Here is a 72,089-nt window from a genome sequence, read left to right on the forward strand (position 1 = left end):
CCACTTGACTGTGTCCCTGGATAGAAGCATATAGCAATATCCAATATACCCTGCAACTCCAGATCTGTTCAAGCTGCCGCCTGCTGTCATATAGTACAACAAGTTGGAACTTGTGAGGGCATTAAAGATCCAAAAGAGTAAGACATAGGTAAGAATTTGCCATGAGGTCTGTGGTTTGAGCTTCCTCCAAATGGTGGTCCCGGGACTGATGGTGAGAGCCTGGACCACGCTGAGGAGACAGGTGGTGCAGATGGAGAGGCCCCGGGCCGTCCTTGCCAGATAAACCACAGCTTTACAGCCAATATCTCCGAGGAAGTTTCTGAAATAAAACACTGTGGCTAAGTCTCTGACCCCTGTGGTGCAAATAATGATCATATTAGAAAATGCCAAGTGGATGAGAATGAGGTCCACAGGCTTTTTCTCAGTGCCCAAGGCAGACGTGTACACCTGTCTCACAAACATTAGGATATTTCCCACAATTCCAGGACCAATAAGACAAAGGAAGATTATTGTCTGGATAATGTTACTCCACTTCATCTTCTGACTTCATGCACAGCGCTAGGGAAAATCATGTGAGAAACATGTCAGATCTTCTCTGCTTATTCCAACAAAAAGAATGGTTTCAAGTATGTAAGCACATACTGTTCTTTTCTTAATGATGCCTGGTCATATTCTTTGTCTTTTGTTTTCTTTTGTTTGTTTATTTGTTTTTGGTTTGTATTTTTTCCATTCCCATGGAAACGATATAGCTACAATAAGGGTATAAATCCTACCTTTCATGATGATCCTCGTTCCCTCAAGTTCATGTGTCCATGCTTTTCCTAGAACAAAGCTAAAAGCATGGCATCACTTTGTCAGTTCTCCAAACAACACAGTCCTGATTATTAGCCTGACAGGCCTCTTCCTTTTCCCTCCTCACACCCAGTGTGACCTTAGGCTCCTGGACTGTGTTGGCACCTCCTCATGGTCCTCTTCACTGTACATATGCAACTATTACTCAAGTGGTTGTGGAACTAATAAAGAGCTTGACCCTCCTCCAGAAAACTGTTCTTGAACAAATGAACTCGCGTCTCAGGGGAGATTGTATGGCATACTCCACTTCTCATATCCCTTTCCATAAGTGGCACAGGAGTGAATGTTTTGTGGGATGTAGAGGACAGGAGTCCTGTCCTCTGTCATCAAGGTGGGAGTAAGTCTGATGGAATTTGTGTTCCCAGCTTTTTAGGTACGACAAACCTGGAAGGTAATTTCCTTTTCCTCCCACCTACCTTGTTTTTGCTCTCTCTTTCTACTGAGACTTCCTCTAAAAGAAAACACCACGCAAACATTTCCTAGCTCAGGCACTGGCTATATGGACTCTACCCCAAGAGGCATGCAGCTGATTATATGCTTTAAGGTGTGTTGAGACGAACAATTTCTCAGTTAGAAATGCCACAACCAATGAACTACATCTCTCTAATATCCCATGCAAATGTGTAAACTGTTTATGAATCCTTTTCATATTTCTCCTTATATATTCAAGTCAAAATATTCTTTTAGGAGCTGGGGATACAGCGTAGTCTGTAAAAGGCATGCTGTCCAAATATGAGGACCCAAGTCTGATCCCTAGCAACCAAATAAAAACTGGCCAAAGAAGTGCAGATTTGAAGCCCCAGTGCTGGTGGGAAGGGGTTTGATATGGAGAGAGACATGTCCTTGGAGTTCCCTGCTCAGCTAGCCTAGCAGAATCAGGGAGCTCTATGTTCAGAGAGACCTGACTGAAAACTGATGGTGGAAAGCTATTGAAGCAGACCCCAATGCTGATCTCTGGCCTCTGCTTGCACACACACTTGTGCAAGATTAACTGCACACACATACCCCCCTCCCCTCAAAAAACACCTACACATAACACACAATGCTGTTGGAACAGACAAATATGCTATCTGCTTCACCTCTTAGAAAACATTCAGAATGCAATTCAACCTTAATTGTCTTTGTCATTCAATACTTAGCATCCTTTCCTTATCACAATTATTCCTGAATTCCCTTCACCCCCTCAAATGTAGCACTGGTGCTTTCCTAGCCACAGTTCTGTGCATAATATACCCTGGTTGATCTTTGTCAGGGCATCATGCTTCACAGCGACCTACTCTCCATCTATCCATATCAGCTCTGAGTTTCACCTCCTGTGCTTTCCCTGAATTCTCCAGGCTGTCTTCCCTGTGGATCTGCTGCCTTCCTACCCTGGATAGTAAGCATGCCTCATAGACACTGCTTTGGTTTGGAGAATCTGCTAATGCATACTCAAAACTAGTTTATGAACAAGTTATTAAATGAGGCACTTCTTTTTAAAACTGCACAGTAAACACAGAGGAAAGCTGGCAGCCCACGTGTAGAAGCACTCAAATTGGTCTCTTTCTTATGATATTTAAAAACTGAATGGCCTGAAGAAGTCAACTTAGTTTGGGTGACACATTTGGTACACGAATTTGCAAGCTTCCATCAATTTAGTGAAAGATATGAATTATCCTTTAAGAAAAGTATAGTGGTTTAAATTGACTTGCAATATCTCTATTAATTATTTTGTGATTTGATGAGGTTTTCAGATACTTCTAAGTTCTTGGAGCCATCGGTAATAGAATTTGTAAGAATGAAGTAGCCCTTGATCTCCTTAACAGTGCTGCATCTGAACTGAAAGAGCTTGAAGTCCAATGTCTACAAGTACCTGTCTAATCCAGGGCCGCTATGCCACATTTTAATAAGCTTTCACATGTTTCTCACCTAAGGCATGTAACAGTAAATTTACTCTGTGTGAATGAAATGAAATCAAGGTTTCTGTAGCAAAATATGTGGGAGTGTGTTAAAAAAATACCAAATGCTTGAGAAATACCATAAACTTTAGAAGTTTAAAGTTCATGGTGCTGAGAAGATGCCTCACTTGGTAAAATACCCCAGTAGAGGCATGAGGACCTGAGTTCCATGCCCAGAAACCCCACAAAAATGCCATGTGGCATCCTGCTTTTAATTCCAGCATTGTGGATGCAGAGAGAGGAAGATCTCTTGGAGTCTCTAGCCAGCCAGTCTAGGAGAAGCAGTGAGCTGCAGACATGTGAGGTTGATATCTTGTCCACACACAATCATACACACTCATGCATGCACACACATGCAGACACCTCTACCTGCATATACCAATGTACCCCCACCACTTGCACATACCAACATGTTCTCCCCACCCTGTATACACAGACACACAGACAAACAGACACACACAGAGAAACACACACAGACACAGACACACACAGACACACAGACACACACACACACACACACACATACACACACACACACACACGCACGCATTAAGTTAAGCATGCACAAGAACCTTGTTTACAATCAACCACTCCAGACTCAAATCCAGTCTATCATTTCTGCTTGTATCACGTTGATCATGTAATCTGGCTTCCTCACATCCAGTGTTCTCCTCTGTAACCTGAGGATGCTGCTTTGTCCCATGCAAGCATACTGTGAGGTGCCAAGTATACTTTCTCCAAGTCTGTACAATTGTACACTGTGTTCACTATGTTATAGTTTGGCAAGTTCAGAAAAACAAAACCCGAGTCAGAGGCAAGAGAGCCCTATCTTAAAAGACTGAAAAACATGAGAAATGAGACACTCAGCTCGAACAAAATCTTTGATATTTTTTTTGGAGTGTAAAATGTGGAAAGCGTAAGTCCTTCCCCACATCCAGACTCAAATGCCCCCAGACCCCCATGTCCTGTCTCTGCCGGGCCATGGGATGAGCAGCTCTGCCGCCATGCACCACGGACTGCTGCAAACTCTGACTAACCAAGGTTCTGGATGACAGGTAGAAAGTGATAAACTGTTTGCTCCCCGGGTCCTGCCGCCTTCCTTTTTGCACAGTGACAGATGAACTGAGACCCTTCTTATTCACACCTAAAGTCACCCTGCTTCACAGTGTTCCTTCCAAAGTCCAAGGCAGCCTCAGTCTACAGTGACAGAGCAGCACTCACCTGGGCAGTCTGTGCAGGGCTCAGTGGGTGTCCTCACTGCACCAGCCAGGCCCTGTTTATCATCCCCACTCCCTGTGTTCACAGCAGCTCTCCCTGCTGTCAGGAGTTTGGTTCACAGGGGAAAAGGGCTCCTTCTTCCCATCTCCATCCCTGAGGCCAGCCCTCTCCCTGGTTCTCTGTCATTTGCTGATTCACAAATCATTATGATTGTAATTGCAGAGTCTGTGGGTGACGAGGTGGGAAGTGAGGGTGAGCAGTGTCCTGAGGGTGCTGCTTTCTCAGACTTGGTTCCAGTTTCCTCTCACCTCCCATTACACTGAAGCCAGGAACTGATTGGAAAGAAACATTCCTAATCCCAACGGGTCAATTTCTGAATGTCTGCAAAGTATAGTAGCACTGATAATAGAAGATGATCAAGTACTGAGTCACGGCTAATCGCTGATTCCTGGTTGAGCGTCATTTTATTAATCACTTCATCTATCTCTTGTTAGGTTCTCCTTTAGTTTAAAATGGCAAGGAATCCAAGGCCTGCTTCAGAGTTTTGTGAAGAAAGCAGTTTCAAGGTTTCTTAAACACTATTCTACTGCTGTGATGTGACACCGTGACTAAGACAACTTATGATGGAAGGTATTGAATTGGGGGCTTGCTTACAGTTTCATAGGGTGAGTCCAAGACCACCACGGCAGGGGACATGGCGACATGGAGGCAAGCATGGAGCTGGAGTAGTAGCTGAAATCATGACCAGCAAGCAGGGGAGGAGAGAGAGAGAGAGAGAGAGAGAGAGAGAGAGAGAGAGAGAGAGGGAGGGAGGGAGGGAGGGAGGGAGGGAGGGAGGGAGGGAGGGAGGGAGGGAGGGAGAGAGAGAGAGAGAGAGAGGGAGAGAGAGAGAGAGAGAGAGAGAGAGAGAGAGAGAGAGAGAGAGAGAGGATTCAGTTGAGGAAACGCCAGGATGAGATCCAGTTGTAAGCCTAATAAACCCTTTCCTCCAACTTGCTTTTTGGTCATGGTGTTTTGTCGCAGCAATAGAAACCCTAACTAAGACACATGTCACTAAAGGAACCCCAATGTTGATTGTTTCTCAAATGCTAATGCCAGGAAAGCATCCTTAGAAAAAGAACTGTGCAGTTTCCAAGGAAACCCTGCCCCTGTTTCCATTGCTTCCCAGTGTGTTGGGTGGAATGTCCTCTCCCTGTGTTATTGAGACAGCGAAGGCTTTGCTGGTTATGATAGATAGCAACAGTGATGTGGGGAGGATGGCAGGTTAGAAACAGTCAGCTCTGGCTGGAGTCTCCACAAGACGGAAATAAAACATCAGATGCTCTTACTAAAAGGAGAACTGTGTGGGAGGGAAAGGCACTGCTGTGTAAAGAGTAGATGAAGAGAGGTGAGGTGAATTCAGAAATACTCAGTTTTAGATCTGTAATGAGATAGCACGGACTCTAGAAACAGGTGCAAGGCAAAATGGCGTGTAAAGGGAGAATCCTCTCCCTTCTGTAGGGCTTCTAGCAAGAGAAACACCTCAGAGACTCCAGATGGTATATTCCTCAAGGCAGACACAGAAGAATGGATCCCCAGCATTTCTTGGCTCTCTGGTGCCCCTATGGGGACTCATCCTAAAAGATGCCTTGCAATCACATATTTTGACAGTCAAGAGCAGAAGCACAGGCCTGCATTTTGTGTCTCCAAGTTCCAGTAAATGCCCCTCTCCACTGGTCAAAAAGTAAAAAGTAAAAAGCCCGTGTCTCTCTCTGCAGTCAATCTCTCCATGACAAAAATGCTTCAGAAAGTCAAGTGGAAGAGAATAAAGTCTTTATTTTTTTCTTGGCACCAATGACAAAAATATATACATGTCTTACAAACACCAGGATCTTCCCTAGGATTGATTCTAGGTTCATTAAGAGAATGAATGGAAGGTTATTGTCTTGATGAAATCAAAACTTTGCAAACATATCAAAGGAGTAAGAGAAAAAATAGTTCATGTGTTTCCATTCGTTTGGCTATTTGTCCCTGTGCTTTATCCAACCTTGGTTTCAACAATTCTCGCTCATATAAACCCTCCTCTTTCTCACTAATTGGACTCCCACAGCTCCACCCGGGGACTAGCCGTGGATCTCTGCATCCAGATTCCTCAGTCCTTGGATGGGGTTTCTGGCTCGACTATTAGGGTGTTTGGCCATCCCATCATCAGAGTAGGTCAGTTCCTGCCGTCTCTCGACCATTGCCAGCAGTCTATTGTGGGGGTGTCTTTGTGGATTTCTATGGGCCTCTCTAGCACTTTGTTTCTTCCTTTTCTCATGTGGTCTTCATTTACCATGGTCTCCTATTCCTTGTTCTTCCTCTCTGTTCTTGATCCAGATGGGATCTCCCGCTCTCTTTCCCTTGACCCTCGCCCTTCATTACTCCCACTCATGTCCAGGTTGTTCATGTAGATCTCAGCCATTTCTCCGTCATTGGGAGATCCTTGTGTCTTTCTTGGGGTCCTGTTTTCCAGGTAGCCTCCCTGGTGATGTGAGTAGCAGTCCAGTCATCCTTGTTCCACATCTAGTATCCTCCTATGAGTGAGTACATACCATATTTGTCTTCCTGATGGGCCCCCAACTGGATCAGGCCTTCTGAATAGGTGAGACAGTTGATTGGCTTGATCTGTTTGGGAGGCATCTAGGCAGTGGTACCGGGTCCTGTGCTCATTGCATGAGTTGGCTGTTTGAAACCTGGGGCTTATGCAGGGATGCTTGGCTCAGTCTGGGAGGAGGGGACTGGACCTGCCTGGACTGAATCTACCAGTTCGATCTCAGTCCTTGGGGGAGGCTTTGCCCTGGAGGAGGTGGGAATGGGAGGTGGGCTGGGGGGAAGGGGAGGGGGGCAGAAGGGGGGAGAACAAGGGAATCCGTGCCTGATATGTAGAGCTAAATGGTATTGTAAAATAAAATAAATGGAAAAAAGATAGACTTATAAATAATTTTACTACATGTACATTTTATAAGATATGTATATATACAAGAGTTTGTATTAACTATGAATTCAATAAACTCAATAGAAAACTCAAAAAATAAAAGAGAAAAAATATACACAACGTATGATGAAAATGTTTTAAAAGAAGAAGTTGAGATTAATCATGACCTTTTGCTTCAGGGAGAATTAGGATTTTCATTTTTATATTTGTATTCACCCTTGAAAATGCGATGGGACCTTTGATCCATCCAGGATTCAATTTCACATTCAAAAGTAAGGATGAAGATGATAAAGGAATTTCCTTCAATTACAGTTAAGTGTGTTTATCCTGCATTGGGTATCAGGAGTGTCTTTGTTTATGAGGATATAGTGGTGTTAGAACATAATTTGAAAAGGGGATACCATTTATTTAATGAAGAAGGAGTAAAACCATTGCTTATGGCAGACTATGGTGACCTAGAACATGCGCAGATGAGGCAAAGAAACCTTGTTCTGCCCATGTGTGTGGCTGGGATGTGCTCAGAAAGTAGAGTGTAAAGTGACAGATGTCATCTATTATGTCCTCCACACAACAAGGGCTGGAGAAAACTGACTTCCCTCTGTACCAGAGGCAGGTATCTATTCTGATTCGTCGTAGACTTAGTTTAGAAAGGTAAAGAAGGGATCAGGAATATGGGGAACTCTAAACATGGAAACTTTGCTGTTGTTCACTTTCTTACTTCACTTGTTTCTATGATGTAATGAAAACCTAATTAATCCAGGGGTAACTTTGGAGGCAAACAAATGTCGTAATTGAGGAGGGAGAGGTAAAGCCATGCTTTAGGGACCAGGTTCTGCAGAGGGCTCCCTTTTCTCTGACAGCACGATGTGTTAGTGTCTTGAGGATACTTTATGGTGACAAGTGCTGTACACACACTGAAGGTACAAATATGACCCGGGCAGGCTCACTTGCCAGAAGTACCCGGAGCCCATGTGCACCTCATCATCGTGGTGAGTAGACGTCACAGTTTCATTTAATCTCATGTGCCAGGCAGTGTTTTGCTTAAAGACATGCATGTGACTCTTTCATGAGCTGAGGAGGAGAGGAGAGGCTGAGCCTGGTCACCTTCAGCCTTCTGCTGACACTTGAAATAACTGGGGCCATTTCCAGGACACATGACGCCAGGATGCAGGGTGCTTCCTACCCTGTGCCCAGGGTCTGCCACCCTGAGAGAGTTTGGGGTGAATCTTTGTCTAATGTTTTCTCCTTTCTTCCAATAACTAAAAATAAATAGAAACTTTTCAAATTTCTATGGAAAATGTCCATTTTTCTCTAACCTCAAAGTTAACTTGCCTTATAAGGATGTCAGTGATGTAAATTTAGTCCATCCTTTTCATTTTTGATGAATTTCTACATGGCCTTTGTCAGCAACTGTGTCTGTTCTAGTCTGCCGGCTAACTCTCCAGGCTGTTGCTGTTCACTGTGAAGGTTTCTTTGGTGAATCCATCCTCAAAGTCTCCATCCTGACACATGATGTTGCACTGAAGTAGTAAGTCAGTATGTTCATTGTGTTCCTAGACCGTGGTGAGGACTGTTAAGAACTCCAAAGATGGAAAAGTAAGCCTGGCATGATAGCACACGCCTTTAATCCCAGCACCAGACAGGCAGAGGCAGGTGGACCTCTGTGAGAGCAAGGCCCGTCTAGGAGAGACCCAGGCATCTCATAACAACAACAACAACAACTACAACAAAAGATTAAAAACATAGTTACAAACTTGCCAGACTTGAGTTGCTATAACTCCTGATGATCTCACCCCAGTACGGTGAATCAAGGAGCAATAACCTTATGTTTTAATTTAAGAAATAGATTCACTTCCCTGCCAGCTGATTTGGAAGCCAGTCCGGGTGGGACATTACCCCCCATCAGAATGCAGAGCCACCCTGTTTTGTTTTTTGTTTTTTCTGCTGCTGCTGCTGTTTTTCTTCTGTTACTGTGTGAAGTAACGGGAACCATTGAGACATTTTCATGCACATGTCATTGTGTTTTCCTGTGTTTGTCCTTACTGCTGTTCCTTCTTCTTTCCCCTCCCATTGGTCCTCCCAGCGAAGTCTGTTTTTGAAACTGCTTTCCCTGAGTCAGAGGCACCACTGTTGTGCCCAAGGTCAATGCAGAGACCCATAACCAAATGTCAGGCAGAGCTCAGGGAACCCCGCAGAAGTGGAGGAGTACAGGCCAGGGTCCAGCTTTGGCTCAGGTTCAGGTCCTGAGAAGGGGAAGGGGCCTTAGAGGAAGGAAAGCATCTGACCACCAGGTGGATTGCACTTAAGTGGCCTGGAATAGCTCGAGCTGTCTTTATTTATACTTTAACAGAGTTTTTTTTTTTCTACCAGGCTTGCATAAATATTGGCCCTTATTTTTGACTTTTAAGAAATATTTTATATTTTAAGAAATACATTGTAATCACTATAAAAGACCCCCTTGTTCCCCTTTATGCTTCCCCAAATACACTTTCCCACCCCCTACATAACCTTCTTGTAGACACAGAGTTCAGTATTTTGCAGGCTTAACTAAATCCAGAGCCAGGCACATCCTGCTCTTGCAGTACTTACCTCATCTGGCAGCTACTTGCAGTTACAAAGTCAGAAAGTAATGAACATGGATACAACACTTTAAGGACAACAATATTAAAACCCACACAATTATTTCCTGTCTGCAAGATATGTTTTTATATAGTTCCCTTTTCCACAAGAAGGTCCCAACTCTATCTCTATATGAAAGGCAGACTTTGATAAGGCACTTTTTTCCCAACTCACATACCATACTCTTCCTCCATATAAGCTCCTATGTATAGTAAAGATGGCTCTGTCCATCCCATATTTTACACTGCACATTTTCCTCTTGGAGCCTACCAGAGCCTACCATTGATTCTATATGCTTGGTGTCCAGGGAACTTACTCTCAATGGTAGGCACCATGTGCGTTCCTGAGACTTTTCCCCTATTTTGTGTACGCATTCCTTACTCTCCTTTCCAGAACTGTGAGACATGGTTAAAGTTCCAAGTGCTGTTTTCTCATATGTACCTAATTCTCTCTATTGAGTCAGAAAAGCTACCCGGTTTAGGAGTTGTAGTTAGCAATTCCAGATAAGAGATTTGAGAGGCATTAGTCCCCCGATGAATCATATTGGAAAATATTCTGGAAAAAACAGAATTTCTAGGTAAAATTACAGCTGTTGCATGTGTGACTGACAGAGTAAAACTGAAAAACTGCCCAAAGAATATATAAGGAGAGAGAAAAGAACCTGCAAAATGCAGGAATTTTGTAAATTCCTATTCTGTCCCGGGTCTACTGATCCTTGCCAAATGAGACTCCATGGGTGCCAGGCCTCTGGGATACCTATTGGATAAGTAGTCCTATGCTGATCCAAGACTAGGATGCACAGCTCTCTAGGGGAGGAACCGTTCTAGAAGCCAGAGGGGTCAAGGACACTAGGAGAACACAGCCCAAAGAATCAACTGCCCTGGCCTCCCAGGGGCTTCTAGAGACTGAAAGAACCACCACGGAGATGGCGACGGGTCTGTGCCAGGTCCTCTGTGTGTGTATATATATATGTATATATGCTACGGTTGTTTAGTTTGGGGGTTTTGTGGGACTCCTAACAGTGAGAAGGGTGGGTGTCTATGACTCTTTTGTCTGATTTTGGGACCCCTTTCCTCCCACTGGCTGCCTCATCCAGCCTTAATATGAGGGTTTGTGCCTAGTCTTATTGCTTCTTGTTTGGTTGGTATTCCTGGAAGGCTGGCTCTTTTCTGAAGGGAAATGGAGGTGCAGTGGATATGGGGGAGAGGGGAGGTGGAGGGTGGGAAGAGTGGAGGAAGGAGAGGTTGTGGTTAGGATGTATTTTATGAGAGAAGAATAGAGAAAAAAGGAGAAAAAAAACCCACTACTTTTCTAAAGGACTTTCAGTAGTATTATGATGCCGTCTTCCTCTGACAGTGTTCATTTCATTCACTTGTCTCTTTACTTATTAAGTATGATCATTGAGGTTTGTGGAAAGGAACAGAGGGCTGGAAAGAAGCATGCAATCCCAGACAGATGTACAGACAGAAAGACTTTGAAAAGAATTGAAAAGTCCATCAGGACTCTGAGATGCATTGAGTGTCGACACTTTTAGTACATTCTAATCTCCGACTAAATACTTGGTTTTTATTTCCAGCTTGTTCATTTACACTACTGCAGTTGCTATAAGTGCTGCAGCATGTTTCATTATGTGCAAAGGATTTGTAGCAGTGTTCTGCTCTCTATAATGCAATGGCTCAGGTACTAATAACCCCATTTGTCAGGGGAGATGAAAGGCAATAACTGATATTCCTAGAAGAGTGAGGATGCCTGTATCTACCTGGTACAAGCCTAGTTTCCATAGTTCATGTTGTCAGAGACCTTCAGGACAGAGATCTATAGCCATATTTAATACTTTATACAAAGGAAAAGCAGGAGGCTTGCAGAATTGCATTTCAAGAATACAAAACATGCACAAATCCCAAAGTTTGAATGAAGCATCCTGATCTCTTTCACTCTGTAGAAAGTGCCCATCATTTGACATGAATTCCTAGTTAGGGAGACGGAAGCTCTTAGAGTTAGAAGAGCAAGATCCTCTCCCAGACTGCAGGGAGAACAGCCTGCAACATTCACAGTCTCCTGTGGTGTTACCTGTGTTGGAAAGGCAGGGATAAAACAGCTACAGAGCCACCTGGAAACACTGTTGCTCCTGATGTCACAGGGCAGCTGCGAAGTCCACCTTGACTGTTCCTGTGAAAGATCAGTTCACACCAGGGATGTGCCAACCATTTATTTTTATAAGATTTATTTTATTTTAAAATATCTCTCTGTGTGCTTTGCCTGCTAGGAATTGCCCTGTTTTCACGACTTATCCTGGCAGAGACCAAAAGAGGGTGCCAGGTCCTTTATTTATTTTTAAATAGAATTTTATGGAATCCCTTGCTTGAACATGTCTTTGTTTTATAACACCATGCCTAATTAATCTTTTAATCCACACCATAAACTTCTAAACATCTAGAACTGTTCCAGGCTCCCTGAAAGGTCCCAAAGCCACTCACTGGGAGTCCAGTGTTCCTTTGAACACCCTCCATAGCAGAATCCCATGGTTCCTACATGGCACCCTCCCTGGGGTGATAATTTGATTTTTTTTTTCAAAGGCCTTGTTCCCAGTGGCTAAAAATAGAGAGCATTGTTCCTGTGTTCGTTGGCCATTTCTGCTGCCTCTTACAGAAGTGTTCAGCTGGTTTGCCTGGGTGTTGATTGGGTTGTATCCTCAGGGTGGCTCTTTGCAGCTGCTCGGTGACAACATGACATCAGGAGCAGCAGTGTTTCCAGGTGGCTCTGTGGCTGTTTTTTCCTGCCTTTCCAACACAGCTAACATGAGTGGGGAGTCTGTGATGGGTGCAGGCTGTCTTCAGTGCAGGCTGGGAGAGGAGCTTACTCTGAGGATCCTGCCATGCCCTGAGTTGTTTTCCCTGAGCTTTTTTTGTACATTCCCAGTGCTTCAGTTCCTACATCATGGCTTTGAACACATTTTCACTTTTTTTGGTGAAGTATAAGGGATATGGATCTAGCTTCTGCCTTCTGTCTGAGGCTACACTTTCCTCAGTGTGTTTTGGGTGAAGGCGCATTGGTTTGTATTTAGACTCTCTGCTTTATCTTCTTGATCTACAACTGGTTTTTTTTTTTCGAGACAGGGTTTCTCTGTGTAGCTTTGCGCCTTTCCTGGGACTCACTTGGTAGCCCAGGCTGGCCTCCAACTCACAGAGATCGGCCTGGCTCTGCCTCCCGAGTGCTGGGATTAAAGGCATGCGCCACCACCGCCCGGCTACAACTGGTTTTTGTGTCAACATCTTGATTTTGTTGTTACTAGTATAATTTGAGATTATGTAATTAAGTTCAACACATAGCTTGGAAATTTAGATTTCTGTAAACAAGTCTTCAAGGAAATTCTGGGTCAATAAATCTGAACAATAATATAGATCATTACCTTATTCTCCAGAAAACTGAGTGGCTTTAAAAGATTTTTTTTTTTTCTGATACTTACCATGATTTACTGATTTCTTCAAAAAGGTGCTTGCTGGATCAAGTATTTCTGCCTCAGAAATAAGGATGGTTTTGGACCCTGTGAAGGGCACAGTCTTCTTCTGTCTCACTGGGCTTGGCACCATGGGGAACATCTCAGTTTTTGTGAGTTACATGCACATGTTCCAAAACACAGAGAAGAAACCTATATACCTCATTCTTGCTCACTTGGCACTCACAAACATCATAATGCTTCTTTCAAAAGGGATGCCGAAGACTATAGAAGCCTTTAATTTTAGAAACTTCTTAGATGACACCAGTTGTAAAGTTGTTGTTTACCTGGCAAGGACATCCCGGGGCCTCTCCATCTGCACCAGCAGTCTCCTCACTGTGGTCCAGGCCATCACCATCAGCCCCAGACACTCCAGATGGCAGAGGTTCACCCTAAAGACTCCACAGCACATTGTTTCCTCGCTGTTCTTCTTTTGGATACTCAATTTCTTGATCAGCATGAATTTACCATATTACATCAAAAGTATCAACAGTGTGAACATAACACAGGTTAAAAAAGGCAGCAATTATTGCTATTTTCTGCCAGAAAGCTGGATAATAAGATGGATTTTTCTCACCCTCATGGTCCTGAGAGATGCAGTGTTTCAGGGAGCCATGGGAGGGGCCAGTGGCTACATGGTATCTCTTCTTCACAAGCACCACCAGCATGTCCTCTACCTTCAGAAGGCCAAGCTTCTCTACAGAACTCCCCCTGAACTGAGAGCTGCCCAGAGTGTCCTCCTTCTGATGTTCTGTTTTCTTTTCTTCTATTGGGCAGATTGTTTTATTTCTTTATATTTTACTTTCTTCATAGAGAATTATTCCAAATTACTATATGTTCCAGAGTTTCTAACACTTGGTTATGCAGTTATCAGCCCCTTCATACTTATTCAGAGAGATGGACATCTGACTAAATGTTGTCACACTCAGTAAGAGAGGTCAGGCATTGATAAATGTCCATGTATCCTTTCAGCATACAAAACACAAAACTTGATAGTTTTGTTTAGGTGCACATAATACCATATCTACTAAGAGTATCTCAACACATAGTGGTGGATAAACACTTAACAAATGGTGACTGTGCTTAGCTAATAATGAGGCTGAAGAAAGTTCAAAGCCACAACTGTCCCTTCCTCCATCTTGCCTTCCTTCATGAAATAGCTGATATTCTCTTGTGTGTATAAAGGATCATTCATGATCACCACTTCTGGTAGTAGAAAGAGTCATGGAAGCACACCATCAATACATGATAGAGGCAATGCATAAATATCACAGTGACTCCCATTGAATAATACAATTTATGTGTTATTTTTAGAATGAAAATAAATGCATTATACAGGTCAGCCTGGGTCCTCACAATTCTGGTTGGCTGAAGATATCCACAGGCCTGCCTTGTGCTACTCAGCCCCAGGTGGGTGAAAGACACCCACAGGCCGGCCTGTGTAGGAGGAGTTTTCTGTCTAGGTTGTCAACTAGCTTTGTGTTACCAGCCAATCCCCAAATAACTGCATAGATTTAATAGTAATTATAAATGTTTGGCCAATAGCTCAGCCTTGTTTTTTAGGTAGCTCTTATAACTTAAATCAACCCATTTCTAATAACCTATGTGCTTCCCTGAGGCTCATTTACCTTATCTATTTATTTCACATTCTGCTCTTTCTATGTCTCATGGCACCCCTTCTGACTCCACTTTTCCCCCCAGCATTCGCTCTGCCCCGTAAATCCTGCCTAGTCATTGGACAATCAGCTTTTTGGTAACAATGAGAGCAATATATCCTCACAGTATACAAAAGGATTATTCCACAGCATTTCCTTCCTTTTGACTAATTAAAAATGAAGGATTTTAACTTTAACGTAATAAAATTATATACACTAAAAATAAATATCAGGTAAGAATTACATTCACAAATTCTAGTCCATTTGCATTTGGCAAATTCAGAGAAAATATTCCATTTTCTGTTCTATTGTGGTGAATCCAAAGTGTTGTACCTAATTCACTTTCTATTCTAACTTATGTTACCAACCCAAAACTATACTTTTTGTCTCTCAATCTTATACCCTTTACACCTCTTTTGCGAGTTCTTTTCTAAATCTTGTAACAAGGAAGACTATAACTATCCAGTCTTCAACTCCATCAGAGACCTGAGAAAAATATGATATTACCTAAGTAAACAGGAAGTGCAGAGCAACAACTTCCAAAACCAAGAAACGCAAAAACAGCTGGCCTCCTGCACAAATACCCAAGGTTCCTCTGTAACACTGGGGCATTCATCTTCAGCCTACAGACCTAGAATATCTGATAGACTTTTCTGTGAAGCAGGAATTTTGAAGGACTGTCCTGCCTTGTCTTGGTATTTGGCATTCACTTTCTTTTGGGTCCCACTTCACAAATTTGGACAGCATACTTTCAGGAGTTGAGGCAAGATCAATTTCTTGTCCAGTGGTTAACTTTTGCCACAAAGAAGAGTTTCTTCAATGCCCATCATCTTCTCTGATGTAGATTGGTACTGCCAGGAGCAGACATTTCTCATTGTCATAAAAAGCCTTATATTATTAAAACATCTTGAATGCCATATTCTGTTGATATTTGAATCATTTAAAGACTACCTATCTATCTAAAATATATCTCTGTTTGACATTAATAACATATGTAACTTGACTATAAGCTTGGTTGTATTAGGTGACTAACTACCAATCTGCATTCCTTCCTTCCTTCCTTCCTCCCCCCCCCTCTCTCTTTCTTTCTTTTGACAGGGTTTCTCTGTGTAGCTTTGTGCCTTTTCTGGAACTCACTCTGTACCCCAGGCTGGCTTCAAACTCACAGAGATCTGCCTGCCTCTGCCTCTCAAGTGCTGGGATTAAAGGTGTGTGCCACCACCATCTGGCTCTGTATTTCTTTCTTATCCTAAATAGTTTATAATAATAATTTTCAAGGAGTGAAAATCTGTATTACATTGTTAAATGTATTGTATAGGTACAATACATTAAACAAGAGTAGAAATGTATGTATAACATATCCTAACAAAAATAACCTTTAATTTGAATCACTATACAAAAATCCAAACCAATGTAAAATATTTAAGACTAGTAGTTGCTTTTTGGATTAAACTAGATTTAATTATCTTTCCTTTTAATCTCATCATTTCTATATCCCCTTTTTTTCCTTAGAAAGATGTAGTGGGTACCCATTCCAGCTTTAATCTGGAAGTTCCAACCCCCATTGAGGCTTTGGCAACTGTCACACCTATAAGGCGGGGCCAAGGGAGGACCCTGGAGACCGGAGATTGGGATGGGCCAGCTCGCTCTCTGTTCCTGGACCCTTGATGGTGGAGGTTGACCAACCAGAGCTTCAGAGAACAGCCCTGGATTGTGATACACCTTCCTCAGACCCCGCGACCTACCTATCCCTTCATTTGTAAGTTACCCACTAAATAAATCTTTCTTTTAACTACGTGGAGTGGCCTTAATAATTTTACCAATAGAAAGAGATCCTTGAATCTAACTCTTTTACTTTATTTTTGACCATGGCCAACTACAATTTGTAACCACCCTCCACCCCAATTGATAACAAATATCCATAACCCCTCTTTTGGGTATGAATGTAGGCATTATTTTCTCTAGAGTGCTTCCTGTTGTCTGGGGGCACTGAAATCTTTGGGGGAACTTGAGAAAATCAGGATAATAGTTAAATCTTGGCTGGAGTAGTCTGTGAGGCTGGACCATCTTGGTCAGCAGCCTTAAAGTTGTTCTGGAAGCAGAACTTTGAGAAAACTGCAACAGAGGCATTCTGAGATGCTAGACTACCTAGGTCATTTGTTTTCAATGATGTCTTGTTCCCTTGTTCCGAAAATACATAAACTACTAAAGGTAACGTACATATTTGCCTTCATTCAAATATACTATGTATTGTACAAAAGTCAGCCAAAGATGATTTTTTGTTTTATGTTTGAGCAGGTAAATTATATATCAAATGTCTTATAGATTTTCTAGGTTTATTTCTTTATGTCGGTAGCCAGGATTTTCAGGGTGTCTTCCTCCATCAAACTTGAACTTCTTCAACCCAAAACAAACCCACTGACTTTTGTTTTCTGGGGAGAACAAAAGTATAACCTCTTGCCCAAAGCAACACACCTTTGACTTTAAAAAAGTCATGACATTTAAAAAATATATAGATTGGTTTAATATAGAAGCTTCCACAATCCAATATCTCTTAGCAGGTATGGCTCATTCATCAGCAATCAGAAAATTTAAATGCAACACAATAACACACAGGATCCAGACTCCCTATGTATTTTCAAACTCCAAGCAGTTTATTTTTTATATTTCTTTACTTCTTCAGTAAGGACTTTATTATTTTTAAACTATTCTTTTTCTATGACTGTCAACATCTTTCCTCTTTTCTTTCCCAAGGCTTTGTACATTTTTAAACACACTGTAACCCATTTAAAGGTTTCTTTTGCCTGCATCTGTCTTCATTGCATACCTATAATCTTTTCTGTCTGCATGAGCAAAACCTTAAACCTGCCACGTGTCTTAGCTCATGTTCTGTTGGCAAGGCTCATGCTGGTGGCTCAATCATGCAGCCAGTGGTTGGGAGATGCCTCCCTGTACCATGGACTGCATGAGAGACTATAGGACTAGGAAACTGTGTTTGGCTCCATTTTTATGTCTTTGGAACCTTTTTAAAGAAGTGTTTTTGGGTTCTATATGAACATATGTGGCCCTGAACATTGTGCACCTTCTGTAGGTGTGGTTTTCTGTCTAGACTGCCAATTGTCTCTGTTCCTCCAGCCAATCCCCAAATAACCACACAGAGACTTAATATTAATTATAAATTCTTGGCCAATAGCTCAGGCTTGTTTTTACCTAGCTCTTATAACTTAAATCAACCCATTTCTATTATTCTATGTGCTGCCCCAAGGTTTGTTTACTTTATCTATGTATTTTTTATACTGCTCGCTCTGGGACTCATGGCGCCTTCTCCTACTCTGCCCTTCTCCCCACTGTTCTTTCTGCCCCTGAAATCCTGCCTAGCCATCGGCCAATCAGCTTTTTATTAACAATGAGAGCAACCTATCTTCATAGTGTACAGAGGGATTATTCCACAGCAAGCCTGGGTCCTATAGTCCTGGCTGGTCCTATAGTCGTGGCTGCACATGGTGCTGTGCAGGTAGATGCCATTATGATGAAAAAATATATGGTGAAGAAATGGGAGAGAAAGAGAAGCAGAACTGTCCATGTGCTGTGGAAAGAGGCAGAACTGAAGAAGCAAATATATTTAGGAAGTGGATGATGTTGCTGGTCTGCTTACCCCCCAGGGCCAGGGTGAAGTCCAGCCCCAGGCTGCTGCTAAGGACCATGTCTAGGTCCATGGTCCTATAGGCACTGGGGTCTGTGTTGACATCTATGACCCCTGTTGCCATCCTATGCCATAAGGTTGCCTGGAGTCTGAGCCATCAGTTAAGGCCGTGTTTGTGTCTAAGGGTCATATTGCAATTGGTGCCAACAGATCTGTGTGGCCTGTGTTGCTCCAAGATGCCATGGTGACATTTGAGCCCTAGCTGCAGCTGAGGGCCATGTAGGGTCTGTGGCCCTACAGCAGCCAGGGTCTATGTTGATGTCCACGGCTCCGGTTATCATTGAAGGACATGCTGATGCCAGAGGTCTGGGCCACCACCTGGGGCCTATGGTGTCTGAAGGCCACGTTGTTGTAGGAACCATGGTGACCTCCAGGCCTAGTCTTCTGCTAAGGCCATGTCTGGATCTGTGGTCCTACCACAGCTGGGGTCTATGTGGATGTTTATGGCCCATGTTGCCACAAAGGCCACAAAGATCCCTGGGGTTTAGGTGGCAACCTGTGGCCATATTGTCTGCCACTGGAGTGATGCCTATCTGAATGGCCTGCTCTGCCATCTGGGGTCATGGTATCTTATGGGCCTGAGATGCTACCTGTGCCCAGCAGTGGTCAGGGTCTGAGTTTATGTCCATAGCTCCTGTTGCCACTGAAGGCCAAGGGGAAGCTGGGGTCTGGTCAGCCATCTGAGACCATGTAGGTTTCTGAGCGCTATGCTGCCTCCAGGGCTATGGTGATCTGAGTGACCTACCTTGCCACTGGGGCCACAGTGACCTCTGGGCCTGAGCTGCTACTGAGGGCAATGTCTGTGTCCATGGTCCTGCAGCAGCTGGGGTCTGTGGTGAGGTCAATGACCCCCAGGTGGCCATAGGAACAATGTGGTGTTGAAATCCAAGGACTGGGCTGAGCTGGCTGTGGGAGCCCGTTCTCGGGTTCCTTGTGGCTTTACCCAGCAGGTCCGCGTAGAGGATGATCAGGACCACGGGCCTGAGTGCAGGTGTCTGAGATGGTCTGCACTTAGCTGTGCTGGGGGAGGAGGTCTTTTGCTCCACCCCTTGGTGTTTCTATAAAAACCCTGGGTCAGAGACAGTTGGGGCCCATTGGAAAAGGTTCCAGGCCCTCTCGAAGCTATCCTTTATTTTCTATCTGTTTATCTTCACAATATTCTCTGCAATAAATCTTTTTATCTAATATTTCCTGCTGCTCCCACTCAAGAAAACTCTGGGGAGCTGTGGGGGTGGTGGGTAAACGCTCCACAGCTGGCCCTGTCTTTCACTGGCCTTGGGATAGTTGACCCTGTTCTTTGCTGAACACAGCAGCAGGAGAGCTGGTCCCACCTTTTATCAGAGAGCTGCCCCCCACCACTGCACTAGGGAGAGATGGCACCAATGGCATGGGCCTAGGAGAGTTGGCTCTGCCCCTCACCTGAGGGACCAGTCCCAGTGGCCCGGACTGACTGCTCATCTACCACCCAGGACCCACAACCTGGGCCTTGAGTTGGCCCACCCTAACATCTACCCCATCTATGACATGCTGGAGAACTTGAAGGGACTGCTACTGTAGAACAATAGCCACAGGATCTCCAGACATGGGGCAACAGCAGGATATGGTAGAAGAGTTTCAGTGAGGGTCCAGTGATGATGGTGTGCCAGAGGCCAGAGGTCTTGACGGACCAATGACTCACTGGAATGAGCACTTTTGTGTGGGGTTGATTGGACAAAAGGGTACACTGCATGACACACTGAAGCTCCCAGTGTCACTATGACAAATGAAGAGGTGTTGGAGAGGTGGGAAGGATGGAAGAACGAGTTTTTGTTTGTTTTTGTTTTTAATTAATTTAGGGGGTTTCCTTCTGGGGAGATGCTGCGGGGGAGAGGGGCAGCTATGGAAGGACTGGGAGGTGAGCAGGATTGGGGTACACGATGTGAAATTCCCAAGGAATCAATAAAGAATTATGTGATTAATTTTTTTCAAAAGTTATTTTATGTTATTTGAGGCTATTGTGAAAGGTGTTTTTTTCTCTGATTTATTTCTCAATCTGTTAGTCATTTGTATTTAGAGCAATTACTGAGTTTTCCGACTTAAGTTTATATCCAGCTACTTTGCTGAAAGAGTTTACCAGCTGCAGGAGTTTTGGGGGTCACTTACGTTTTCTGGCAGCATATTTTGGGCCATTTATGTATAACTGTCATTGTCTGCAGATAAAGACATTTTGATCTCCAATCAATAAATTAATATAAAACAAAACATACTTTGGGAAGAAAAAAAGCAAACAAGTTAGAAATTGTGCCCTGATTACTTTCACAGTCACACTTGACTTAGGGATTTCAGGTCTCGATTCCATCTTGCAGATATGATTGTTTATGTTTATTTGTGTCAGTACTAGCTTGAGTGAGAAAGAGTCATTTCCTGTAGCTCTGGCTGCCTTGAGGTTGACTGTCTGCACAGGTTGATCCTGGCTGTGGGTTCCTCCTGCCTTTACTTCAAACTGTTCCTATCAGACAAACAGCAAAAACCTTCAACATTGCAATCTTACTGTTAATTAATATAACATATTAATATTATTTTGAAAATAATTCAAAACCAAATATCTAGTAACCAATCCTTTGCTTGTTATTCATAGGCAGCTCTCCAGCTCCATCTCAGATTCTCACATTGAAGATATGAAGGAATGGGCAACGTTAGTCTGCTACATTGTTGATACCTAAGGTGTGCTCATAATTCATTTAAAAGTTATGCTGACTAATTTGGTTCAAAATACGATAGAACAATATTTAATTGTGTATCATCCTTAATACTATTTGCAATTAATACCTGCTGGGAAAAGGGACAATCAGTTTTCTCCACTGAAATGTCACAGAGTGACACTCACCACACTCCAGAGCAGGGCCCATGCCCAGGAATCATTATCTAAATGAACACAATGAACTCCACAGTTTCGTTTTGTACACTTTTGTTTCATTTTGTTTGGGCTTTTTATTTTATTTTGATTCTTTTCATTTCCTTTATTTGAGGTTTTCTTTTGTTATTTTTGTGGGAGAGAGCACAAAAGAGCAAACACAGAGTTAGTTGCATAGGGAGGTATGGAGGATGCGGGAGGTGTTGGGAGAATGGAATGACATGATCAAAATATTTTGTATAAAACTTTAATAAGAAAAAAAATAGTACAGAAAAAAACCCAAAATACTCAGGACTGACTGTAAAGCATGCAGCAGACACTCAAAACTGCACTAAGAACCCAGAGGCTCCCACAGTCTCCTAGTGATTGTCCTAAACATGACATTGACCATAGCCCCTGCCTGTAGTACTAAATGATCTTTTGCTATTAATAAAAAATATGCTTGAAAATTATTCAGAGTGTGATCATCTTGGAGTATCAGATATTTCTTTCGAAGCAGTTCTTGGTTAAGGAGGTAAACTGAGGCATGAGGACAGACTGAAATTAAGTTCAAAAGCCCAACCCCTCCTTCTCCTTAGTCACAGAGACCATAACTATAATCAGAAAGTTCCTGGGTTCAGGAAATGACAGAGCACCAGGGAGAAGGCAGAGCAGGCCTCAGGGATGGAGTTGTGCAGGAGGAGCCTTTTCCCCTGATGAAGCCAAACTCCCGATGGTGACATCTTGACACCTCTCTTGAGTTAAGGTCTCAGGTTGATAAACAGGGCCTGGCTGGTGCCGTGAGGACACCCACCCCGCGCTGCTGCACAGACTGCATGGTGAGTGCTGCACATCATGGTGGGGCGGAGCTGCCTTTGGTGTGGACAGAAATCTGTGGAGGGCAGAGATGCAGGAGACAAGGATGTGGGCTCCCTGTCACTCTGGGAGAGGGAAGAGGCAGGATTCAGGGAGAAGATGGTCTATCATTTCCTACCTGCAATCCAGGATGGCTGCATCAGCCGTGTGGACAGTGTGTGCGGCCACTGGGCCAGAGCTGCTCATTGCACAGGACAGGCAGAGCAGGAGACAGGGAGACCTGCACTGCAGCCTGGAGGAGGAAGCTCCGGTTCCCACAGCTTCTGCACAATCTTTGTGTGTTTTTCCCTCCAAGGACTGGGAGCTTCCATCTGAGCTGTGTAACCTCCAGTGACTACAGTCTTTTGCAGATGGAGCACTCTTTCCTTCTTTACCCTGATTTCATTTCTTGTGAATTTCTCTTCCCTAGATCCAATGTAAACCATAGAATATGAGAATTGTGAATAAAGCAGACATGAGGCAAAATACTAACACTAATAACTGCTTTTAAAAAATGGTTCTTTAAAGCATGCTGGGCTCTTCCCTAGGCACTACACATGTCAGTTCACTGACTCCCTAAAATATACCTGTATTACACAAAACACAATTTACATGTGAAAAATGCTTTTTAAAGAAGCCAAATAATATTCTTAACATGATGAATATATGAAATGGGAAAGGCAGAATTTTAATCCACAGTGGGTGGTCACAATGCAAGTTCTTATGAATCCTGAACTTTGTATTTCTAAAGTTTTGGAATTCCTCAGATTCTAGAATATGTGTAAGCCTCCACCACATCATTGCAGTAAAATCCCTCATTTATCTGGATGCACACAGACTGGATTAATCAGTTCGAGCATGGCGGAGGTAAGGAGCCTGTGAAAGCGTGTTAAATTGTCCATGCATGTTTGAAGAATAGGCTCAGTGGTTGAGAGTATTTGATACTCTTGAGATTCCCAGCACCCGCATCAAAGCTAGCAACCATATGCAACTCCAGTTTCAGGGGACCTGGTGCCTTAGCCTGACCTTTGCAGGTCCAGGGACACAAGAGCCGCCCAGGCATCTATTCATACACATAAAATAACTAAACTGAAAAAGAAATGAATGGAAATCTACATAAAAATGTCTCTCCAGCAGTTGAATATATTTAAATAGATAATTTTTTTTTCAGTGCAGGAGTGACACTATTCAGGAAACAGTGACAGATTCCTCATTTCAATATACATTATTGGTATCTCAAAGAAATAAGAGGTACACCTTTAAAACACACAGTCATAAAAAGATCATTACAGAGATAATTCAACTAAAAATTAGCTACACTGATGAAGGCCTTTATAGCTAGTCCATGATAGTCAGTGGACCTATGGGATCTTGGAAATTTCCCACCCTCATATTGCAAGGAATACAGTAATCATTCCTGAATGTGGATTCCAAAGTGGACTGACTTCCCCAGCACTTTAAGTAAAGGGCACAACCAGAATATCTTTGCTTTCAGTTCATCTCTGTGGTTTACATAGAATATTACAACCATAACACTCAGTTAATAATTTACTCAGAAGCCGTTTTCTGAGCATTCCATGACAGGTTTATACGAGGTTCTGATGTCCTAAAGCATCTCTCAGGTGTTGTCAGCACAGCGGATGTCATAAGCAGGCTAACAGACAGCACACTCGGAGGCTTCAGGGAAATGGTAGGAGACACATTTGTGACCTGTGGGCAGCACTTAGCTAGGAAGGATGGTGACTGGAGTCAGGTCACAAAGAGGACATCACATGTCCCCTTGTTACAGGGTCAGCGCCTGTGTTACATGTGCTTGGAAGAATCTGAAAGCAATCTGGAGATAAACTTTGTGAACAGCAGAGAATACTAAAGAGTGGAAGAAAGTAGACTTAGATTTCCCACATAAAACTATCTATGATTTGTAAGAGTGGAAGCAACAGGAATTCATTTGTGTTTTAATCCTCACTTCAATTTAAGCAGAATGCGAAAACAGAAGAATGGATGTTACATGTAAAACTTCACAATAGTATGGGGTTGTAGGCTGCTTGTCATTTATAGGGTATAGCATTATTGACTGATAAAATCACTGATTTGATGAACCTTGAAAATCAAAATGTTAGACTGTGCCTTTGTTGGAAGTCCAAAGGAAAATGACCAAGCTGAAAGCTGATATATGATGCTTTCTTGGGAGAACATTCTTAGGGCGTGGTCAATAAAGGCACATAAGTATGGGTGTGGTTTCCTTTAATACATCCCACTCACGAAGTGATAAGGAACAACAATTAACCACCCTATCCCACTGAAGGTGAGGGAATGGGCTGCTGCTGCTCTACCTAATTAATCTATGTGTTATTTGTTGCCAAGGTCAGTTCAAAGTTGGAGACAGAGAAAAGCCACCTGACTTTCCCTGGAAAGCATCCCCATTTGGACAAGTATTACAGTTCTTTGGAGTATCTCTAGTTTTCTATTAATTCAACACTTGAGGGATGAGTGTGTACAGGATGGCAAAGAGGATCTGGGAAGAGAGGCATCTAAGTTGATGCTCCATATAATGGCTTAGAAGTTGAGGGATGCTGTCCTTTGTTTGGGTGTCCTTGTGGAAAAATTTTAGAGATGGAGGCTATAAAGAACTGACTTCTGTAAAGCAGTGAGTGCATCAGCATGGTGTTTATGTCCAATCACCATCAGCACCATTGCTGTATCCATGGAAACAAGAACATAAGGAGCAAGAACGAACTCAGGCATCTGTAACAAAGGACTCTGCATTTACATAATACACTGTTCTCTTCACTAAAGAAAACAGAACACCCACAGGCCTGAACCATTTCATGTTTACTTCCTTGTGCTTCTCAAAAGGGTTTTTTTCTAGTGCTGGAAATTTCATGAAGATGATCTGGAGAGACCTCATCCAGAGACTAATTTTCATTTCACTTACTGGACTTGGAGTTTTAGGGAACATCATCTTATTTGTGAGACATGTGTATACTTTCATGGGTCCTCAGAGAAAAAATGTAGATGTTATGCTCATTCACTTGGCTTTTGTGAACATAATCATTATTCATTGCATAGGGGTCAGAGACATAGCCACAATTTTTTATTTCAGAAACTTCCTAGGTGACATTGGTTGTAAAACTATAATTTACCTAGAAAGGGTTGCCCGTGGCCTCTCTATCTGCACCACCTGTCTCCTCAGTGTGGTCCAGGCTGTCACCATCAGTCCCAGGACAATCCTTTGCAGAAAGCTCAAACCACAGACTGCATGGCAAGTTCTTCCCTTTCTCCTCCTCTTTTGGATCTTTAATTCCCTGATAAGCTCCAACTTGCTTCACTATATCACAGCAGCCAGCAGCACAAACAGGTCTGAAGTCGGGATGTATACCGGGTATTGCTGCATGCTGCCATCCACACACACAGTGAGGTGGCTTTTCCTCTCTCTCATGGCTCTTCGTGATGTCGTTTTTCAGAGTCTCATGGGCTGGAGCAGTGGGTCTATGGCTCTCCATCTGTATAAACATCACGTACGTGTCCTGTACCTTCACAGTTCCAGGTTTGCAAATGATTCCAGGCCAGACATCAGAGCTGCCCTTAGAGTTCTCACTCTCATGGCCTGTTTCCTTTTCTTTTACTGGGCAGATTTCATTTTCTCCTTCTACACAGGCTCCACAGTGACACACGATTCCACAATACTCAACATCAAAGCATTTTTAGTTCTTAGTTATGCCGTTCTCAGCCCTTTTATCCTGATCATCAGGGACGTCCCTGTTGCTAAGCACTGCCGTGTCCCCTGAGAAATAAGAAATTCCTTTTCACACCCAACTCTTTACCAACTAAAGCTACAGACGCTGGATGGTTTTGCTCTTCCCTTCTCATGCATCACAACAATAAATTGTTGAGATAATAGACTATATTTTGCTTTGTTTTGTTTTACAATCAACTTGTCCTAGAAAGTTGAAGACTGGCTCAGGCTTCAGGGAGCTGGCGGGGATTCTCACGCTCCCACCATCCCAACATGGCGATCATGTAGTTTATTTAGTGTGGTGATACTTTGTTTGCGCAACCCAATAAAGTTTATCTGAGGATCAGAGAACAACCCAGCCACTATATTAAACATGGAAGTCAGGCCATGGTAGCACATGCCTTTAATCCTATCATTCGGGAGGCAGGGATCTGTCGGGACCTCTGTGAGTTCAAGGCCACACTGGGAACAGAGCCAAGTGTGGTAGCACACACCTTAAATTTCAACACTAGTTAACCATAAAGGTCTGGAGGTCTGTACAGACAGACAGGAAGTGACAGAGCTGGGCAGGAAGAGGATGTGATGTAGCTAGACGCAGAGAACAAATGAGATGGCAGAACAGAAAGGCATATAGGTGTTGGTAGACAGGAAGCAGGTCTCTTTGGAAGCTGACGGGTCAGTGAGGTGAGGTTGGCTTGTGGCTTTTCCTGTTCCACTGATCTCTCAGATTTTAACCCCTGAATCTGGCTCTGGGTTTTTATTGAATAAGACCGTTTATCAATTCGTCTACAATTTAGCAAACTTCATCAGGAAATGCAGGAGAGCATGCAATCCCGGAAAGTAGAATTTTATTTCATTTTTTTGCATGCTCAAGTTTTACTCTTTTTTGGGGAAGGCATGCAGTTAACTTTATTGATGGTATTCAAGAGAGCAGGGCTCCCCAATCCCTCCAGCTATTCTGGCATTCTGGGATGGAAACTGTGAGGGGGATGCTCAGTGTCAGGGCAGAGATGGAACAGGGACTGCTCAGCAGCCCAGTGTCTCTCTCTTGCTCTGTCCTTGCTGAGGTGGGCTTCTTACTCCTTGGAGGCCATGTAGGCCTTGAGGTCTACCACCCTGTTGCTGTAGTTGAATTCATTGTTGTACCAGGAAATGAGTTTCACAAAGTTGTCACTGAGAACAATGCCAGCCACAGCATCAAAGGTGGAAGAGTGGGGTCACTGTTTAAGTCACAGGAGAATACTTGGTCCTTAGTGTAGGCCAGGATGCCCTCTAGTGGACCCTCCGATGTCTGCTTCACCTCCTTCTTGATGTCATCATACTTGGCCCCTTTCTCTAGGGGCATGTCAGATCCACAGTGGACACATTGTGGGAAGGAACATGGAAGGCCTTGCCCGTGAACTTCCCGTTCAGCTCTGCGGTGACCTTGCCCACAGCCTCGGCAGCACTGGTGGATGCAGGGATGATGTTCTCTGCAGCTCCACAGCCATCCCAACCCAGATCCCCATTGGGGGCCATCCACAGTCTTCTGGGTGGCAGTGATGGCGTGGACTGTGGTCATGAGTCCTTCCCCAATGTTAAAGTTGTCATGGATGACCTTGGCCAGGGGGGCTAAGCAGTGGATGGTGCAAGGAAGCATTGTTGACAATCTTGAGTGAATCATCGTACTTCTCATGGTTCACACCCATCACAAACATGGGGGCATCAGCAGAAGGGGTGGTGATGATGACCCTCTTGGCCCCACACTTCAAGTGGGCGTCAGCCTTCTCCATGGTGGCGAAGACATCAGTAGACTCCACATCATACTCGGCACCAGCCTCTGTTCACACCGACATTCACCATGGTGTCAGGAATGAGGCTGGCACTACATGAAAAGATGCAGCTGTCTCTGGAACAGGGAATTGCAGAGAGCCAAGTTTTACTCTGACAAGGGATAACAAATGTTTCCATTTAAAATGTTTTAAAAATTTAGACTTTCTGGACAGGGAGACATGTCTGCTCCTGGCAGGCCCTCAGTGCTCCTGGTGTACCGCCTGGTGGGACTCAGCCTGGTAAAGGGCTGTTCACCAGAGCTGTCCATCAGCTCCTTGCAAGAAATGGAAAACCCTCAACAGTCTCTGAAGGACTACTAAACAGTGCCTAGCAGGGGCACTGAGGCCACTCTCCTTCCCTGGACAGGAGTTGAAACTTTCCCAAGAAATGTGTGCAACAGCCCTTGTTGTGGATTTCTCAAATAATGATGACTCTTTGCTAAATGTTAGTGTCCACCTAGGTTAAAAACTACCTTGGGCGTAAAGGCTCTTCTAATATTTGTGAGATAATTGTGCACTTTTGCCTTTGAGACTGAGAAAAGCCTGTAAACCTTATTCTCACCCACTTGGCATTTTTCAATATGATCATTGTTTGTACCACAGGGATCAGAGACATAGCCACAGTGTTTTATTTCAGAAACTTCCTCGGCGATACTGGCTGTAAAGCTGTGGTTTATCTGGCAAGGACGGCCCTGGGCCTCTCCATCTGCACCACCTGTCTCCTCAGCGTGGTCCATCAGTCCCAGGACCACCCTTTGGACAAATCTCAAACCACAGACCTCATGGCAAGTTCTTCCCTTTCTCCTCCTCTTTTGGATTGTTAATGTTCTCATAAGCTCCAAATTGCTCTACTACATCAAAGCAGGTGGTGGCTTGAACATGTCTATACCCGGAACATACATTGGCCATTGCTATATGCTGCCATCCAGAAATATAATCAAGTGGCTTTTCTTCTCTCTCATGGCTCTTCGTGATGTCACCTTTCAGAGTCTGATGGGCTGGAGCAGTGGGTCGATGGCTCTCCATCTTTATAAGCATCACAAGCAAGTCCTGTACCTTCACAGCTCCAGGCTTGAAAATAATTCCCCTCCAGAAATCAGAGTTACCTGGAGTGTTCTCATTCTAGAACTGCTTCCTTTTCTTCTATTTCATTCTTTCTCTCCTTCTACACAGGTTTCCCAGCGACACATGATTCCATTTCACTAAATATCAAAACATTTTTAGAACTTGGTTATGCTGGTTTCAGCCCCTATGTTCTGATCAACAGAAATATCGGTGTTCCTAATGTCATGCATGCTCACGGAGAAGTGTAGAAATTACATTCTACATCTATTTCTATGAGCCAAAGATATGTTCATTGTAAGCTTCTTTGCCATGGTGAATTTTAGAGCTGTGGGACATAATGTTTGCTGTGTAGCACAGGCTGACCTGGCAGTCAGTACATAGCTCAGGCTAATCTTCAACTGTCTCAGTATCTCAAATGATGGGATTATTTTGTTGCCTACCAAACTTCCATTTGCCTTAATATTATAATATATGACAACATTAAATTAAATATTATAGTAATAGATTTCTTTTTCTTAAGAAGTCCAGCACTGTGCAATGTGGTGATAGATTGTGTACCTTAATAAAATTTGCCTGAAGATCAAAGAACTGAACACCCTGCTAGATTAAACATAGATGCCAGGCAGTGAGGACACACACCTTTAATCCTAGCTCCTGGAGGCAGAGATCTGTCTGGATCTATGAATTCAAAGTCATCCTGGACTACTCGAGATGACTCAGTCTAGGAGAGAAATAGAGAAATAGAGCTAGGCAGTGGTGGCACACACCTTTAATCTCAGTACTTTGGGATTTAATTTAATTAATTAAAGACACGTCTTTAGTTTCAGCACTTGAGATCTGATGCCTTTGCTTGGGAAGCACACAGGCCTTTAATCCCAGCACTAATAAGGAAGTGATGTGGCTGAGCAGAGAGAGGTACATAAGACTCGAGAAGACAGGAACTAGAGCCCTTTTGGGCTGGAGGTTTTTCAGGCTGAGGAGTCCTAGAGGTAAGACAGGGCAGTGGCTTGTTCCTGTGTTTCCTCTGATCTTTCAGCATTTACCCCAATATCTGGCTCTGGATTTTTTATTATAAGACCATTTAGCAATTCGTGTTTCATCGCCATCTTAAGACTACTTCAGGGTTCCTAGGCAGGTGGAAAGTGGATTCTTCCCATCCTCCCATCCCCGCCCCCATCCCTGTAGCCTCTCATTAGCACTGGGAAAAGCACTAGAGACAATGCTTCACTCAGACATCAGGATTTCAATTTTCCCCAAGCCAGAGCAGGAGAGTGAGAGAGGGTGGGTGACCCATCCATCTCTGAGGTGAGCGAGCAGGGCAGAGGGAAAGTGACCATGAGTCAAGTCAGGTCACCACAGCCCAGCAAATCTGATCAACAGTTGTTTGATGTGGCGAAATTCCTGAATATGAGCAGCTAGTGTGGATGCTGTGGAACAATTACAACCAGGATGACCTCAAGGTACCACCACAAGAGTCTCTGGCTGACAGGCCCTCTCACATGATGCCATCCCATGTCTGGAGACCGCACTCAAGGCCAGGGCCTCCCTGGCACACTGATGTGTAAATCCTTTGCTGACCTTGTTTACACTGGAGTCTCCACCTCACTTCCAGTCACTCACTGTGGCCTGCGCTGAACATCCCAGTGTTCATAGGTCTCCCCGCCTCTCCTCCCTGGAATCCCAGACTCCATCTTCCCGATGCTGCAAAGCTGCACTCTGGTGAGCTGCAGACAAGGGCACTACAGCGCTGAGCTTGCAGAGAGAGTCTGCTTGGTGGGAGCCAGTTGGCACAGCCTTGGCAATTGGCAAGACACCGGGGGCCTAGAGAACTGCACAGCCTCGGGCCCAGGAAATACAGACATCTCAGTCCTCAAGACACTGCACTGCAGTCATCCTAGGGAGGCTCCTGTCTCCTCTGAGCTGTGTGGGTGTGGCTCCTGAAGGGATCCAAAACCATAAAGGGCTGTTCACCAAAGCTGTGCATCAGCTCACTGCAGTTCCTGCCCAGGATAAATAGAAAGACCCAACCAGTTCTTACAGGGAGTGGGCTTGGACTCTCTCTGTGTAGTTCAATACTGTGCCTGGAGGGGAGCCCTGGTGAGAGACCACTGTGGTGAGACTACTCCACTGGTGAGGCTCACAGGCTCGGGGACCTAGTGAGCACCGGGTCTCAGCTGCTGCTGTGATTTAGCGGTGCCCTGATGTACACACATATCAGATCACTAAGTTAATCCATGCTTTTAAAAACAGATTGTATTATTTTATATAAAATCTGTCCTAGGCAACCTAAGACCTGCTCAGGAGTGGATAAAGCTGGACAGATTCTTTTCTTTGTCACTTTCCTTTACATCCATTTGTGCCGTGGGATTATTTTATCTTGCTAATAACTAAATAGACATATTAGAGGACAGGATACCTAACCTGTCATAGTTTGAAGGAACAGGAAGCTCAGCTTTAATTCTATACAGAATTTTTTCTCAGAGCATTTTTATTTTTTATATTGTGAAAATTTAACTTACTTTCATATTGTTTTACTGGTTTTTTTTTTTTTTTTTTATAGATAAGGTCTAGTTTTCAAGATATTGCTCTGGTTATCCAGGAACGCACTATATAGACCAGACTGGACTCAAACTCACAGACATTTTCCTGCCTCTGCCTCTCCCTCTGTTCTGAGATTAAAGGCATGCAACAGTATAACTAGAATATCTCTCAGACTATCTTAATATTTAATATTTCCAATACATGTGCTCAGCATGGAAATTATATACATATAAATAACATAATCTGAACATCTTGTATCTATATAATTAGGAACACACATATACACTCACACATGTACATACACACAAGAATGAAAGAAAAAGGTCCCAGAGGCCATGAATTTGAGAAAGAGTAAGGGGCTGGGTACATGGGAGGGTTGGAGGAAAGAAAGGGAAGGGGGAGATTTCGGGATCATATTTTAATTTGAAAATAAAAACAATTTAACAATAAAATAAGAATAAAAATGTAGTTTTGTTTTGTACACCAACTTGTCATTTGTTTGGGATATATTCAAGGGTTCTTTGACTGAAAGTGTCGTTGTGCATTTGGACCCTGAAAATATTTGATTTCTTTTGAAGTGATATCTATGGAAAACACTTCTTGCTTTATATAGAATTGTGATCAAGGACATTATCCCCTAAGGAAAGCAAAAACTAAGTGGAAGTGTAGTACCTTGCATGTGGACATCTGTGGAAGAACATTCTTAACTTCTGACAGAAGGAAGGCATGCAGATGATGAGATGTGGATCAGGGCTATGCTACAAAAAATTCAAGTAGTAGACACTGTGTGTAGATTTGGGTATGAGAATAATAATAGGAGGCCATTGAAGAATTTTCAGTAAAAGCATGGCAGATTAGGGCACAGTCTAAAAGGCACCTCTTGGAGCTGTAGCTGGCCAAGATAGGTAGGAGAAGGTATATTAGAGGAAAGTATTAGAGAAATGTGCTAATGCTAAATAAGACTGACTGTGCACGATCCAGGTTGGGTGTGAGCAGAGTGATACAGGAGAGCCTTCTGAGAGTGTAAATGTAAGAGGGAAAGAGAGCCAACAGAAGGACTACATAGTTCTGAGATGGTATTAGCAAGGCCAGTGAGAGGCCCTGAGTGGAAGGTGCTTTTTAGAGCAACCTTACATCAGGTACTAGCAATTCAGCACTCCCTACGCCTAGTCATCTGGGATGAGCCCAGGGAAAGGTGGGTGATAGACAGAAAAATGTGCCAGTTCAAACTCAAAATCCCTATGCAAGAGCAGGTTCTCTTGAACAGAGAGATTCAAGAGCACAGTGTCTTCATGTGGGATGTGATCAAACAATCTCTGTGCATATTAAAATGTGGAAACATTGGATTTGGATGGTATTAGTTATATAGAGGCAGTATGATTTAGCTACATTTTCAATAATTTAAACTAGAACCAATAATGTTTACTGAAGTCTAGGGTGTGATGTGTGAGAGATTTTTGATTAGAAATCCTGGGTAAGTGGCTATGATAATTCATTAGATGAAAATGCTTTAGAGGAATGGAATGCATATTCAGATAGTGGCATACAGCGTTTCAGATATGTTAAACTTTATCTGCATATTAAGCAACTTCTGTGGTTTCAATATGGTTTAAGGGTCTCTCTCAGGTCCAAGGATTGGAAGTGTGGTCCTCGTCTGGCAGTGTTGAGGAGGTAGAATTTAACTTGGAATGGAATCGCCTCATCAGGTGACTCTTCATAAGCATTTAGTGGAGATGTCTAGGTTAAGTCATTCTTATGGGAATGGATTATATTGCAAGACCACACCACACACCTAGTAGCTTCTGTGGTCATTTCTTGTTGTGTTTTATAACTACATTGTGGAGCATCCAGGAGTCCCTCACCAGAATGAGAGTGCTATGCTATTTGAACCTTCCAGATACAAGACTTGTAATCCAAGCAGATCATTTCATGAAGTACTTAATCTCAAATATTTTTATAGCAACATAAAATAGATTATTAAAATCATCCAAATAGATATTCCAATATGCAGAAATATTTCCCTGGATGAATGCTGGGCAGATTCTTACTTGCTTCCCCCCTAACTCTGCCCATCATATGACTTTGGATCTCTTGCTTACTTGCAAAAAAAAAAAAAAAAAAAATGGAGACCCCATTGCCAAGAATCTACAACTACAATAAAAAAGGAAGAACTAATAATTACACACATTTATATCCCCTCAATGTTCTTCAATGGTTATCAGGTCCAGGAAATACCCCAGCACTTCCTTTTTGTCATGGGCTCTACCAGGAGTAGTGACCAGGAGACCAACAGGGAAAGAGGTATCAGGATGTCACTGTCCTGGCAGGATGGCAGATATTCTGAAAGGAGACCCATGTCCCATCCTTTGCACTCTGAGAATATTGATATTATAATCCCAAGGAATGACCATTTGCCTAGAGTCAGTCATACCCTTGGGAAGGAGAAAGACTGAACCCCAGGTACTGTCAGAGGAGAAACTTGCCCCCTACAGAGGCTTCCCACAGTTCTGAGGACACAGGCACCTTTTCTGCATTTCTTTCTTTGTTTTAAAATTGTTTCACTGCCACAGAGAAGGGCAGAGAAAGGAAGAATCTTTCTCTCCCGGGTTCAGCCAAACCATAAATAAAGCCACCTCTTTTGACAGTTGGTTTCCTGATTTCCTTGAAGAAGAGCAGTTGCATTGTGGTGGGGTTTTTGTTTGTTTGTTTGTTTGTTTTGTTTTTTTACATTTCTATTTTTTATGGGTGCATGCATGTTTGTGAGTCCACAGGCACACCTGTGTGTGAGGTGATGCGCATGCACATTTGTACTCACCTGCATGCATGAGACTGAGGTTAGTGTCAGGAATCATCCTCCATCTACTCTGCTGAGTCAGGATCTTACAGTGAAACACAGAGCACAGCAATGGCTAACCTATTGACCCAGTTCCTCTAGGGATAGCCTGTCCCTGGCTTTGGAGGCTGGAATTACAGGCAAGCTGCCACCCCACCAGGCATTTGAGTGAGTTAGCACTAACACTGGGAATAAAGTACTTTAGCCACGGAGCAATTTCTCCAGTGAGGTTTATTAACCTTAGCTGCCACCCTCTTACAATGGAGTATTGTAAGCTTGCTGTACAAAACGGAGGTTACCAGTCACTCCCAGCATGCCCTCTGCCTGTGGTGGCCGGTTTTCTCTATAGAATTCTAGATGGAAGCCACATGAAGGCCAGCTTTCTGAGATTTTCTTGTCTTTTATTAAATAAACTAGTCAGAGCACTACAAGTTTTAAATTGTTTTATTTTTCTTTTTGTTTCAAAGACAAAGAAGATATTTAGAACTTCTCCAAAAACAATCACAAAAACAACAGAGGGAAGTGCTCCTTGTTATACCAGAGATTTATTTTCATATTTCTTTTATTATTATTTTATTTTTACATTTCAAGTATTTTAAAATTCAAACATATTTTTTATTACATTCTTCCCAAAGTCCAAGTCCTTCCAGATCTTCCCCTCCTTCCTACCCACCAAACTTCAAGCTCTTTCTCAAAAACAAAAACCCAATACAATAATAAAATCCCCCCAAAACAAGAAAACAAAATAAAAAAATACATATCCCAAAAGAAAAAGCCATTGAACTGTGTAGATTTAACCAACCGTCTTATTAAATAAGAACCACAGAACCAATGTAAAAGAGAAAGCCAAGAGGTCAGAGCTCAGAACTAAAATCTTACCCTTCCTCCAGCGAGCTCCTAGCTTCCCGAAAGAGAGCTATTTCCTGTGTGTAAGTCGTTTCATAGTCTTTTGTTCTGCCTTCTCATTGGCTGTAAACCCAAACACGTGACTGCCTCGTCTCTGTCTGTATGTACAGCCCCCCAGGTCTTAAAGGCGTATGTCTCCAATGCTGGCTGTATCCCTGAACACACAGAGATCTACCTAGCTCTTCTACCAAGTGCTGGGAATAAAGGCATAAGCCACCACCACCACACTCTTGCTATGGCTCTAATAGCTCTAACCCCCGGGCAACTTTATTTATTAACATTCAATCAAAATCACATTTCAATACAATACAATTATCCAAATAAAAGTACACACACAAAAATCAAAACAAAACAAAACAAAAACCCTGTGTAGTCCATTATTATGCGGGTCAATTACTCCTGCATGTGAGGTCCTCAAGTAGTTGATATACCAAGTGTCACTCTATTAGAGAAAACTGATTTTCCCTCTCCCAGCAAGTATAAGTGACAGTTCAGTCACTAACCTTTATCCCAGTGGCTAGGTTTCCATTCATTCATTCATTTTTAGAAAATATATAATAAGATAAAACAAGACCCACCACATCGAAGTTAAAAAAACGAACCAACAGAAGGAAAAGAACCTAACAGAAGGCACAGGATCAGAGGCCCACTCATTCACACACTCAGAAATCCCATAAAAACTAGAAGCACACAGAAGATCTGGTGCAGACCCGTGCAGGCATCAAGTCTCTCTGAGTTCTTAGGAGCTTTGCTCATGTTGATCTAGAGGGATGTAGCACAAATCTTAAAGGGTCTTATTAATAAAAACAAACCTGGAGCCAGGTATTGGGATGAATGCCGGAAGATCAGAGAAGCAGAACAAGCCACAGTTACCTCACCTTGCCAGTTCCTCGGCTGATCTTGTTTCCTTAGACTGGAAACCTCTGAGTCCTCATCTGAATGGATCTCAGCTGAACTGCTGCTCCAAAGCCTGAAGCTTAACCAGTCAAAAGCATCTAGTTCCTGGTCTTCACGCCTTATATACCTTTCTGCTTTCTACCATCACTCCCTGAGGTTAAAGGCGTGTGTCACCATGCTTGGCTGTATCCTTGAACACACAGAGAACCAGGTAGATCTCTGCCTCTGGAATGCTAGGATTAAAGGTGTGAGTGCCACCATTTTCTGGCCTCTGTATCTAGTGGCTGTTCTGTTCTCTGACCCCAGGTAAGTTTATTCGGGCACACAATATTTTGGGGAACATAATACCACCACAAGAGGGCCTTATTTTTTTGGTGTCTTTCATCTCTTCTGGCTCTAATGCTCTTTACACATCATCTTCTGTGGGGTTCGCTGAGCTCTGAGGGGAGGGATTAAGGGATTTGATGGAGACATCCCATTTGGGGCTGTGTGTTCCAAGGTCTCTCACTCTCTGGGTACTGTCTGACTGTGGGTCTCTGTGTTTGATCCCATCTGCTGCAGGAGGAAGCTTCTCTGCTGATAGCTCAACAAGACTCTCATCTATTAGTGCTGCATAATATTTAGGAGTCATTTTATCAATACATTTCCCCCTTTTTTAGACCAGTATTATGTGGTTTTACCCTTGGTCCCTGGCTGTTGTTTCTCATGTTCCTGGTTGGCCAAGCAATGTCAGGTGTGGGTTTCATCTTGAGGAGTGGGTTACTCCACAATCTTTGTGCCACCATTGTCCTAGCATATCTGGCAGGCAGTGCACCATTGCAGATAAGGCTTTGTGGCTGGGTTGGTGTTTATGTTTTTCTTCTGAGAGCATGCAGAGTACCTTCCTGTACCCAAGATGCTGGAACACGGAGTGAAGCCTCTATGTAAGCATCGACTTGACATCTCCAAGCTCAGTGAGTAGTGTGGGTGAAGTGTTAAGCAATGGAGCCTTGATGTCAATTTGTGGGAGCAGCCTATAGTCTTGGCAATAGCCTGGATTGTTTTAAGGACTCCAAGGGGCCCTTTGGCCAACAACCCTTATTTTTCTATTCCCATCCACCATGACATATGTAATGTACAACCTAGCTTCCCTGTTCCTGGGTTCCACATTCAATAGAGAGGATACAAAAGCTGTCATTTTATTTACAGAGGAAGCATTTTTGGCCTCTAGAATGTCAGCAGCCCCTATATGTATGGAGACACCATCATGCAGGGCACAGAGTAAGAGTCATGACCTTGAACTCATCTCCTATGTCAACCCAATGATGTTTTCTCTTCAAGAACAAAATGATGATGTCATCACCTCTAATCTTAGCCCTGTATATTTATTTACAACTTTTCCATCTGGGATAGGTAGGGCCTCCTAGAAACTAGAATGAAATGTATATGGAAGGTGCACACACAAAAGTTTTATAACTGTCATTCAAGTTTTATAATGATCAAATACTGCTTTTGGAATAAGGGCAAGAAGGAATCCATTTAGAATTCTGTATGATATTTAATGTGCAGGAATGAAAGAATCAGTTCCAACTAATCCTGTCACCAGCAATGGGCACAGGTAGAACAAAGAGCTCTAAACTTGTTCTAGTCCTTGTGTGGGTCTTGCACATGAATCCCCAGGGCTGAGTATCATTTATTCTAATTCTGTCTAAGCAGGGATTCAAGAAAGAGAAGCAGGTGACTTAGTCTATGTGTCAGAAGCCGGTCCCCTGCCAGATCATAGCTTGTGTCTTTGGGAAGGTGAAAAACAGTCTGGAGATGTGGGGAGCTCGGTACAAAGAAACTTAGCTGTTCATTTTCTCATCTCACATCCTTCCTCTGAAAATCATTAAATCCTAATTAAACTTGAAATAACTTCTGAGGAAAACAGATGTAGTAATTGTGGAGAGAGGGGGAAGCTGTACTTCAGGGACTGGGGCTCTGCAGAGGCCTTCCTTCCCCCCGACGCTGTGACAACTTGAAACTTGAAGTCCGCACTACCTGATGGCAGCCAAGAGCCCCACAAATCCTGACAGTACAAATAGGACCTGGCAAATGTCACTTCCCAGAGCTGCTCCAGAGACTGTCTGCACCACAGAGGTCCAGGTGAGTTCATGGAGGTAAGATCTTCAATTCCTCAGCTGTGCCATGGAGAGTTTCACTAAAGCAGAAGTCTCTCCCTTTGACTAAGTCAGGGAGCAGTTGAGAGGCTGTGATCCTCAGGACCTCTGCTTTCCTTCTGGCCCTGAGGAGGTAGGTCTGTGGCTCCAGAAAGGGCAAAGGAGACTAGATCCCAGAGACAGAGAAATGGAACAGAAATGCTGAGGCATCCCTATCCTCCTCAGGCTATGGGATCATCACAGAGCTCTGGCTGGGTCTTTGTATAAGGTTTCTTCCTTTTTTTTTTTTTTTCTTTAAAGGAATCGATAGTATATAGAAGATTTTCCCATGTCTCTCAAACCATGGAGAAAATCAGAATATGCTCCTGTAACATCAGCACACAAGAGACGGAGACAAGGTGATTGTTGTTCAAGGCTAGCCTGGTTCACATAGGGAGACTGTGTCTCAAAAATAACAAGACAAAACAAAAACAGAATTTCTTGTTTCACCCTCCACGTTTTCCAGCATTGTGACTCCAACAGCATCACTAGTGTTTGTAATGTTGGTGCTTCTCACTTTTGGTGCATTTCTACTTTTCAAATATTGGCAATTTTTTTTTTTACAATTATATCATAACTCCTAATTTGAAGGTTTTTTTTTTTTCCGATATCCATCCTTAGACTCTTCCGTCTATTGCATAATATTATAATACTTTTATCAGCTACAGTCTAGTGAGCCTGGCAGGTATGGAGAAATATAAACCACTAAGCGTAACAGTTATTGTTACCATCTTGAGAATTCCTGCTATCAAGGATACAGGCTGTGAACTAGCATATCCTGAATATCTCATCTTAATTTTATCCCAGTTCTAAGCAGCAAAGAGAAATAGTCTGTTTTGCTTTTGTTTCCTTGTTTTTAGAAAACCAAGATGGATGGATGTAACCTATGTCATGTTCCTGGGGTTTACTTACAGACTAGGGATCATCTGTATTTGTAAACGCAAGTCCACCCTGTCTATTAAATTAATTTCCTTTTGTATTCACCAATATAATGTGGAAGATAAGTTGACTCTACCTCCTCTGACAGTCCATTCCAGTAGAAGGGATCACTTATTAGAACAGAATCTGTTCTGAAATATGATTGAACTTTGGGGTGGAGAGAGAGAAGACCAGAAAAGTAGGAATCCCCAGATATCAAGCATTAAACAATGTTTAATGTTAATAAAGCATTAAACAATTAAAAAATGTTAATATTTTCCATCAGGATTTGGGGTGAATTATTGGAGGGATTTTTACAGATTCCAGCCTCTGAGTAAAAACTGCATTTTTATTCTAAATTGTTACTGAATGCTGATGTGCTTGCTATTACTGTCTGGAGCATATTTGGGATGGTATTGTGATCCTAGGATGCACCGATAATACAGGCAATGATTACCCCTCCATCAGGGGAGCAGTTGAAAGGAAGTAACTGACATTTCTAGAGACATGAGGCAACATAAACCCAAACCTGGGAACACGGCTCGGTTCATGCAGGTCACAGGTGATACCATCAAGACATAGACAGTTAAAACAATCCTGTAAGTTTCACAGGAATAAGGGAACAGAGGCTTTCCAAGTACTCAGAACACACAGACCCATGAAAAATTCAGTTTCCCTCTCATTCCAGAAAAGATGCTCACAGCTTACCATGAGTCCCTGAAAAATAAGAATGGAGGAGCTCCTGAACGTGAAGAATAATATCCTGCTGAGATCGAAAGTTCTGGAATCAACTCAGACTGATGCAGAACAAAGCAGCCTGCCTGATACACAGGTTGGAGAAGAGTCAGGAGAAGCAGCTGCAAAGCAAACTGACAAACTGCTGCTCACAAGTCCCCACAGAGGCAAATGCCCCATGAACTCTGAGATGGGGGAATCCCTGCTCACACAGTATGCCCCAACCTACGGTACTGTATGTAGAAAATACTGAGGAGTCGTAAGTCATGAACTGCACTCATCTCTTGGTGGCACCTAACACCTCATTAATCCCCTTCATAGATCCAGCTCATCATCATCCCCTCTTGGAGAGTGGATCAATGCACCCTCAGATGACCTCAGGTCACTCACTGGAGTCACAAATGCCTTGAAATCATAAACTGGGGTCAAAGCTGTCTGCTACCCCCTCTCCTAGGAAGCACCACAGGGTTCTGCTAGACACCTGCAACCGGGTGGGTACATGAAATTGTCAGCATATCTTTTTGTGACTCAGATTTAACTGTCAGGCCCTATCTTGAAAGGTTACATGATTTGATTTGACATTGAGGACTATTTTAAAAAGTGACTAGTGAACATTAATATGGAGTGAAGACATAGAGTGGTCAATATAGGAACTTTTAAAATATTAAGATGTGGAAATGCAGGTTATAAAACTTTGAAGCCAAAGGCAAATCTAGAAACTGTTACATTAGTCAAGATGCAGATAAGAAAGGAATATCAAGCAAAGGAGGAGACAGTGTGGAGGGTGAGGTACTAAATCTGAGATATGTTACAGGTATTGACTCAGCAGGGATTCCCTGTGTCTGTGAGGTGATGTGGGGAAAGCACACAGATTCAGCATGAGCCTCAGGCTTTGGGAGTCGGGTGGGGAAATATGATGAAATAGAATAAGAAACAGAGGAAGAAATGTTGGTTGGAGAAACTGGAGTTCAATGCAGCTATGCTGAGAGTTAACTAGGAAAATCCAGGTATGAAGACATACAGACAAAAAGACAGGCAGAGAGACAGACAGACAGACACACTCCACTTGAACCAGTCAACTTTGCTAGTGCACAGCTCAAAAATAAAAATCTCCTTCAAAACTTTAGATTTTGAATAGCAGTTACCAAACTTACCTGTCAGAGTACAATATCTCAGAGTGCACAGTGAGAAAAAGGAGGCATTTCAAGGACCTAATCTGCACACATTACCTGTGTCCATTGCTGCCTCTTACACACTAGAAAAAATGCCATTGTGCAAAATGTGCTTTTCTGATTTATGTCTAGCATTACTGATGCTTTCTTGAGTCTTTATATCCTGGACACAAAGTTTTCTACCTAAGAAGAAAAAATGGTTTTGAAGTTTATCAAGAAAATAATTTTCCTCTTAATGACTACAGTTGGCACTCTGGGGAACATTTCTATCTTTGTGAATTATATGTTCAGTTGGTGGGGAGGCCCTGAGAAGAAACCCATACACCTTATTCTCATCCACTTGGCTTTTACAAACATCCTACTCCTCCTTGTAAAAGGACTGCCAAAAACAATAGCAGCTTTTGGTTTGAGAAACTTCCTAGATGATGTAGGCTGTAAGATCCTCATTTACCTGTCAAGGGTGGCCCGTGGTGTCTCCATCTGCACCAGCAGTCTCCTCACTGTGGTCCAGGCCATCATCATCAGTCCCAGAGCATCTGGGTGGAGGAGGCTCAGACCAAAGTCTGCATGGCATATCCTTCCATTCTTTTTTTTCTTTTGGGTACTCAATGCTTTAATAAGTATGAACCTAATCCACTCCATCACAAGTATAAACCTGAATATATCACAGCTTAAGAGTGAAGACAACTATTGTTATTTTATGCTAGAAAGTCAGAAAACAAAGTGGATTGTTCTCCCTCTCATGGTCCTGAGAGATGCAGTGTTTCAGGGAGCCATGGGAGGGGCCAGTGGCTACATGGTATCTCTTCTCTGCATGCACCACCAGCAGGTCCTCTACCTTCAGAAAGCCAAGCTTCTCTACAGAACTCCCCCTGAGCTGAGAGCTGCTCAGAGTGTCCTCCTTCTGATGCTCTGTTTTCTTTTCTTCTATTGGATTAATTGTGCTTTTTCTCTATTTTTAAGTCTCTCTTTACAATACAATTCCTTGATGATAAATATCCAAGAAATTATGATTCTTGGTTATGCAACCTTTAGCCCTCTTGTTTTGATTCACAGGGATGGACTTCTGGCTGAGTGTTGGCATGCTCAGTGAGAGAATTCAATAAATTATCTCTCTCATTCATCTGTTAGTGAGTGTGAAAAAACTTTCAGTTCTATAATATTGTGAGTAAGACAAAATCCCACAAAACTGTTTAAGCATGTGTTTATTTGTCAGACAATCTTCCTGGTAACTCAAGCCTTGAGTGGAGAGTGAGGGAGACTTTAGCAAATTATAGTGATACAGAAACCTCATTCTTTATATTGCCACCCTTGTGAAGGGACTTTATTGTTTTTAGCCTTTTTATATTTGTATTCATTTCTTGTGTATGAATAGTTTGTCTGCATTATGTATGTGTAACTTGTGCATGCCTGGTGCCTCTAGAAGCTGGATGAGACCATCTAATGCCCTATTAATGACTGGAGTAAGACTTATGGTTCTGAACCAAAATGTGGTTGCTAGGAATTGAACCCGGATCCTCAGTGAAACCAGCTACTGCTCTTAAGTGAACCATCTCTCAAGCACTGAGAAAATGACTTTAATCAGAATTTGTAAAATTGCCTTTTATATTACCATTACTGGAAGCATGAAGATGAATTTGGTAAATTTTATCAAAATTTATAGTGATTTAATCCTGTTAGTCCAAGAGATTCCATATCTTGTACCCGATGCTGTGCTTGCTAAGTATTTGTACTATAAAGCTATTGGGGATTCATCAAAGTGTCTTAAGATTGCATCCATAGAAAAGATTTTACAGAACTTCAAAAGAATGATATGTACTGTGCAGTCAGTCACTAGATGATCAATGCACCAGTCATAACACTTGAATGAACTGAAAAGTGTAATTGGTGTTGTATCCATGATCATTCTCTGCAGGAAAAAACATTGTATATATAGGACAAACATTTTATTACTCAACATAGAAACATGGGGCAATGTAGATCCACATAAAACCTGAGGAAGTTTAAAGAGAAATAAAGGGTTCCAAACACACACACACACACACACACACACACACACACAAACGGAGTCAAATATGGCTTCTTGGTGACTGCCTTTTTTGGGTGGGCTGGGTGCTAGCAGCAAACAGAGGTGTGGTTCCTTTAAGAGGCAGCTTCCTGGCTGGGTGCTAGTGGCAAACATGGGCGTGGCTCTTTCAAGAGGCCTGCTCCTGGATGCTGACCTGGGGTTAATGAGCAGCTAGGCAGCAGCATGGACCCAACAACTTCCCAGAGCTGGGGCAGTAAATGTGGCTCCCCTTCAGTCCCTTGGCCATGAAGCCAGGCTCTCAGGGAACCAAGAGGGGAGGAGCCAGCTGCCAATGCCATGAGCCAAGGAATGCACTAAACTGAGCAGTGCCAGGCAACTAACATGGCAGTTTAAGATTGGTCTCATGCAACCAAAGAACAATACAGATGCTCAGTAAAGACAGATCCAGATGAAAAAAAAAAAAAAAAAAAAAACAAAACCAAAAACCTCTAAACAGGTTACAGTGTGTTTAAAAATATACATAGGCTTGGGAAAGAAAAGAGAAAGGATATATACAGTTATATAATAAAAAGTAGATTAAAAATAATAAAGTCTTTAAAAAGAAATTAAGTGTAGCTGAGGTTTTCCTGGTTCTGCCCGGCTCCCACTGCCCTGTGTCCGCTTAGACCCAAGTAAACACACAGAGGCTTTTATTAATCAAAACTGCTCAGCCATTGGCTCAGGCTAACTATTGATGAGTTCTTACACTTAAATTAACCCATAATTCTTATTTATATTTAGCCATGTGATTTGCTACCTTTTCTCAGTTCTACCTTCACATCTTGCTTCCTCTGTGTCTGCCTGGCGGCCTCGAATTCTTCCCAGAATTCTCTTCTCTGCTTCTCCTGCCTATATACTTCCTGCCTAGCTAGTGGCCAATCAGCATTTTATTTATTAAATAATCAGAACAACACATTCACAGCATACAGAGTGATATCCACGGCAGTAAAGTAAAATAAATAAATAAATAAAAATAAATAAGCCTCATAAAAATGGGAACTACACAGAGTCTGGATCCTGCATGTTATTGTGTTTTCTTTAGAATTTCTGATTGCTAATGAATGAATAACAGCTGCTAAGGTGCATTGGATTATGAAAACTGCTAGATTAAGCCAACCTATATATTTTCATAACATCTTGACTTCAAAATGGAAATAAAAATGTTACTTTGGGAAGAGGTTATGCTTTTATTTTCACAGGAAGTGAGAGGCTGTGGATTCATTTCAGGTTCATATGGATCAATTAATTGGGAAGACCTTCTAAGAATCCTGACTACAGACATAAAGAAATAAACATAGAAAACCTACAAAACTAATAATGTATATTTTAGTTGCTCAAATATAAAGTAAAAAAACTTCTTTGGCTAATGTGTGCGCAATGCATTGTCTATACTTGTATTAATGCAGACATGTATGCTACTTTTAAAAGTTTATGCATTTTCAGAGCAAGGGGACCAGACACCAATAAAAAACAGATGGCCCAGGTGGTCAAGCATCTCAAAATGCCTCTGTTACAGTCTCCTCAGAATTCTGCACTCAAAACAGCTTTAAGACTGCTGGCTTACATGGTCCATCCTCACATACTATTCTAGCCATGACCTAACAATTATGCTTATTTTCTCAGAGTTTTCCCAAAGATACCAGTGCCAACAGACAACAGGAAGTAGTCTAGAGAATGAAGCCCACATTCCCAAGAGATGGAGTATGGGTGGGTTTTGGTTATTCAGTGGATTATAAAAATTTTCGGGCAGAGACATACTGGCCCAGTGGCGGCCCACAGAGGTAGACAGGCCTGGCGGCAGAGACAAGCAGACACAGGTAGGTCTGGAGCGGCGGCTGCAGAGGTAGACCGGTCCGGAGGCGGTCCACAGGGACATACAGGCCGGGCGGGGAGCAGCCAGCAGAGACATACAGGCCCGGTGGCGGCCCACAGAGGTAGACTGGCCCGGTGGCAGTGACATGCAGAGGTAGGTAGGCCCGCAGCGGCAACCGGCAGAGACATACAGGCCCAGTGGCAGCTGGCAGGGACATACAGGCCCAGCGGAGTAAAGCAAAGGTAGACAGGCCCCACGATGGAGACAAGCAGACGCAGCTTAGAACAGGGACGCCTATAACCCCAACACCTGGGGAAGAAGCTATCTCCGTGGGACAGAACCAGAACTAATCTGAACACTCCATCTGAGGACAACCCAGGACCCAGCTGCTGATCCTGCGAAACCTAACAACTTGGAGGGGTTGGGGAGACTACCCCGCTCAACTGAAACCCATCTGGGAGAGGATTCAGATGCCTACAGTTTGAAGTCTGAAGAAACAAGATCAGATGAGGAGTTGACGAATGAACAAAACGTGACCTGGGAACACAGAAGAAGGCGCTGACCAGCCACCAAACCAGATCACCAGAATCATAAGTCTGTACTTCACCAACTGAGATCAGCTGCCCCCAAAGAAACAGCCCAATAGCACCAATTTAACCAAGAACTCCTACTAAACCAAGACTAAAAATTAGAACAAGAGAGGCACTCTCAGACACAGACACCACTTGCACCGCACAGAGGAAAAGATGAGTAGACGCCAGTGCAAAAATACAGGCAACAACATAAAGACCTATATGGCAACATCAGAACTTAGTGATTCTACACCTGCAAGACCTGAAAATACCAAGACAGAAGAAACAGAAGAAATCAAACCTAAAAATGACTTTAAGAAGATGATAGAGGCCCTTAAAGAAGAAATAAAACATTCCCTCAAAGAGGAAATAAAAACTTTCCTTAAAGAGGAAATAAAAACTTCCCTTAAAGAGGAAATGAAAAACTCCATTAGAGAGGAAATAAAAAACTCCCTTAAAGAAATGGAAGAAAAAATGAACAAAAAATGGGAAGAAATCAAAGAAAGCCAAGAAAAAGCAATTAAACAGATGAAAGAAACATTCCAAGATCTGAAAAATGAATTTGAGACAATAAAGAAAACAAATGCTGGAAATAGAAATCCTGACTAAATGAACAGGAACTACAGAAACAAGCATAACCAACTGATTGCAAGAGATGGAACAGAGAATCTCTGACACTGAAGACACGGTAGAGAAAATAGATTCGTCAGTCAAAGAAAACAATAAAGACAAAAAAGTCGTATCTAGGAAATTTGGGACGCCATGAAAAGACCAAACCTAAGAATAATAGGGATAGAAGAAGGAGAAGAATACCAACTCAAAGGCACAGAAAATATATTCAACAAAATCATAGAAGAAAACTTTCCTAACCTAAAGAAAGAAATACCTATGAAGATACAAGAAGCTTACAGAACACCGAATAGGCTGGATCCAAAAAAAAAGTCCCCTTGCCACATAATAATCAAAACACTAAACACACAGAACAAAGTAAAAATATTAAGAGCCGCAAAGGAAAAACACCAAGTAACATATAAATGCAAACCCATCAGAATAACACCAGACTACTCAATAGAGACTATGAAAGCTAGAAGATCGTGGAAAAATCTCATGCAGACACTAAGAGACCACGGATGCCAAGACAGACTATTATACCCAGCAAAACTCTCAATCACCATAGGCGGAGTAAACAAAATATTCCAGGATAAAACCAGATTTAATCAACACCTGTCCACAAACCCAGCCCTACAGAAAGCACTAGAAGGGAAAATCCAACCCAAAGAAGCGAAAAACATCCATGAAAAATCAAGCAATAGATAATCCCACACCAACAAACACCACAGGAAGGACAACACAACACAACCACAAAAAATAACAGGAATTAACAATCACTGGTCATTAATATTCATCAATATCAATGGTCTCAACTCACCTATAAAAAGACACAGGCTAACAGAATGGATAAGAAAACAGGACCCATCCATCTGCTGCATACAAGAAACACACCTTAACTTCAAAGACAGACACTACCTCCGAGTAAAGGGCTGGGAAAAGGCTTTCCAAGCAAATGGACCTAAGAAACAAGCTGGTGTAGCTATCCTAATATCTAATAAAATAGACTTCAAACTAAAATCAATCAAAAGAGATCAGGATGGACATTACATATTTATCATGGGAAAAATCCACCAAGATGAAGTCTCGATTCTAAACATTTATGCTCCAAATACAAAAGCACCCACATTCATAAAAGAAACACTACTAAAGTTTAAAATGCACATCAAACCCCACACATTAGTAGTGGGAGATTTTAACACACCACTCTCACCAAAAGACAGATCTACCAGACTGAAACTTAACAAAGAAATAAAGGACCTAAAAGATGTTATGACTCAAATGGACCTAATAGATATCTACAGAACATTCCATCCTAACACAAAAGAATATACCTTCTCAGCACCCCATGGAACCTTTTCAAAAATTGACCACATGCTTGGACACAAAACAAATCTCAACAGATAGAAAAAAATTGGAATAACCTCCTGTATCTTATCAGACCACCATGCCTTAAAGTTAGACCTCAACAACAAAAATTATAGAAAACCCACAAACTCATGGAAACTGAATAATGCCCACCTGAAACATCAATGGGTCAAGGAAGAAATAAAGAAAGAAATTAAAGAGTTCCTAGAATTCAATGAAAATGAAAGTACAACATACCCAAACTTATGGGGCACTATGAAAGCAGTGCTAAGAGGAAAATTCATAGCTCTAAATGCACACATAAAGAAGATGGAGCAATCCCATACCAATGAATTAACAGCACAACTGAAAGCTCTAGAACAAAAAGAAACAAACTCACTCAGGAGAAATAGATGCCAGGAAATAATCAAATTGAGGCTGAAATCAACGAAGTAGAAAACAAGAGAACAATACAAAAAATCAATGAAACAAAGAGTTGGTTCTTTGAAAAAATCAACAAGATAGACAAACCCCTAGCCAAATTACCCAAAAGGCAAAGAGAGAGCACCCAAATTCACAAAATCAGAAATGAAAAGGGAGACATAACAACAGACAATGAGGAAATCCAGAGAATCATCAGATCATACTTCAAAAACCTGTACTCCACAAAAATGGAAAACCAGGAAGAAATGGACAATTTTCTGGATAAATACCACATACCAAAATTAAATCAAGACCAGATAAACCATTTAAATAGACCAATAACCCCTAAAGAAATAGAAACAGTCATCAAAAGTCTCCCAACCAAAAAAAGCCCAGGACCAGATGGTTTCAGTGCAGAATTCTACCAGACTTTCAAAGAAGAACTAATACCAATATTCTCCAAAGTGTTCCACACAATAGAAACAGAAGGAACACTACCAAACTCTTTTTATGAGGCTACAATTACCCTGATACCCAAACCACACAAAGATGCAACAAAGAAAGAGAACTATAGACCAATCTCCCTCATGAACATTGATGCAAAAATACTCAACAAAATATTGGCAAACCAAATCCAAGAATACATCAAAACAATCATCCATCACAACCAAGTAGGATTCATCCCAGGGATGCAAGGATGGTTCAACATACGAAAATCAGTCAATGTAATACACCATATAAGCAAACTGAAAGAAAAAAAACTACATGATCATCTCCTTAGATGCTGAAAAAGCATTTGACAAAATCCAACACCCCTTCATGATAAAGGTCTTAGAAAGATCAGGAATACAAGGAACATTTCTAAACATAATAAAAGTAATTTATAGCAAGCCAACAGCAAACATCAAATTAAATGGAGAGAAACTCAAAGCGATACCACTAAATTCAGGAACAAGACAAGGCTGTCCACTCTCCCCATATTTATTCAATATAGTACTATACGTTCTAGCTAGTGCAATAAGACAACAAAAGGAGATCAAAGGGATATAAATTGGCAAGGAAGAAGTCAAACTTTCACTATTTGCAGATGATATGATAGTATACATAAGTGACCCTAAAAACTCTACCAGGGAACTCCTACAGCTGATGAACTCCTTCAGTAAAGTGGTAGGATACAAGATCAACTCAAAAATCAGTAGCCCTCCTAGACACAAATGATAAAAGGGCTGAGAAAGAAGTCCGAGAAACATCACCCTTTACAATAGCCACAAATAATATAAAATACCTTGGGATAACACTAACTAAACAAGTGAAGGACCTTTTTGATAAGAACTTTAAATCTCTAAAGAAAGAAATTGAAGAAGATATCAGAAAATGGAAGGATCTCCCATGCTCATGGATAGGTAGGATTAACATAGTAAAAATGGCAATCTTACCAAAAGCAATCTACAGATTCAATGCAATCCCCATCAAAATCCCTACACAATTCTTCACAGACTTGGAAAGAAAAATACTCAACTTCATATGGAAAAACAAAAGACCTAGGATATCTAAAAGAATCCTATATGATTGCCGGGCGGTGGTGGTGCATGCCTTTAATCCCAGCACTCGGGAGGCAGAGCCAGGTGGATCTCTGTGAGTTCGAGGCCAGCCTGGGCTACCAAGTGAGTTCTAGGAAAGGCGCAAAGCTACAGGGAGAAACCCTGTCTCGAAAAACCAAAAAAAAAAAAAAAAAGAAAAAAAAAAGAAAAAAAATCCTATATGATAAAGCAACCTTTGGAGGCATCACCATCCCTGACCTCAAAATCTACTATAGAGCTATAGAAAAAAAACAGCTTGGTACTGGTATAAAAACCGACATACGGACCAATGGAATCGAATTGAAGACCCTGACATTAATCCATGCACATATGAACACCTGGTTTTTGACAAAGGAGCCAAAACTATACAATGGAAAAAAGAAAGTATCTTCAACAAATGGTGCTGGCATAACTGGATGTCAATATGTAAAAGATTACAAATAGATCCATATCTGTCACCATGCATAAAACTCAAGTCCAAGTGGATCAAAGACCTGAACATAAATCCAGTTACACTAAACTTAATAGAAAAGAAAGTAGGAAGCACTCTTGAACGCATTGGCACCGGAGACCATTTCCTAAATAAAACACCAACAGCACAGACCCTGAGCACAACAATTAATAAATGGGACCTCTTGAAATTGAGAAGCTTTTGCAGGGCAAAAGACACAGTCAATAAGACAAAAAGACAGCCAACGGAATGGGAAAAGATCTTCACCAACCCCACATCTGACAGAGGATTGATCTCCACAGTATATAAAGAACACAAGAAACTAGACATCAAAATACTGAACAGTCCAACTAAAAAATGGGCTAAAGAGCTAAACAGAGAATTCACAAAACAAGAACTACAAATGGCTGAAAGACATTTAAAGAAATGCTCAACATCCTTAATCATCAGAGAAATGCAAATCAAAGTGACTCTGAGATACCACCTACACCTGTCAGAATGGCTACGATCAAAAACACCAATGACTGCCAATGTTGGAGAGGATGTGGAGCAAAGGGAACACTCCTCCACTGTTGGTGGGAATGTAAACTTGTACAACCACTATGGAAATCAGTATGGCGGTTTCTCAGAAAATTAGGAATCGAACTACTTCAAGACCCAGCCATCCCACTCTTGGGCATATACCCAAGGAATGCTGATTCATACCATAAAGATACATGCTCAGCTATGTTCATAGCAGCACTATTTGTAATAGCCAGAACCTGGAAACAGCCTAGATGCCCATCAACGGAAGAATGGATGGAAAAAATGTGGTACATATACACAATGGAGTACTACTCAGCAGAGAAAAACAATGAAAGCATGAAATTTGCAGGCAAATGGATGGAACTAGAAAAAATCATCCTGAGTGAGGTAACCCAAACCCAGAAAGACAGTCATGGCATGTACTCACTCATAAGTGGATTCTAGATATAAAATAAAGAACAATCAGACCACAACCCATAGAACCATAGAGGCTATGTATATAGCATGGAGATCCCTAGGACGACTGTGGCTTATAAGAAATTTCGGTTCTACTCAATTATTGAAAAAAAATAGCCAAATGAATGGAAACACATGAACTATGAACCAAAGGCTGAGGGGCCCCCAGCTGGATCAGGCCCTCTCTGAATAGGTGAGACAGTTGATTGGCTTGATCAGTTTGGGAGGCAACTAGGCAGTGGGACCAAGCCCTGTGCTCATTGCATGAGTTGACGGTTTGAAACCTGGAGCTTATGCAGGGACACTTGGCTCAGTCTGGAAGGAAGGGACTGGACCTGCTTGGACTGAGTCTACCAGGTTGATCGCAGTCCTCGGGGGAGGACTTGCCCTGGAGGAGGTGGGAATGGGGGGTACACTGGGGGTAAAGGGAGGGGGTGGGACGGGGAGAATAGGGGAACCCATGGCTGATATGTAGAACTGAATGGTATTGTAAAATAAAATAAAATAAAATACATAATAAAAATTAAAATGGCTAAATAAAAAAAATCTTCATTGTTTAGGAGGGTTGGTTACACATTGTTATTGGTTATAGTCAGAAAAAAAGCTAAACAAAAGAGTTAAATTCAAAGAACTCTTTCTAATGGAAAAAGGGACATTATATAGGAATAATAAGGGAGAAGGCATAGATTATTGAATTTACTTTAATCCTAAAAACAACTATACATCTCAAAATACTTTACATTTTATGGATTTTGGTACATTGCTACAAATTTAAAGTTGATTTTGTTATACTGTATATATGTTTCTACTCTTGTTTGGGGTATTGTGTTTATGCAGCTCATTTAAAATGTAATGTATAATTAAGAAATACAGATTAATAGTCATCTATAATAGTCAAAATTATAGTCATGTTAGGTATGTTTTCAAGGACATACAGAGATATATTTAGATAGTCTTCAAACACGTCAAAGACCTACAGAATGTGGCATTAAATATGTTTAATAACCTATGACTTTTCATGACAGAGAGACAGATACATCTGCTCCTGACAGCAGCAATTTGTTTCAAGAGAGGATGATGGGCATCAAAGAAACTGCATATGGAGTTTGTTTTCTTTATGGCAAAAGCTAGCCATTTGGGCAAAGAAACTGCCTCTGCATCAACTATTGACAGTATGCTCTCTGTTGTTGTTTGTTTTTGCTCTTTTGGGGTCCTGCCACCTGCGTCACAAATAAGTCACACACAGAGGCTTAGTCTGACTTACAAATGCCCAGCCTTAGCTTGGCTTGTTTCTTGCCACTTTTCCCGACTTTAAATTATCCCAGCTACCTTTTGCCTCTGGACTTTTTACCTTTTTCTTACTTCTGTAATCTTATTTTGCTTCTTACTCTGTGGCTGGCTGTGTGCCTGAGTAGGCTAGCCCCTAATGTCCTCTTTCTTTTCTTGCTCGTCCTTCTACTTTTTTTCCTCCCAGATTTCTCTTTCTATTTATCTTCTGTACCTGCTGGCCCCGCCTATTTCTCCTGCCCTGCTATTGGCCCTTCAGTTTCTTATTAGACCATCAGATGTTTTAGACAGGCACAGTAACAAAGTTTCACAGAGTTAAACAAATGAAACATAAATAAAAGCAACACACCTTAAAATAATATTCTCCAACATTTCTCCCTTTTGGTCTAAATAGAAAGAAAAGTTTTCACTGTAACATAGTAAAATTATACACAACAAAAGCAGTTGTCAAGTAAGAATTACATTTACAATATTCTATTTGTAGTTAGCATATTCAGAGAAAATACTGGATTTTCTATCCTATCTTAATGAATCCAAAGTTTTACACTTAATTTACTCTCTATTATAACTAAGGAAAACTGCATCCATAACTGTCTAGTCTTAACTCCATCAAAGACCCCAGAAGGATAATATTATTTCAGTAAACAAAAAGTACATTGCATGCAACTTCCAAAGCTCTAGAAATGACATCTGACTGTCTGGACATCACTCAAAGTTCCTTCTGCAACCTTGGGGAAACCATCTTCAGCCTACAGGCCTAGAGTATCAGGCAAACTTATCAGTGAAGCAGGAAATGTGAAGGACTGTCTTGTCTTGTATTTGAAAAGTTCATCAGTTGCTTTTCTCTGTGTCCAGCAGAATATCTGACAGACTATTTGTGAAGCAGGAATTTGGAAAGACTGTCCTACCTTCTTTTAGCAAAGTTCATTGGGTTTTTTTTCCTGTGTGCCTTGCATGTTCAGTCTGCACAGCACATTGTCAGCAGTCAAAGACAAGAACAGATTCTTTGCTCAGTGGCTAACCTTGTCACAATGAAAGCAAACTCTGTAAGGAGTTTCTTCAATGTCCATCATCTTCTCTGAAATAAATTGGTGCCGTCAGGTATGGATGTGTCTTATTGTCATGAAAAACTTTAAGTTAACAAAACATTTTAAATGACATGTTTTATAGGTCTTTGAAGTATTTGAAGACCATCTATCTAAAATATATTTATTTAACCTAGAAAATATACCTAACATATCTACAGATTTGATTGTTATAAATGACTACTGACTTATGTTTCTCGATTATCCTATATAGTTTATAACAATACTTAAAAAAAACTAGAACTTTACCTTACATTTTTAAATGAACTGCATAGGTACAATACTGTAAACAAGAGTAGAGACATATATACAATATGTGGTAACAAAAATGACCTTAAATTGTATCTATAAAAAAATCCTTTAAACAAAAGTAGGAACATATATACAATACTTTAAAACAAAAAAGACCTTAAATTTTTATCAGTATACAAAAGTCCATACCAATACAAAATATTTGAGATTAACAGTTGTTCTTTAGTTTAAGAAGATTCAATAATATTCCCTTTTATCTCATCATTCCTGTATTTCCCCAAATTATAATAAATATCCATAACCCATCAAATAACCAAAGACCACACACACCTCCCAACTCTTGGGAATGTGAGCATAGTTTTCTCTATACTGGTTCCTGTTGTCTATGGATGAAACATCTTTAGGGTACCAGAGAGAAAATTTTGAGATAATGACCAAGTCCTGGGAAGACCAGCAGTAAACTTTGCTGATAGACATCACCTGTCAATATTCAAGAGGTCTCACCTGATCAAACCTGATCCATATTAACTCTGAAGGAATCCACTGCCTCTCATATCCTGTGGAAACAAAAGCAAAATATCTTCTCCAATGCATTTTTTATTTGAAAAATACATTTTTTTAACTTTTTTAAAGTTAAGACATTCCTAAAGCATCTAGATTAGTTCAATTTAGCAGTGCAGTTCACACTCCCATATTTCTTAGCAGCTATCTTTTGCTTCTCAACAATCAATAAATTCAAAATCAACACAATGACATACAGGATCCAGGATCCCTATGTATTTCCCATCTCTGTGTGGCTTATTATTTTTTATATTACTTTACTTCTCCCTTAAATTTATAAATATACTTTTTTTCTTTTCTTAAGCCTATGAACATTGTTAAACACACTGCAACCTGTCTATAGGTTTTTCCATTTGGATGTCTTATATTGTATATCTTCAGCCTTTTTTGACTATGCGAGCAGAGCTTTAAACTGCGAACCTACACCTAGATCCTCTGCACATGGATTTCAGGTGGCTCCACCCACTTCTCAGTTTGTGAAAGCCAAGTGTGAAACAGACAGTTGGAGGTTTGCCTAACCAGGAACTGCATTCAACCTTCCTAGAGCACTGTGGCAGACATTTTTACTTAGAGTTTTGTTCCTACTTAACATACTGGCTACTCAAGGGCTTGCCAGCAGGCAGAAACTCTTAAAGGAGCTATATCTCCCCTTCCCCCCCCCTCTTAGCTTTCTTAAGCCCTATATGGAAATTCAACCAAAGTGGGCTCCAAAATGTTGTTTTTGTTTTTGCTCTTTTATGAGGTCTGGCACCCAGCTCACAAATAAATCACACACAGAGGCTTAGTCTTACTTATAAATGCCCAGCCTTAGCTTGGCTTGTTTCTTGCCAGCTTTTTCTGACCTTAAATTATCCCAGCTACCTTTTGCCTCTGGGCTCTTTTTCTTATTTCTGTAACCTTACTTTGTTTCTTACTCTGAGGATGGTTGTGTGGCTGGCTGACTTGCCTCTAATGTCCTCCTCCTTTTCTTGTTTTTTTTTCCCCTCCCAAATTTCTCCTTCTATTTATCCTCTCTGCCTGCCAGCTCTGCCTATTTCTTTTGCCTTGCTATTAGCTGTTCAGTTCCTTATTAGACCATCAGTTGTTTTAGAAAGGCACAGTAACACAATGTCACAAAGTTAAACAAATGCAACACAAACAAATGTAACAAACCTTAAAATAATATTCTCCAACAGCTGTTCAAACTGGGCACAACCAGGGCACAAGAAAGGCAGCTGTCAAACTTTGCCAAGACAAGGTAGTACAGTCTTTCAAAATTTGCTGCTTCTCAAAAATGTCTAATATAATAGGCGTGTAGCCAGAGTTAAATGCCCCAAGATTAGAGAAGAACTTTGGGTGATTGTCCAGGCAGCCAGATATCATTGTCATTAGGTAACATTACACACTTCTGGGGTCTTTGAGGGAATTAAACACTAAATAATTGGACTTAAAGCTTTCCTTAGTTATAATTAAAAGGTAACTTAGGTTTAAAACTTAGACTCACCAAGATAAGATATATTATTTTCTCTAAATTTGCCATATACAAATGGACTGGGTATTGTAACTATAATTCTTACTTGATAACTATTTTTGTTGTATATAATTTTACCATGTCAAAGGTAAAACCTTCCTTTTAATTAGACAAGAAGAGGGAAATATGGAATAGTCTTTTACACTATGTGAATGTATGTCATTGTGATTGGTTTAATAAAGAAGCTGACTGGCCAATAGTTGGATAGGTAGAGGTCAGGTGGGACTGGCAGCCAAAAAGAGAGCATGAAGAAGAAGGGGAGGAGTCTCGGAGTTGTGAATAGATGCAGATGAAGCAGGAGATGAAGTTGCTCTACTCAGAAAAGATACCGAGCCTCATGGAAGAGCCTAGATAATAGGGGTTAATTTAAATGTAAAAGCTGGCAACAAGCCTGAGCTATTGGCTGAGCATCTATAATCAATTATAAGCCTCTCTGTGTGTAACTGAGGAGCTGCTGGCAGGAAAGAGCTGATCAGCAGTCTAGACAGAAAACTCTGCCCACACCTAGCAATTGTACAATTTTATTTCCAATGATTATATCCACAACTATTTTTCAGATGTGTTTCATCTGACTACAACCTCTGTAACAGTTTGGGTTTTGGGTGCACCATGGCTCTACTTTACCATGATGAACAGGTTTCTTTTTTTCTTGATTGCACTCTATGTACAAAACAATTAAGTAAGCAATGTGTGAGTATTTATTACGATATACCTTATTAATTAACTTGCTTTTCTAAGATAAAGATTTATTTTTATTATGTGTATGTGCCTGTGTGAGTGTATGCCACATTTGTACAGGTACCCACCAGACCAGAAGAGGGCACTGGGTCCCTAGGAGCAAGAGCTACAGGCAGTCATGAGTCCTAAATATGAGTGTTGGGTGAGGAACCAATATCCTCTGCAAGAGGAGTGGGTCTCTTTTCACATTTCTCATGTAAATGTGACTTGTTTGTAGGTAACAGCCATTGCTTCTCTTGGTCTCACACTCTTCTATTATAGCCATTTTCTAGAAACTGACATAAAGGGCTGGATTAATGAACACTTTCTCAGTGTGTAATTTGACCCAAAAGGAAGTGATGTGAGAACATGGAGAAGGAGTGAAGAAAGGTGCGCTAAATCTGATTGATGAAGACATTGTTCAACACTAAGAATAGACAGGGGGTCTGGAGAGATGACTCATGGGTGAAAGCACTTGCCGAAAATCCAGACAACCTGATCTATCTATGAAGAGAAAACTGACTCCCACATGTTGTCCTCTGATTTCCACATGCGTGCTGTGACACACACATAAACACACAAAATAAACTTTAATTAAAAACTTAAAAAAAAAGGTAGACAGGAGATACATAATTGTTGATATCGCATGCCCAAGGATGGTCTGGACTTTGAGTGGCACATAGAGTTACAATTTTCAATTTCCCCTTAAAAGTCAGAGTAGATTGGAGAAAAAAATAAAACAAAATCTTGATGAGAAAATGTAGCAGGGTCCTTGTTGTTGCTCCCGTTGGGGGCGGGGACAAGTAGGTGCAGAGTCAAACCACACAGACTCAGGGAGAATGTTGAAACAACAAGCTCAGTTTATTCAGGAAGAGGCAAGCCTTATATACCCTCCACTCCACCCTGGGGGGAGGTCTGATGAATATGCATCAGCTGGTGTGACATAGCTGTCTCTCATTGGTCTAGGTCATCTCCAGATCATGTATTAGCTGCTGTTGCTAAGACCATCAAGCAGACCCAGGCTGGCTCTCAGAAAGTATCTTTTTTACTTGTTTGAGCCATCTGGCCCTCAAGCCCATTAGGGATGAGTCATCCCACAAGAAGATAAATCAAAAATTTTAATGCATGATGGGAATAGTTTAAAATCTAAATAAGTAGAGGATTGTGAAGGCAACCTGAACATGTGACTCACTTACACCCTTCAGGTAATGTGAAAGAGATTTGACATGTGGAATTGGATTAGTATAAATATCTTCTCAAACTTTATAATTTTTTTACTTTTCTTTTTGTTTCTTTCTTCTTTTTTTGTTTTTATTTTTGTTTTTGTTTTTTGAGACAGAGTCCTCTGTTTTCTTTGCAGCCCTGGATATCCTGGAATTTGTTCTGTAGATCAGGCTTGCCTTGAGCTCACAAAATCCATCTGCCCTTGGCTCCTGAGTGCTGGAATTTAAATTGTTAGCCACCGTCCAGCCGATGATTTCTTTATGTTGGATGAATTGCTCATCAGTAGCATGGAACTGTGGGACATTAAGATAATGAAATAAGTCAGCTACATGTAGAAAAATACCACATGATTTTACTAATAAGTGGGGCCTAAATACAAAAGAGAACAGAGCCTTCAGTGTGTGGTGTGCAGCCTACAGCCCTCAGAAACTACCTCCATTTGTGAACCTGCTTGTGGCTGATTCTTCCATGTAATTAGAAATATGAAGCTGTGGCTACTCAGATCTTGCCAGCCTCTGCCTTCAAATTCTCTCTGTCATGCGGCTTTTCCTAGGAAGACATTAAAAAGCATCTGTTCACCCCAGATAGGGTAAAAAATGTGCAAAGAATTGGTTCCATCCAATTTGAAGTGAGTGAACCAGTTTCCTTGGATCAGCTGGGAACATCTTTATTTATAGGTGCATGGAAGACATCAAGCTACATCTAGAAAGTCTGGCTCCAACATGGATGACAACCCAAAAGAGCTGTACAGTAAAAGATCTCAACCCTCAATCAAGGTTTCACCTCCTAAATACCCCCCAAACAGTGTGCGGCTATGGCAGGAAGAGGTGAAGATGTGAAAACAGGCCCTGCCTCCCATTCCCCATGAGACTTGAACTGTCTCATTAACAGTACCATAAGGCAAGCTTCCTCTCTGCTGTTGTGTGTATATCACTGCTGAGGTTGTAGGCAAGGGTATTCTGTGGGACACACAGTAACTCTACCTCCTGGTGGCCAATGGCCTTGTCATGCTTGAAGGAAAGAGATCCACCACAAATCTGCATTACTCCTCTGGTTCATACATTCTCCCCACTCCTTGCAAACTGCTCTCTTGATGTCTTGAGATGCTGAATCCCAAGCCCAAGTGTGTCCCTGAGCTGCTTCATAGCTTGGAAATGTGGGTGGAGGACCGGTCTGGGGCCATGGGAAGATAGTTACAGAACATGTTTGGATTCTATGTTGTGTGTTTTCTCAGCTCACATCCTTAGTTAATCCACAACAATGGCTGGGATAACCTGTGAGTCAAACAGTGTAATGATTGTAGAGGAAGAAGAAGAGCTGGCACAGGGGCTAAGACTCTGCAGAGGTTCCTGACATGGTGACGATGACAGCTGACATCTTTGTGCTGCTTCCTTGGAGCAAAGACCCGCAAGAATTCTGAAAGGGCAATAAGACCTGGGACTCCTCACCCTGACAGGCTGACCCAGCACTCCCCTTTGGGCTCAGCACAGCAAGGAGACCTTGAAACTCTTCAGTTCACTCCAGTGTAGTGCTAGCCTCATTTGTGACAAGTTCTTACTATTTTTCTCTAGGTAGTTTCTAAGCTACAATCTGTTTGCTGTAGTCTCCCTGGTGCTGGAAATGTGGACTTGCATTACCAGTGTGGTAAGGGCAGTCATTTTTTGTCAAGCTATAAGTCTGTCTGGAGAAGTGTTGCTTTTTCTTTGTTTGCTTTTATTTTTATTTTATTTTATTTTTTTGAGACAGGGTCTCACTATGTCACTGTGGCTGATAGAACTGGCCATGTAGACTCTAAAGCAATGATGTAATATTAACTAGGAAGCAGAAGAGGACAGGTTCAGATTGGCTTTCCAACTATTTAGAATATATGCAAACCTTGGGGACCAAAACTCATAGTTTCCTCTACGCTAACATATTGTCCCGTATAAATATGCCTATGTGGGAGACATGGTGGTGGAGTTCTTGGATGTGAAACAGAAATTCCTCCCCATCTAGAAATCAGAAAATCAACTTAGAGATCACAGTGACCCAGTTATTAACAAGGTTGAGGGGAAAGATATGGGTAAGACCAGAGGAAAACTAAAAACGGACTGCAGAAATTTTCCTAATCCCATGACAATACACAACAGCAAGTTCTTCTTCTTCCTCTAATCTACCTTCAAAAGCATCCACACATATAGAACAAATCCAGGCTTCCCTTAGAGGTCAGGAATCAAAACTCAGACCTCGTGGTCAAGGGCCACCCACAGCTCCTCGAGGACACTCTCCTGGCTACACACAGCAGATTATTTGATTTTTTTTTCAACAAGAGACTTTTTGGGACATCTTTGAGTGGTTCAGCTTTAATTGTTTGATCATAAATGGAAAAATTATGCAGCTTGGCATACTATTGAAAGCTAAAATGCCATTTAATACTAAAGCGCAGAATCAGTTTGAGGCTCAACTCTAACCCAGGAAACATCAAAGTTCTGGAGCAAAGACACACAAGTTGGAAGGAGAAAGGCTACCCTGGAAGTCATCTTGCTTACCAAAGGGGTCGGACAGCAGGGAAAACTGAATCAAACTAAATGGACAGAGAGATGGCTCAGCAAGGAAAAGTGCTTGCTGCCCAGCCTGACAGTCTGAGTTCCTTCCCAGAACCATGGTAGAAAGACAGAGCCAGTTCCTTGGTATTGACCTCCAGCTTCCACACACACACACATAGTGCATGTATGTGCCTATGTGTACACACACACACACACACACACAATGAGTCAATGTTTTAAAAGAAATAAAATCTGAGACACAGTAGAAGTTGCAATACCTGTAGACTTGGAGATGTTAAAGAACTTGAAGAAAGAGATTCCCCAAGTGTCTGCAAATAGGCCATAGTTAAGATGCATTGATTTATTCCCTGGCATTTGGAATTGCATGATGGTAATATGATAGGATGAAACAGAATCAAATACGATAAATGAAATAATGAAAATAAGAAATAACTCCACAAGTTAAGAAAAAATTTAGGTTGTCTTCAACCATCTTGAGTGTGACCATGGGCAGAGTAAAAAAGGATTCAATTTGATTTTTCCACTATGGGGCTCAAACAGTATGGTTAGAAAATTTAGATATTTGTTCTGTGTTGCAGAATATTCCTTTACATTGTGTGAGTATGTGTCACTGTGATTGGTTTAATAAAGAGCTAAATGACCAATAGCTAGTCAGGAAAAGGCTAGGTGGGACTTCTGAGTACAGAAAAGACTCAGAGAGGAAGTAGGTTGGAGTTGCCAGCCAGATTCAGAGGAAGCAGGACATGCAGAAAGAGAGGTAAAAGCCACACGCCGCATGACAGCATGTAGATTAATAGAAATGAGTTAATTTAAGTTATAAGAGCTAGTTAGAAACAAGCCTAAGCTAAGGCCAAGCTTTCATAATTCATAAGAAGTCTCCATGTTGTTGTTTGTGAGTTGGCTAGTGGGACAGAGAAAGACTCGTTACAGTTCTGTAATAGAAATGTGGTGATTTGAATAAGAATGGCCCTCACAGGCTCACGTATTTGATTGGTTAGTCAACATGGCAGGACACTATTTGAGCAGGATTAAGAACTGTGGCCTTATTGGTAGAAATGTGTCACAGGGGTGAGCTTGGAGATTTCAAAAGCCCACACCTGGCCCAATCTTCGTCTCTTCTCTCTCGATGTGTTTTTCTGTCTCTGTCTCTCCCTCTGCCTCCAGATTAGGAGGTAACTCTCAGCTTCTGCTCCAGTGCCGGGAGTGCCACCATGCCCCCACCTTGCCCCCAAATGGTGATAATGGACTAACCCTCTAAAACTGTAAACACCCCCCAGTTAAATGTTTCCTTTTAGAAGAGCTGCCTTGCTCATGGTGTCTTGTCATACAACATCTCAACTCACACAGTAAAATGCAATGAATTATCAACATTCACTTTATTATTTCACTTCCTTAATAGAGACAATTGTTATCCATCATAAGTGGTTTGGAAAAAGAGATCTACTAGAAGAAACTGGAGCCAGAGATATTGGATTCAAATTTCACTTCTGCACTTTCTATTTATTTATCCAGGCTGTGTGTGTGTGTGTGTGTGTGTGTGTGTGTGTGTGTGTGTGTGTTTACAGCTGGTGCTGGGATAAATGCAGAACCTTGCATTGAACATGCTAAACACAGAATTATATATCTCAGCCTCCAAGTCACCTTTTAAAAAGCTTTTAAGAACATTTATTTACATTGTGTGTGTCTCTGTATGGATGCTCACCTGTCATGGTATGTATGGAGGCCAGAGGACAGTTTTTAAGGACTCAGTTTTGTCCTTCCACCGGGTGGGTGCTGGATATTGAACTCAAGTCCTCAGGCTTGGCAGCAGGTTCCTCTACCCTGAGTCATCTAGATGGCCCCATGTCTCTTCTTACACTGAAAGGTTTCTGCTAATTATGTAAAAAAAAAAGGCTATAATAGTACTGAATTTATGTTGATAAAATAAGATGATATTATATAAAATGAAGGTCCTTATTTATAAGTTATACAAAATAAAATCTTAAAGTTAAAATGAATTTTATTTTAAATTAGCCTCATTACACCATAATTAAACTCATAGGAAGACAGAGGAAATATGATTGACAAACGTTGATGATTATAAAACGTACTCTCTGCAATTTGTCTAGTTATGGGGTATTGCAGTAATCACTGCCCACTTCAGAGAGAAGCTTCTGTGACTAAAGCTTATGGCAGCAGCAATCTATGGGCATACATGTGAGTTTTCAGAACTCATTTAGTAATCTGGCAGGCCCATCATGTCCATTTTGCAGGACAACAGCTGTACCTTTCCTGCTAGGGCTGTGGGCATCCCACCCACCTCTGCCACAGGCTTTGGACCAGGTTTACGGCAGCAGATGTGAATTCCCTCTTTCCTGCTAGGGCTGTGAGCATCCCACCCACCTCTGCCACAGGCTTTGGACCAGGTTTACGGCAGCAGATGTGAATTCCCTCTTTCCTGCTAGGGCTGTGAGCATCCCACCCACCTCTGCCACAGGCTTCGGACCAGGTTTACGACAGCAGATGTGAATTCCTTCCTGTATATGGGGTTTCCAGTCCAACCAGAAAGTGTCTGGCTACTTCCACATCAGTCATGCCTTTATCGCAGCAGTGGACATGTACTGTGTGTCAGGTTGCTAGTGTAGCATGCGTGGTCTGCAGATATGGACAAATGGGGCCACAGAAACAGGATATCCACATGTAGAAGAAAAGAGCTAGGTCTATATAGCCCGCCTTTCACAAGAACTGACTCTCAGTGGACCAAAGACCTTAATGTGAGACAAGGAACTAAAAAGTGTCAGAGGAAATGTAGAGAAAGACATTCAAGATCTAAACATAGGCAAGGCTGTTCTCAATGAGTCTCCAGTTGTTCAGGAAACAAGACAATTGATAAATGGGAATTTAGGAACTTAAAAATCTTCTGTACTACAAAACGGTAGTTAATCAAGTGAAAGACAGACTACAGACAGAGAAAACCTTGGCAGGCCAAGCATTTGACTGCTTTGTCCGTTTAGAGGGTGTGGTCCTTAGTGCCCGAATCTCTGCTGCCAGCCCCAACTCTGCACATCTGCCTTCCTGAGATAGTCATTCAGTTTTCCATGGAAGACTAGGAGTCCTGATGGTCAGAAGTGTATTCATCTCTGAGACACTCCTTCCCATCAGCCCAGGTCTCTTTGGCTTTGGTGTCAGTGGCAATCGTGGATGACATTTCACTGGATGCTTGGGGAGGTCTGAGTCACTGCTCTTCTGTTTGATGTCTGCTGTATAGCTCTGCTTGGTGGCATCATCGTTCATGTCCGTCATCCAGGCCAGAAGACATTCTTCACATTGGTCACCTTAAAGACACATTATCTTCTCCCTACCACTCTTCTTATTCTTGCTTTTATCACCAGCTTTTGCCTCAGTCACAGGAACCCACTTCATAAGAACATGTCACCAATGGTCACTCACTTTTTATCTGTTTGTGCACTTTCTCAGCTTTCATGACCCTCTTGACATCACCTCTGGTCAGGATTTCCTTCTGGGCTGGAACCTAGCTACCTGACAAAGTTCTCACTGAGCTAGAAAGCCTGGGATGCACACCGGGGTCCTGCTTGTGCTCCGTGGCAGCTACAGTCACATCCATCCAAGTATCTGGTGACCAAACTCTCAGGTCTTTGATGTGTCTGGACTCATCTTGTGTTTACTCTTACCAAACTGATGTGTTGGAACCGAGCAATGCCAGACAACTACTATCTTGAGATTGTAGTATGGAAGGAGTTAGCTTCTTTCTGGTCAGCAAGCTCACCTCAGATAAAGGATATCCCCGTCTTACAGAGTGGCTCTGAAAATTCATAAACCCTAGTTGGGGAGGCGGCTCAGTGGCTAAGGTGCTTTCCTTGCAAGCTTGAGTGCTAACTCACTCAAATGCCTGGTGGGGTGGCAGCCTGCCTGTAATTCCAGCCTTGGAAGCCAGGGGCAGGCTAGCCCTAGAGGAAGCTGAGTAGTGAGATTAACTATTTTGGTGAGCTCTGTGTTTGCCTGAAAGATCCTGACTCAGTAAAATGGAAGATGGAGGATGATTCCTGACACCAACCTCAGTCTCATGCATGCAGGTGAGCACAAATGTGCATGCGCATCACACACACACACACACACACACACACACACACACACACACACACACGCCGATCCAATCATAAAGATATACATGCAGGCATACACATGAAAAATGGAAACTGCTGTCCTTTAAGGAAATTAGGAAACAAACCGACAAAGCCAAAGAAACCAAGCACAAGGCTTTCTCTCCCCCTCCCCATTTCTGTGGCAATGTTACGATGTGTAACACAGGAAGAAAATTCAGGAAAGGTGCGTGTCATCAGAGCCGTGTGAAGCCTGGGGGGCAGGGGGGGGGCAAGTTCCTCCTCTGAGTCCCAGGCCTTCAACCTTTCCCATCTGCAAGACTAGGAATGACTCCTGGGCAAATGTTATTTCTTTGGGTTTATTGTATCGAGTAGATGAATTTCTAAATGGTCTTATTAAATAAAAACACAGAGCCAAATATAGGGGTGAAAGCCTTAGAGCAGAGAAATAGGAAAAGCCACCAGCCAACCTTACCTCACCAGCTCAGCAGCTTCCAAATGCCATGACTTCCTGTCTATCCGCGTCTTTATTGCCTTGCTGTTCTGCCCTCTCATTGGTTCTCTTAGCCCAGCTACTTCACTTCCTCTTCCTACACAGCTCTATCACTTTCTGTCTGTCTGTATAGACCTCCAGGTCTCTACGGTTGGCACTGGAATTAAAGGCGTGTGTCACCATGCTTGGCTCTGCTCCCTAGTATGGCCTTGAATACACAGAGACCCTGTCTGCTAAGTGGTCGGATTAAGGGCATGTGCTACCACTGCCTGACTTTTGTGTTTACTTAAAGTGGCTTGCTATTTCCTCTGATCTCCAGGCAAACTTTATTTATTAACATACAAATAAAATATCACCACATTTCAGCACAAATAAAATATCGCCATAGTATCAATACTATGATAGTGAAATAGAGGGGACAAATGTCTCTCTTTAAAATATCTGCTCTCCTGCCAGGACAGTTGCATTCTGACACCTTTTTTTCTGTTATTCCTCTGCTCATGGCTCCTGGGAGAGCCCATGACAAAAAGGAAGTGCTGGAGTATTTCCCTTCATGACAACCATTGAGGGATATAAATGTGGACAACTGTTACTCGTTTCTTCTTAACTTGCAGTTCTAGCTCCCTGGCGACAGAATCACCTCCAGTTCTTTCCCCAAGGATGCAAGAGATCTAAAACCGTGTGATGGGTGGGCACAGCGGGGTGGGAGGCGGGTAAGGATCTGTCCTTTCAGCTTTCTAGACTCCTTGAGTAGGGCTTAGATTGCCTAGAATGAATTTTGTAAAAAATAATGCAAACTTACTTTTAATAGACTTGATTAAGTTAATGATTTGATATGTTAGAACATTAAGACACAACAATCAGTATTATACATATACACATACATACATACATGTGTGTATATATATACACATGTGTGTATATATATATGTATATATATATATATCATGGAGAAATGTGTGTATATATATACACATGTGTGTATATATATATATGTATATATATATATATATATATATATATATATATCATGGAGAAATGTGTGTAAACAGTAACTGATAACCAGTTTGTCAGGGTAACTCTCATCATTCAGCAATAACAACATCCCTCCTCATCAGGACAAAGGGGCTGAGAAGAGCAGAGCCAAGTTTTAGAACTAGCCTAACGTTTAGCATTATACAAGCTTATATCAAGGTAGTAAAAGGTTTCAAGTTTAGTGTTAAAGGAGGTTTAGGGAGGCAATGGGGTGACTTATTGTTTGAGGGTAAGAAGTTTATATTAGCGTTAATAACACTGAGGACAGACAGCAGCACACAGGGGCTCTGAAGCAAGATCTGTCTCACAAGCACATGGCCTCTCCTCACCTCCACTATTTTGTTTTCCTTCTCTGGCTTTGGGGAAGAAATAGATACTAATTTCTCCAGCGTTTTCCCCAGTGCTAAGGAGAAGCAAAATGTCCCATGACAGGGATGGAGGAATAGGAAGCAGATGGTAAGAATCTGAGTTCTACCTGCCTAGAAACCCTGAACTAGTCTTAAGATTGTGCAGTGCTAGACTTTTAAGGAAAGAAAATTTATTATTATAATATTTAATTTAATGTTGTGATACTTTAGGACATTTAGGCAAATGGCAGTTTGGTGGGGGAATGCCTGTAACACCAGCATTAGAAATTCCAAAGTATGTCAAGGTCAGCCTGTGCTATGCACTGACTGCCAGGTCAGCCTGTGCTACATAGTGAGCATTAGGTCCCCCAGCTCTAAAATTCATCATGGCAAAGCAGTTCACAATATACATACCTTTAGCTCATAGAGAATATGTGTAAACGTAATTCCCATGCTTCTCACTGAGCATGCAAGACATTAGGAACACGGATGTCTCTGCTAATCAGAACATAGGGGCTAAGACCAGCATAACCAAGTTCTAAAAATGTTTTAATATTTAGGGAAAGAGAATCGTGTGTCACTGTGAAACCGGTGTGAAAGGAGAGAATGAAATCTACCCAATAGAAGAAAAGAAAGCAGGACATTAGAATGAGAACACTCCATGTCGCTCTGATTTCTGGAGAAGAATTGTTTTCAAGCCTGGAGCTGTGAAGGTACAGGACACGCTTCTGATGCTTATAAAGACGGAGAGCCATCGACCCACTGCTCCAGCCCATCAGACTCTGAAAGGTGACATCACGAAGAGTCATGAGAGAGAGGAAAAGCCACTTGATTATATTTCTGGATGGCAGCATATAGCAATGTCCAATGTATGTTCCGGGTGTAGACATGTTCAAGCCACCACCTGCTTTGATGTAGCAGAGCAAGTTGGAGCTTATGAGAACATTAACAATCCAAAAGAGGAGGAGAAAGGGAAGAACTTGCCATGAGGTCTGTGGTTTGAGCTTTGTCCAAAGGGTGGTCCTGGGACTGATCGTGACAGCCTGGACCATGCTAAGGAGACAGGTGGTGCAGATGGAGAGGCCCCGGGCCATCCTTGCCAGATAAACCGCAGCTTTACAGCCAGTATCGCCGAGGAAGTTTCTGAAATAAAACACTGTGGCTATGTCTCTGATTCCCGTGGTACAAATAATAATCATATTAGAAAATGCCAAGTGGATGATAATAAAATCCACAGGCTTTTTCTCAGTGCCCAAGACAGACATGTATACATGTCTCGCAAATATTAGGTTATTTCCCACAATTCCAGGTCCAGCAAGAGAAAGGAAGATTACTGTGTGGAGAATATTATTCCACTTCATCTTCTGACTTCATGCACAGCGCTAGGGAAAATCATTTGAGAAATACATGTAAGATTTTCTGTTTATTCTGATGAAAATAATTATATCAATTATGTAAACACATATGGCTCTTTCCTTGATGGTGCCTGATCATATTCTTTATTTTCCTGGTTTGTCTATTTTCCATTCCCACAGAAGTGGTGCTAGCTACAATCAGGGCATAAACTTCATTAATCCTGCTTTCACAAAGACCCTTCTTTGAATTCCTTCATCCTTCATCAACAGTCACATGACCATGCTCTTCCCAGACATAAACTAAATGCATAGCATCGCTTTGCCAGTTTTCCAAACAACACAGTCCTAACAGGCCTCTTCCTTTTCCCTCCTCACACCCAGTGTGACCTCAGGCTCCTGGACTGTGCTGGCTCCTCATCCTGGTCCTCTTCACTGCCCATATGCAACTATCACCTGATTGTTGAACTAATAAAAAGCTTGCAGCTTCTCAGAAAGCTGTTCTTGGTGAAGTGGTCCAGTTTCTCAGGGAGATGATATGGTATTCTCCTCTTCCCAAGCCCGTTGATCATAAATTATACAGATGTTAGTGAATTAGTGGGGCATGAAAGTCTAGATCAGTGGTCTCAATGTGGAACTACGTGTGAGTAAAAGTTGTGTTCCCAATCAGCATGGGTAGAATCATACTGAAGACGATTTCCTGTTTACTCCAATTTATCCTGTTTTTTTCTCTTTCTTTTGTGAACACTGCCCCTGCCCCCACCCCCCCCAAAAAAAAAAAAAAACACCAGGAAAGTGTTCCTGTAGCATCTTAACAAAGGCATGTGTTGCTAATAGTTTTAAGGTTAGTTCAGTTTAGTGATGTTCTCAGTCAGAAATGCCCCAGCCTGTGAGTACCCCCCAATATCTCACACTGTGATTGTCACCATTTTAGGAATGGTATCTTTTTCTTTTTTTTTCTTTTGTTTACTTCAATCAAAATGAGGCCTTTGAAGCAGAAGCCTATTCTATTTGTTTCATCCTCCCCAAAACACATAGAACTTCACATGGCAACTTTAATTTCTGTCTGTCCTCCATAATTTGACACCTCGTTCACATCAAAATCAGTTCTTAATTACTTTTTGTTTTCTTTTGTTTTGTTTTTTCGAGACAGGGTTTCTCTGTGTAGCTTTGTGCCTTTCCTGGAACTCACTCTGTAGACTAGGCAGGTCTCGAACTCACAAAGATCCACCTGGCTCTGCCTCCTGAGAGCTGGAATTAAAGGTGTGAGCCACCACCGCCAGGCTGAATTACTTTGAACCCCTCCCAGGCAAATGTTAGCATTCACCCTTACCTTTCCACAGACTATGTGCTGTATCCACAGCTGATCTTTGCCAGCTATCATGCCTTATTGAACCCTGATTGGAGTTTCATCTCTTATGCTTTCTCTGCTCTCGGAAGGCTGTTGCCTATGTACGAGCTCCCTTCCTGCACTGGGCAATGAGCAGGCCCCAGAGACGCTGGTTCTGAATGTAGTTTATAAATATTGGCAGAATATCTGCTCAAAAAGTTTGTAGGTTGCTCAACGAAACTGTTGGTTTTAAAACTGCACTTTAATCACAGAGATGAACTGACAGAGGAATTTTGAGAAACGTTTGAATCGGGCTCTTGGATTAAGGTTGATAAAGCTGAGGACCCTCCAGAGTCTATTCTGTCTGGGTGGCCCACTCGGCAAGTGTTTAGCACTTCTTCACTTGTGCAGTGATGTGAGCTTTCAGGCTTCACACAACTTAGTGATGGGCATGGGTTATCCTCTAAGAACTTGCCAACATTGCATTATTTTCTCTTGAAGTGCTTCTGTACTGAACTGCTTATAATTTGATACCTTTTCAGATGTACCTATGTGATCTCCTAGATGCCAATAGCAAAATTTATAACCATGAAATTGTCTTTGATTTCATGTTTCACAGTGTCAGAACTTAGCTGGAAAAATCTCTCTCTCTCTCTCTCTCTCTCTCTCTCTCTCTCTCTCTCTCTCTCTCTCTCTCTCCCTCTCTCTCTCTCTCTCATACACACACACACACACACACACACACACACATCTATTCCAGGGTGATTGGGAATATACATTTATATACATCTTCATATGCATATTTAATATGCTTTCTCAACCATTACTCCTCCAGCATGTAAGAAATAGCAAAAAGCAACCTGTGTGAAACTAATCAAGTCAGGGTTTTCCTTCAGAAATAGATCATGGACTCTAGGGGGAGATGCAAGGTCCAGATACATGGAAGATAAATCAGTAAATCAGAGAAAGATTATTGCAAAATCAGCAAGCTTTGTGACCAGCTATCCTGTCTGTCAGACCCCGCCTTTCTACCCGCTCTGCTCCTGGCTTTGAACAGTTCACTGGGCCCCTTTAAGGCTCACTAAGGTAGGGATGGAGCCTGGCACCATTCACTTGTGTTGTGAGGATTCACTGGAGCGGAGGAGCTAGAGCTCAGGACCTGCCTGCCCAGTGTCAAACACTCTAACAGCACTGTTCTCCGGCTTTGTGTCATGTCACTTTCCCCCACGATTCTCTGCACTTGCACACCGTGTGAAGGTTTGAGTCTGGACAGGGAAGCTTCAGGAACAACAAAACCACAACAAAGAAGGGCAAAGCCACCCAACCCCCTTCTGAGAAGCTGAAGGACTCCAGATCTCAGATACTGTTGAGCAGAACCCTTCACTCCTGAGGACAAACACACAAACTGGAGACCACAGAGAGGAAAAGCTCCTCACACTCAGGCTCAGATCTCAGCCCGTGTCTCCTAGACCTGCCTGGGCTGTCATGAGCATCTCTGGCCCAGAGCACCCGACGCAGCTGCACACAGCTCCCTCATGGACCTGGAAACTTTCCTGCATGGCAGGTGGGAATGAGGGACAGCTTTTTCCCTGGATCTTGTCACCTTCCTCTTTCACAGTGACAGAGGAGCCCAGACCCTTCTCTTCAGTCGCTTCTCTCCCCATCCTACCTCACAGCATCTCTGTCAGGGGGAAAGCAGCTTCAGGCCACCATGACGGGATGGAGCACTCACCTGCGGAGTCTGTGCGGGGCTCAGGGTGGGCGTTCCCACAGCACAGCCAGGCCCATTTATCACCCTTAGCCCTGTGTTCCCAGCAACTGTCACTGCAGTTAGGATGTCACCCTCAGGACTTCCCTTCTCCAGGGGAAAGGGCTCCTTATGCACCTCTCTGTCCTGGATGGCACCTCTGCGCTCTCCCTGGAGCCCTGCCATTTGCCTAGGCAGAAACTTTCTGTTCCTAATTACAGTCCCTGTGTGGTGACGAGGAGGGCTGTGAGGACGAACAGCACCCGAGTTTCCTGGCTCCTGGGAATTAAGTATCTAGCACACGTGGTACACATACATATATGCCGGCAAACACAGAGATACAATGATAAATAAAAGACAGATAAGATAAAATGAATCAATCTAATAAAAAATAAAGGTTTAAAGAAAAATACAAAGAAGCTCAGTAACACCATGAACAAAAGTAGTTCAGGGCCTGAGTCAGTGGTTGGTCTTCAGATGTGGTGTTCGGGGTGGGGCAGCAGGGGACATTTGGGAGGTCTGTCTGTCTGTTTCTTGCTCTGAGTGCTGACTCTACAGAGGAGTTCTCCATTTCTCCTCCTGTTTGTATGTAGTTGTATGTAGTTGTATGTAGTTAGAGGTTCACTGTCAAGCAATGGGCTTCTGTCTCTTGATGATCAGATTGTTCAGTCATTGCCCAGATCCCGTGGAGAAGGGTCATGTATAATTAACTCGAAGGACCACATATCAGTTCTGGGTCTCTAACAGCAGCTTGAGAAATGAAGTTGAGTTCTCACTTGCCCTCAGACAGCAGAGCAGATCCAAGGAGAGAGCAGTGGACTCACCGTCCACACAGTCACCTCTGCAGAGCGGGTTAGCTCACACTCCCCTCCTCCACCCCTGCTTCCCCTCCTTCCCAGAGCCTATCTACTTCCTGGTGTGAAGGAATGCACTGAGTGGTCATATTGAACTAGTACTCAGGAGACTTTTTTCTCCAGTCACAGGAATATGTCTTGTGTCAGCTGAGGTGGATAAGCTAGGTGGTGGGTAGAAAAGATGAGGCTCCTAGTCTCGCCCCGAGACACCCTGTGCTGTCCAATCCCCGGGTCTGTCTTTTACTCTCCTGAAAGGGAGGCTCTGGCCTCTCTGCTGCATCAGTCTGCGTTTTACTGAGACTTAGTGTCACTCCTGGACTGCCGGGGGCTGCTGTACAGATACATTCTCTCCTTTTATTCTTCTTCATTCTTGGGTGTACCTAACTGTGAGTTAGAGCTCTCTCTAAATTTAGGTGTGTGTGTGTGTGTGTGTGTGTGTGTGTGTGTGTGTGTGTGTGTGAGAGAGAGAGAGAGAGAGAGAGAGAGAGAGAGAGAGAGAGAGAGATCACTGTATATTGTGCACAGAGCTCACATGTAGCCTCTCCCTGTAGTGTGTAGGATATAAACTCTCCTAGCCTGTGGCTTCCAAGGTTTCCACTCTTGATCATAAAGAGTTCTGGAAAGCTGTGGTCATGCTCATTTCTGTACTGCTGCCTCAATATAGCATAGTGTAGTAGTTCCTTAAACTGTCATATAGACCCTGATGTTTTTCTGCTTGATACATTTAGTTTTTTTGGGTAATATTTCTCACTGCTTTTAATTTGGCTTGTTGAGTTTTCCATTTCTAATGTTTCTGTTTATTGATGAATTTTCTTGCTAAACATCTCATCTGTGCTGCTGACTTCCTGGTT

General features: G+C 42.2%; 4 protein-coding genes and 3 pseudogenes across 5 annotated transcripts in view; 4 read left to right on the forward strand and 3 right to left on the reverse strand.

Annotated features, from left to right (window-relative positions):
• Positions 1–537, reverse strand: part of LOC114702062 (putative vomeronasal receptor-like protein 4) — a 903-nt gene extending 366 nt beyond the window's left edge. The window contains exon 1 of the mRNA XM_028882334.1: positions 1–537. This exon is cut by the window's left edge and continues 366 nt beyond it. Coding sequence (XP_028738167.1) covers positions 1–537 — 537 coding nt within the window.
• A 7,723-nt stretch (positions 538–8,260) lies between these two features.
• LOC114700342 lies at positions 8,261–14,010 on the forward strand (annotated as a pseudogene). Its single transcript, XR_003735670.1, has 2 exons — positions 8,261–8,285; positions 13,106–14,010. The product of XR_003735670.1 is annotated as a putative vomeronasal receptor-like protein 4 (transcript).
• A 10,982-nt stretch (positions 14,011–24,992) lies between these two features.
• LOC114700353 (putative vomeronasal receptor-like protein 4) lies at positions 24,993–25,951 on the forward strand. The gene has a single exon (XM_028879930.1). It carries the CDS (start codon positions 25,046–25,048, stop codon positions 25,949–25,951), a length of 906 nt encoding a protein of 301 aa, XP_028735763.1. The 5' UTR covers positions 24,993–25,045.
• A 1,024-nt stretch (positions 25,952–26,975) lies between these two features.
• Positions 26,976–27,849, reverse strand: LOC114702056 (annotated as a pseudogene).
• Positions 27,850–27,890: 41 nt separating this feature from the next.
• Positions 27,891–29,023, forward strand: LOC114702055 (annotated as a pseudogene).
• Positions 29,024–41,048: 12,025 nt separating this feature from the next.
• Positions 41,049–42,047, forward strand: LOC114700517 (vomeronasal type-1 receptor 4-like). Its single transcript, XM_028880171.2, has one exon. The coding sequence runs from the start codon at positions 41,151–41,153 to the stop codon at positions 42,045–42,047; it is 897 nt and encodes a 298-aa protein (XP_028736004.1). The 5' UTR covers positions 41,049–41,150.
• A 24,366-nt stretch (positions 42,048–66,413) lies between these two features.
• LOC114700368 (putative vomeronasal receptor-like protein 4) lies at positions 66,414–67,316 on the reverse strand. The gene has a single exon (XM_028879955.1). It carries the CDS (start codon positions 67,314–67,316, stop codon positions 66,414–66,416), a length of 903 nt encoding a protein of 300 aa, XP_028735788.1.
• Positions 67,317–72,089: the final 4,773 nt, after the last annotated feature.

This window comes from Peromyscus leucopus, chromosome 5, assembly GCF_004664715.2.
Source record: "Peromyscus leucopus breed LL Stock chromosome 5, UCI_PerLeu_2.1, whole genome shotgun sequence".
Lineage (NCBI taxonomy): Eukaryota > Metazoa > Chordata > Mammalia > Rodentia > Cricetidae > Peromyscus > Peromyscus leucopus.

What these genes read in the sequence shown, in the direction of transcription:
- LOC114700368 (XM_028879955.1), bottom strand. Translation starts at nt 67,316, where the DNA reads ATGAAGTGGAATAATATTCTCCACACAGTAATCTTCCTTTCTCTTGCT.
- LOC114700353 (XM_028879930.1), top strand. Translation starts at nt 25,046, where the DNA reads ATGAAGATGATCTGGAGAGACCTCATCCAGAGACTAATTTTCATTTCA.
- LOC114700517 (XM_028880171.2), top strand. Translation starts at nt 41,151, where the DNA reads ATGGTTTTGAAGTTTATCAAGAAAATAATTTTCCTCTTAATGACTACA.